The 52,771-nt window shown below is 44.9% G+C and overlaps 1 protein-coding gene across 2 annotated transcripts; it reads right to left on the reverse strand.

Annotated features, from left to right (window-relative positions):
- Nucleotides 1–11,568: 11,568 nt before the first annotated feature.
- EMP1 (epithelial membrane protein 1) lies at nucleotides 11,569–38,580 on the reverse strand. Of its 2 annotated transcripts, none has more exons than XM_018080249.2 (6): nucleotides 38,540–38,580; nucleotides 25,122–25,304; nucleotides 13,921–14,038; nucleotides 13,083–13,185; nucleotides 12,835–12,975; nucleotides 11,569–12,201 (listed from the first exon to the last, which is right to left on the reverse strand). In XM_018080249.2, the coding sequence occupies exons 3-6, from the start codon at nucleotides 13,996–13,998 to the stop codon at nucleotides 12,038–12,040; spliced, it is 486 nt and encodes a 161-aa protein (XP_017935738.1). In that variant the 5' UTR covers nucleotides 13,999–14,038; nucleotides 25,122–25,304; nucleotides 38,540–38,580; the 3' UTR covers nucleotides 11,569–12,037. The 2 variants fall into 2 exon arrangements, with proteins under 2 accessions (XP_017935738.1, XP_008929745.1); XM_008931497.2 differs by lacking the exon at nucleotides 38,540–38,580 and adding an exon at nucleotides 38,118–38,165.
- Nucleotides 38,581–52,771: the final 14,191 nt, after the last annotated feature.

Here is a 52,771-nt window from a genome sequence, read left to right on the forward strand (position 1 = left end):
GATATAAAAGTGCACCAGCCTAAAGTAAGCATTAGTTAGAACAATGCAAAATTAGTGCAGCTTGGGGGTAAGAAGTGTTGAGCTGAAAAGTCAAGATATCCCTAAAATAACAGGTAAGTACCTTATCAAAGTCTGTGGTCCTGTATGGTCATCATTAACCTCATTAATACATCTTAATTTTCAATTAGCCTATCATTGGCAGAACCAATTCTAACTAAAGACACTGAAGTGGGAAGGGGAGAGGTAAAGACTTAAATAAAGCTTAAGGATGCACAAATTTTTTAAAATTGCAGGATCTGAATTTCCTATCAAGTACAAAATATTTTATCTCATTTGCCTCTTCCTCTGTCTGACAACTACTGAGCTGAGAACTACATTGTTTTTTTTTACAAAAAGATAAAGGAGAAGCAAGCGCTGTTGTCAAGACACAGCCATGTGGTTTGCTGACATATCTTAGCATGTGTGTGGTCTGATACAAATGCAGCGGGCCAGCTGCAAGCACAGGCAGAGCGGGACATTTCCTTGGGAGTCAGGCTGCCCAGAGTAATGGAAGAGTAGGACCTGCCACTGCAGGATCTGCCACTGCAAGAAGACAGTGGTACTATCCACTTGAGCAGTAGGCACTATGAGTCTCTGCCTCCTTGCACAGCAGACAGAGGGGGTCAGCCTGGCTAGTGTGTCTGTCAGGAGCAGGTTCAATTCTATTTGGTCCCTCTGTGTCCATGGATGAGGTTTGTCCCAGTAGCAACTCTGGCCACCCTGCCCCAACAGAGTGGCAGATCCCACATGATCAGCACATCTTATCTGGTGCTTTCACTGCTGCCATGTGGGTCTGATTTTCTGCCAGGGAAGAAACCTTTTGTTCTGGTTATCAACAGTAAACTTTGCCTGTGCTGCTAGGCATTTTTGAACTAGCTCTGGATCTGTCTTCACAGGCACACACATGCATGTTTGCACTTATGCAACACCCATTAACAGGAAAGAACACTCAGTATAAACACATACACACAGAGAGCCATATGGACACATGCTCATTAATTGAAACCGGGCCCATGTACTGAATCTCTTTGTTAGCATCCAAATCCCAGCCAATCTGCCAGTACTTAGGAGACGGAAAACTGGATCACTTCCATTGTCTATCACTTAAAAGCTGAAAATTATTTCACTGGCCCCTGGTCCTTGCTCCCATATTCTTTGAGAAATAGCATCAACATTTTGTTTGAATGCACATGCGGATAAATTTATATTTTGTGCAGTATATTACCTGTAAGCTATAGCTGATGATTACTCCCATGCAGATGGTTAGCTCAAGGTATACAGATAATCTTAAGTTGTCAGATCCAGCTTAAATGGCCAGAAACTCTACAGCAGGGAATTTCTTCTTAAAAGTCTACTTCACACACTGGAAAACAGTCTCTTGATGATAAAAAGACTTAATTGAGTACCCAGGAAATGTCACAATTAAGCTTGTTGTTATTACTGAATTAATTGCTTTGGCTTTCCAAACAATTCACTAACCTTTAAATACAACCGCACATGATGCTTCAACACAGAACCATACCTCACTGAACCTTCAGAGTGGGAGCAGCTTCTGGGGGAGGTCAGAGCTCAGTAGCATTAAGTACTGCAAAGCACAAAGCCTTGCCTTAACTGCTACAGTTATTGGAAAGTTTGAAGAGAATGAAGTGGAGGTCCCCAGCCTGGACACAGAGGTACCTTCACGTTAAGGCTGGTTAATACTGTCAGGACAATTCAGAGGAATGCCTGTCTCTGCCACAGCTTTTCGTGTGATGCTGTGGGGGCCAGTCAGATCACTGTGGCCATTTGCTGAGACTAAGTTTGTGTGTGCCACTGTACTCCTCCATCAAATAAGAAAAGCTTCTTAGGCAGCCACATATAATGATATCTTAAGATCTTTTTCCAGTGTTTAAGGTCTGGACCTGTGAGCAGATCCCTGTGCCCAGCACAGTGCTCTATGGGCAAAAGATGCATCCAGTCTCATATCATGAACACATAAATCTCCTGGTTATGACTTGGGTGTGTAAAATTCTGCTCTGAAAGCCAGGTCTCCAGCAGCCTCTGTGGTGAGCAGTGCCCAGCCTTCAAACAGACTCTAGCTTCTCGAGTTTGTTCCAAAAGTTTTGGTCTGATTGTCACTGCTAAAAGATTGCTTCTTTGAAGGGGGAAGAGAACTGCAGTGACCAAGAGAGGAGTAAGCAAGCCAAGTATGGCAAAATCTTTACCTGGTGAAGGAGAAAGTGCAAGGCATGGTGGCTTGGGAACTGGACCGTCAGGGGAAAGCTTACTTGCAGGCATTTGAAGTCATCCAGTTGAATCCATGCTCTGCAGCAATGTTGCAGACCATAATTTTCCTGAGGACTTGGTATTTTGAAACTCACTATACGTGTTTGATCTGTCTTCCCTCTAAAAGACCATCGAGAAGATTTGCCAGTGATTTATTTTGCCCTTACTGGGAGGAGGGAAAGCAGATCATTAAGCCTCGAATACAGCCTGCCATCTGGATGGGCTCAATGTGCAAGAAGGCATAAAGTTGGGATGCAAATATGCAGCGCTTGGTTCACAGCCAAGACAGAGCTTGTGCTCAATTGTTTCAAAGCAGATCTACGCAGACATGACTTATTGCAGGGGAGGAAAGGGGCTGATGGGAGCCCTTGGGGTCTGCTTTGCAGAAATCTCTACTACAGCTGAAACCTATAGGAACTGTGCTTTGAGTACATAGAGATTTCTATACATGGGCTCTTGGTGTCTTGACAGATGTACCTAAGATTAATTGATCCTTTTGACATTTATCTTTGTGTTCCAGTGCTACCCCTGCAGAGGATTTACGTTGGTGGGAAGTTGCCTCATGTTCCCCAGCTTGGGAATCCTGACCTGAGGTGACTAGTGGCTTAAGGAGAGGCATGCAATCTTCTTTGGACCTCAGTGTGCAGACAAGAAAATGAATACAGCTAGCTGTATTGAGAACATTACAGTGGGTTGTAGAAATATGCTCTTCCCTCTCTGCTTTTACCATTGGACTCTGAATGTGATGCTGAGCAAATCACATACACTCAACTTTTCAGCAGTGGCCACGAGTTGTTTTCTTTTTTATGTAGAGGCAGCCAACCACTGTGGTGGCCAAAATTAATGGTCAGCATTGCAGATTTTTAGCTGTGATCTGCCTATGAATCAATTCCCCTATCTCTAAAATATATGTGATAATTGGTTTTGTAGGGGTGACTGGAAAACAAAAGTCCTTTTGAGTTTGGGAACTGCTCAATGGCAATAATGAGGCAAATTGAAAAGCCCAGGAGGGAAGCAGAGTTCTGTATGCTTTGCAGTGCACTGCTGGTGTGCAGATAAATAAGGCCACAAGAGTGAATAACGAAGATAGCCTCATCCATAGAGCACTCCTGTGTGCTGAATGAGGCAGGGAGTCCAGTACAAAGGAGAAGAATATAGGATCAGTTAATTAAAACTGTACCTCTTATTATTTCTGTTTCTAGAGTTTAGTCCTTATCCACAATCCATTTGGTATTAAATCAAGGGTGGGTAGGAACAAAATGTTTATTTTTAGAGACTCTTGTGCGGTTGAAACTTACATTTGATATCAAAAGCCATTTCCTGTCCATATTTGAAGTTGATATCGTGTTATTCTGCAGCAGTTGCTAGTGGAAACTGTTGATGTGTTGGTACACTTCCATTATCCATCGCTCTGCTCTGCAGTTCGGGAACTGGAAGGCATGCAGGTGGCTTCATTTTAATATCTATTTAAAGTGTAAATGGCTGTCTGCAGTGCTCTTTGAAAAGGCAAGGGCTGTTGGAAGCTTTCAACACTGGTGGGAACTAAGAGCACATGTGTGATCAAGAAGAGTGGCAAATGTGATGAAAGATAATTGCTGATGGCTTTGAGGATTAAAGCGAGACTTTTGCCTTTTGACTACCAATGGGAGCTCTGGAAGCTGGCAGCACTGGGAAGCAAGAGGAAGGCAGTCCCCAAGGAAGCAGTGTGGTGGGGGTGTGACATGGCATGCAGCAGCCAGCCCACCCCTGGAAGGGCTGGGGAGCAGACTGGGAGATGGGTGCTTTTGGTTAAATAATGACAAGTGGTGCCTATACTATCCCTGTTAATCTGGCTGTCTTGAAAGTAAGAATCCACACTGTAGTCTTATGTTGCTTGTTGGAAACCATCAGGTTTAAGGCATAAGGTTTTCATAGACCCAGAAAGCAGAAGTAGTATAATTTCTCTCTCTCATATTGGAAATCTGTCTTCCCAGACCTGCTGGAGGTGACTTTGCAGCCATCATCTCAACCTGCGGAACTTTGAAAGTTGAGGTCAATCCATGCATATGAAGGATGCTGTTATAAAAAGAAATTCCAGATAGTGAAAGAGATGAAAAGCAAGTGCTCAGGGTTTGTGGCTTCCCATCCATTGCATCTTCTCAGAGAGAGAGAGTACTCTGATGAAAGAGGAGCTCTGTGTTGCTTGGATCCCACTCAAATCAGTGATTCTGGGGAAAAGAGTAAGTTTACAACATAGAGACATGGATTTCTTCTCCATCTGGCATGACACAGGTGTGGCTGTGTAGTGTTTTCCACCTGAATTCCATCTACATCTGACTAAAGCTTTAATGATATTTGGATATATGTGCAACATAGCTAGAATCGGCAAAAAGTTAGGCATGGGCTAACTTTCCTGATTGTGGATTGTCTGAGCAAGTAGCATATGTGTTGGCCTAAGTGGCACTGTGATATAGCTGTGCCTCTCTACGAGCAAGCAATTATACAGCAGGGACTACTAGATTTACTGCACTGCAAATACTTTGCCTTTATTGCAGTAAGGTCATTGCAAATCTTCTGGAAGGCACATGGCAAAAAAAAAAGCAATGACTTCTCTTTATCTCTCTTCTGTGAGGTTTCAAGGTTTGTCCTGGGTGCCTGTGTCCAGTTTTTCTGGCTCGTTTGTTTGAAGTCAGATACTTAAACTGATGGATCCTGCTGATCCTCTGCAGCTTCCACAGATTTCACTGGCAACTCATCAGGATTAAAACCTTTGGGCCAGTTAACTTAATAGCTACTAACCTGCTGCAATCAGTCTTTAGGAACCTAAGGCTTGCTCTCTGCAAAACTGAGAACAACCATATTTTCTTATGGTCCACTGGAATTGAAGATTTAGCTAGAATGGGTGCCTCCCTGAAACAGGAACTATGGAGGTCCTAAAGCTCTGTAGTCTTTTCATCTTCAGGCCACCACAGCACCTCCTCCATTTTCTGCCTCCAGTCTGCTTCCCCCAGCTTGATGCAATTTCTCTGCCTCAGTTTCTCTGCCAGTACACAACAGAGGGGTTAGCATTAACTGTAGAAGAAAGGGGCAAACCCCTTTACCTCCCTGAGATCAAAAAAGCTCTCAGTGGCCAAAGGGAATTGAGCCATAGTCATCTATTCTGGCCGGATGATTACAAAGTCTTTGCTCATTCCCCCGTAGAGTTTCTTCTTCCATTTCCATTTGCCCTGTAGGTTTCTCACAGGCGGTAAACACTCCCATGATGTCACCTCCTATGTGGGTCAAGATGCCCCATTTTTCTTTTACATGACATGCCACAGGCCAGTAGGGAGCCCATACGAGGGCTTCCAAGGGGGGCTGGGGCACGTACTCATTTCTGAATTATACTGTGTTAAAGTGACGCTGTCCCTGGATGAGAATGCCCGTGCCACATAGAAACATAAATTTAACAGAGGCATTTGCTGGGCTTGCACTGACCTCTAGTGACAACGCAGGGGACCAGGGCCTTCAGCCATCAATGGGCTGAGACGGCACCTGTGGGTCCATCCATCTGTGCTTGAAGGTTTACAATGGTTTGCAACAGTTTTTGGCAGAATTGTTCATGTAAGCCTCTGCTACTGCCTTGGATAAGCAAGCCAAGCCTACTGACTGATGAGGATCTGTCTGCTTGGTAGGTGACTGCAGTGGGTCTCAGGTGTCCCAAACTCCATGCAGCTCCTCACTAAACTGCTTGTCCTCCCCAACCCACCAGTGCTGCGGTGCTGTTCAGGTCTTCTGCAGTCTTTGTTCTTTCTGTTTATCTCATTCTCCCTCTTGTCCCTAAATCTGATCCCCCATTTCTTTCTACTGCCCCATTCCTTCATGGCATCTGATTGCTGCCATTCTACCCTCCTGGCTATGTAGCAACCATGCTCCTGGCTTCTGGGATGATCCTGAATACTTCATCTCTGCCTTTGACCTCTGTGTCCCTCTCTCCACCCTGGCTCTCTTGCAGAACCTGAAAGTCCTTTCCACTGCTGGGATGCAAAGGGCAGGGGTTCTGGTTTCTTTGCCACAAAGCTGTTTGCTGTACCACATAGAAGATGCTTGCTGTACCACATAGTTGATCATCCTCTATGTGATGTACATGAAGCATCACCTGCTTCTAATGCCACTTAAAACCAGAACCCCCTAAAAAAATACAAACAAGCTGTGCTGACGCTGTCTTGTACTTCTCCAAGTCTGTAAATGAAAATGGTGAGAGCTTTGGACTCAGTCCTGGAAGCTGCCAAATGTGCCTCCAAAATGCTGAGCAGTCTCAGCTTTCAGGGACATCTCTAGGACTCATGGGATGTCGGTAGTTCCCAGGGAGCCCTGCATTACCCAGGACCATGGGGGAAACCTACTAGGGCTGAAGTGTGAGAAGTACACGGAAGCCTCTTTCACAGCCCCACTGCTGCATGCTGATGCCACCCCTCACAGGCCATGCCTACAGCACCACCTTTTCCTTTCTTGGCTAAGCAGCCCCAGTGTGTGGATGTATGGTTTCTAGGCTCTGATAACAAGATAGTGCCTCATTCACTTGATATTCCTGTCTCTCAGAACCACAGATTCACCCACCCTCCCAAAGCCCTAGGAAGTGCTTTTACTCATTGAATTACAGCTCAGCTCCTCCAGCTCTGTATTATCATCAGAGCAAGGCCCAAAAAGCTCTGCATTGAGCACATGAATGAAATGACTTTTTATTCTGGGAGTTGCTTCCAGAGAAAGAAATAATCCATGATGCCCCACAAAACTCAGGATAAAAAGTCCCATCCATCTGTGAACTCCAAAAGCCAGGTTTCTGTCCACCTATAGATTTAGCTGGAAGGTCGAGAGAGGCAGGAGCATGCACAACACCCCCATCTTTAATACCTCTGACTGTGTTATGTTCTCCAGTTCATCTGTATGAGAGTGATCATACTTACAGGGCAGAGCTCCGCAGCACTGCCTCTTCCCCTAGACCTCACTGCAGATAGATCCAGTTCTGCTGTCCAAATCCCAGTACTGGAATTAGCCTAAGAGATCAGTTGAAGCATCTTGGCTTCTCATAAATCTCTATTGAGGAGCATGCCTCCTGTACTTGCCTTGAGGCATCTGCTGTGGATTGACTCCTCTGGTCTCTGGCTAACCTAGTCCACATGAGAAGCCTCAGAGAGGGTGGAATGTAGGAAGGCTGCCAGCTACAGCCTTCCATGCTAGGCTGAGCAGAAAGGCAATCAGGTTTCCTAAGCACTGTAACAGATGACAAGGTGTATATTTATACCAGATACCCACATACTTTGAGTGAATTGTGCAACATGAGATTTGTCATCATGCATCAGATCACTGTGTATCTAATCCAATACTACGGCTCTGACAATGTCAGGAGAGCTGAGCTGCCTGCAATGATGCACCTCACCAACTGTGCAATGCGGGAACAGAGGGTCTGCGATTAATATTCCTCCCCAGTTCCTCCAACAATCAACTAGTACCCTGACTGCTCTTGTTATCTAAGCAGGCAGAGCTGCAAATGTAAGTAATCACAAGTTTAGGCAGCCTTCTAAATACAACTCGTAAAACCACAACATACATTTCTATATTTTGAGTGGGATAATGTTATGCTGATTTCACCTTACTTTCCTCTGTTAAATGATTCTGAGGCTAATTGCTCCCTGGATGCCAGCAGTGAAGAGCTATCGTAGTGCTGGAAGTGGCCTGTAATCTTTTACACCACTCCTAGCATCATCTTTTATACCTCCCATGAGCTCCCCATTCCTTGCACGCTTGGTTTTTATTTTAGCTTTGTTTGGTTATGTTTTTTGTATTTTGTTATTGGTGGTGGTGGTTTGAATTTTCTCTCTTGTCTTTGCTGCAAGGGAATCAAGCCATTCTTCTCCTCTGGGTGTGCTGGCAGTCAGCCACGTTCTGTAAATGCAGCAGGTGCTGCTGCCTTTGTGTTCACAGTGCTGTCATCACCCTTTGATCAGGCCAGGAGTCAGTTACTTTGCTTGGCTGGTTTGGGCTTCTGCCATTCACAGAGCAGAGCTCTCCCCTAAGCTGTCTGCAGCAGCTTTTGCAGCACTCCCATGAGCTTGTACAGATAATTTCAAACCCCTTAATATGAGCAGCTTCTTAGACCACTTAGACTGCTTCTTCCCAGCCTGCATAGTGTGACTTTCTGGTCAGAGCAAAAGGGTCTCTTGTCCAAGGGGCTCTTGCGTCCTTGGCTGTCTCTCATGTTTAGTGCTTTCTGCAGCTGATTTACATAGTAAAAGTGCCCTGAATTAGCTGTTTGTCTATGGAAAACTCCTTCCTCCTTGTAGTGACCTGCAGAAAAGGACCAGGGAGGGGGAATCCTTCTTTTGCTCTGCAGTTGAATCTGAGGCATGGGAATTTTGTTCTTCTGTTTCTCCTCTCTCAAAGGCTTCTTTTCCTAGTCCAAGGACTCTGCTGTGAATTACTGGAATCAGTTGTGGTCCTGGGCCTTGTGAGGTTTGGTCCCTGAAATCCATGTAATGGCTTTTGCAGGAGTGCCATGATTTTGTGTCTCACAGTCCATGTGGCACTGGATCAATGCCATTTCAGGCTGTGTTGAAGATGATTTTTGAGCAAACAACTGTCTTATGACACAACCAATAGTGCTATTTGCTCCTGTCCTTTTCTGCTTCCTTATGTTTTGTAATTGATCCGTATTTGTTGGCATCTGCTTTTCTGTTTGATGTGTTCTGTCCTGATGGTGCCAGCCACTAATGTAACAGGATTCAGAAGATGGTGGTGGGAGTTACCAGGTGTGGAGCAAAGACTGTCTCATTTGGAATGAATTATAGTTCAGGAACTTAGATCAACTAGGTTTGTCAGATACCAGGGGATTCAGTGACTTTTTCCACTTGTAGATTGAGGTACTGATCCTTTAATAGCTCAAGTGATTTTTTTTCAGGCAAAACAAGCTACCCAGAGTGTCCAGTAACCTTTTTATCCTTTCTAAGCTGCCAGTGACAACAATCTGTGGTGAGGCAATGTCATTGAAGACCATCGTTCAAAAAGTGAGACCATTGCCTGTGACCTGTCCTGGTCATCTCAACAAAGTTGGCATTTCCTTGTCCTCCTGTGAGGTATCATATTGTCACATGTGATCTGCACCATGCTAGAAACAGGGTATGGATATCAGCCTAGCAGTGGGTGTGCTCCTGCAAAGCTCACTGGCTAGCATCCCTGGGTATTCCCACTTCAGTACCTGGCTCACGTCTCACCTGCCAGTGTTAGCCTTCTCCTCAGTGGCTGAATGGTCTTTGGTTACCCTATACTTACAGGATGTCAGGAGGAACAGCAGGACTCAGTGGTCACAGCGCCAAGCAGTGCTCCCAGTACCAAATCTGTCTGAGTTCAAGAAACATTTTGACATCACTCTCAGGCCCATGGTGTGATTCTTGGGGTGTCCTGTAAAGGGCCAGGAGTTGGGACTTGATGATCCTGATGGCTTCCTTCAAAATCAGCATATTCTATGATTTTATGACTCCTGGGATCTCCTGAGACCAAGACAAGTGTCCACCCATGACACTCCATGAGCCTTTCCACACCCTGCAGTGTAAGAGGTCCCTCTCTGGTAAAACTTCAGCTCCTAAGGATTCCTGTCACCGTTCTGCCTTCAATTAGCATGTCTTAGCTCTCCCTGAGGTGCACTAATTGAAAAAGAAAAATTGCCTACATAGCTCATTCCTGCTAGGTCTTACCTCACCTCACAGCTCACAAGACTGTGCCCCAAGTTTCCTGAGATCTGCCGGTATCTTGGGCTTTGGACTCTTTGCTCAAGCTCTAAAACTGCAGAGGTGTTTGGCCAGACAATGCCACAGAGGCAACAGCTACACCAACTCATGAGACCCAGGCAAACACTTTGGTGATTTTACTTTGGGACAGATGAGATTCTGCCAGAGTGAGAAAGTACATTTCTAGCTCTCCTGGGTGTGGAGCAAAGCCTGGTGCTGAGACCGAGTGATACCATTGCTCACACTGTCTGCTTGAAAAAGGCAGCCTGAAAAAGGAGCTCTGAGAGTTGTTCTGCTTCCTCCTTCCCTCCAGAACAGGAAATCTCATATACTGACATGCAAGAGAACTTGGTAGTTCTGCATCATCTTAAAGGGGTGGGCTTGGATTCAGTGAAAACAGCAAATGCTTCTGTTAACAAATATCTGAAACACTAATGAAAAAAACCCACAGCAAAACTCTTTTTTATAAAGGGAATCAGATTTTATTTTTATACCCACAAAGTTAAAAATATGCATTTCAAAATATTTACAATGACTATATATGAAATAACCTTTGTTAATGAAACAGCAACATACAGTACTAGAATATATCCACCAAATTGATAAAGTCTACATAAGAAGAAAATGTAACAGAAAGAGAGAGAGAGGTAAATAGCATCCATGCACAATCTGCACCGACATGGTTTTTTATACTCTCTACCTTTTAGCTGTGAATGGAGTCACAGGGAATTTTGACCTCATTCCTTGCAAATGCCTCTTGTGACTGAGATTCTTCGAACTATCAGAAAATTGTGGGTTGCGGCAGTACCAATGCCTTACTTTCCTGTGCCAGCCTTTCATATGGGAACCTTGTATTACAGAGTGGACTCAAAAACTCTCAGCAACCCTGGGAGGTAGCTCTAGTTCTATGGAAGAATTTGGCAGATGGAAAAGCACCAGATTAAGTGGCTGGCCTAAGGCTGTACAGCAAGGAGCAAAATTCACAAGCCCTGCTTCATCTCTTATAATCTCTCATTAGGGAATACATTTCCTCTGCTAACCATTATCTGCTTTCGAGATGAGCTTTGTCACAAGGTGGGCTTCTCAATTAATACCATGTACCAGGTGATGATGTGGGAAAAAACCCTGTCTATAGATGAGAACTTGTCTCAGTAAAGATCTGTGATATTGCAGTCTGTTACCATGTTCTGGAGTTGAACAGAAGATTATTTTCGTGTAGACACACACCCAGACGATTCCCTCCCTGCATGTGCACCACTGATCAACTGCATCATCTGTAGTTAGAAACCCGTATCTTCACCCGCACACTTTCTGTCTCTCTCTCTCTCTCTCCATCATCAATGCTGTATATTTGCCATTCCTGGGAATCATGGGAATGTCAAATAGAAAACAGAACAGCAAAAAAGTCTGCTGCCTTATTTTTGTAGATATTTTAATACAAAATTTATCTGATTTCTTCTGGTTGCTTCTAATTTAATGTCTTTAGCATTCACCTATGCGCACATATATATATATATATATATATATATATATAAAAATGTAACAAAAGGCCCATTCCATTTGTTTCAATGGACAAATAAAGGGGTCATAATCCTCACTGCCCAACCCATAAGGCAAACTCAAAGGTAAGTGAGAAGGGCTCTAAGAAGAGAAAAAGATGTAGCCTTTGTTTTTGTGGTGCCCTTCAATCATCACTGCTGAGCTTGAAGCTTTGTGAAGGTATGACATGACTTAGCAGAAAAGCAGAAGAGCTGTCTGGGTCACTTGCAGATTTCTAGCCCCAGAAGTGCAAGATCAGTAGGAGCTGGTTTTCTCCCTCTCTTTGGTGAAGGAGTTTCTCAGGATTCTAGCTTAATGTTAGTGATTTTTCTGTGGTGGTGGCAGTGTTGATGATGGTGGCTGTTTCTGTCTATTGGCCCAACAGTTCTCTCAGCAGAGTAATTCTTCCCCATTCCCAGTAGCAATCCCTCTCCCCTAGACCCCCATCAGCCTTATTTTTTCCTAAGAACAAGGTAGAGGATGCCGATGATGAAACTGAAGCAAAAGCAGATCCAGGCCAATATGAAGCAGTAGCCATGGTGAGGATTTGTGACGTACTGTGTCTTGCCTGTGAACCGAGCTGTGTAAATGGAGACTGCAATCAGAATGCACATCCCTGTGGGAAGGAAGAAGGAAAGAAGAGTTGGAAAACGCACTGAAATCAGCATTGCTGCAAGACTTCTGAAGTACTGTTGTCCCCTGAGATTGTAATGCATGTCTTGTGCCGTATGAGAGAGGAGCTGCTGCCCATTAGGCTTATTTTTGGAGGATTTCTTTTGCAGATGTGATGACATAAGACACTTGGGGCTTGTTTAGTGGGTGCCATGAGGAATAAACCTTTGTTAGGAGGAAATCAGTAATAAGATCTGACGACAGTTTGGTGGTAGTGTTGAATCCCATGAGCAGTAGCTGTCTAACTGTTTATTCCCCTGCCCCCTCAAAACACTTGAATCCTTTTTGTTGTCTTTCAAAGGTATTTTGCAAAACCCACTGGAATTTCCTAATGAAAATCTTGAAACATTTTCATTATATACAGCAAAAAAACACAAAAAAACCCCACAAAACCCGACCCAACACTTTCCAATTTCTCAGTGCTTTGTTTTGTAACAAAATCGGGCCACTGGAAACATTTAGCTGGCTTACAATGTCCCCTGAAGACCATGTGTGGCAAACACGTGTGGTTACTTGTGTTCGCAGAGGCAACAAGATGCACATGGGGCCATTGCAAGGTGTGCATGTGCATACTTACAGCAAACCAGCATGACGGCTCCAGTCATGTAGAAACGTTTGCCTTTTTCCAGAGTGAACAGCTGGATAACGAACAGGATGAGCGCCACGACGGAGAAAATGATCGAGAGGATCATAAAGGCTTGCACAACTTTGAGGGAAGCTGTCAAAACACAGGGAATAGATTGGAGAAGGTCAGGACTCAGTCTTGGTGTTGTGCACCAAGGTCCTGCAATTCACCACCCTGATGGAAATGCAGATGTAACTTACTCTCATCACCGCTCTTAACTGAAAGCTGATTGCAGGTCTTATTGCACAGCAACCAGAGTCCTGTTGAGACTGTTCCAAAGCTGGAGGAACTCACCATCCAAACCTGAAATAGGATAGAACACTTGCATCAAGGGGGAGGAAGGCTTTCCTGCTCTTCTGCCAGACTAAACCATAAAGTGAGCATGAGTAGCCAAAGTGCCTGAAAATGTCAGCATGTATCGATTGCGATGAGCAACCAGACTGGTGATAGACGGTGCTGGCTTCCAGAGCCAGGAGGTGTTTGGTCCAGGCAAAACACCAGGAGGGAACGGTGGGCTAAGCGAGCTGCCCAGGTGGGTGCGAGGGGACCCTGAAGTCCTCTCCGATGGCAGGTGGGGGCATGGGGGACCCCGGCAGTGCCTCCCCCTCCTCCTGCTGCCAGGGGTCCCCCTCGGCCTGGATTTCCCCAGCAGCCAGGTGGTCCTGGCCCGGCTGCCCCCCTTGGCTTGGGATGCACCCCACTGGACAACAGCCTGGTCACCAGCTGGGGGGATCAACAACGCATCAGAGCTGTCATCTGCTGATCTCCCCAGCTCTGACTTGCATTCTCTGTGGTGAAGGGTGTTGAGGTGCTGCTGGTTCTGGGATTTGGAGAGATCACAGACAGAGGCTGCATCCTGTACCACCCTGTCTGCCTTCCTGCTCTCTGAGCGCACCCATCACTGTTTCATCTCTCCTCGTGACTGTGAGCAGATGTTCATCACCCACATACCTGAGGACCCACCCTCCAGTCCACCTGCCAGCCATATCAAGGGCTGGCTGCTGCTGCAGAAGATCTCACCCAGGGCAGTCTACTTACATTGGCAATGGTGGAGACAAAGAGCATGATGACAGTGGCAATGTGAACCACAAAGATACCAGCCAGTAGCACCAACATCTTGAGTCCCTTCTAGGTGGTGTCACTGATACAGAGAGATCTGGAGAACAAGAACAGAGGGAGGAGGTGAAGGGAAGGACTGAGTCGAAGAATAGCATTTATTTACATGCAAAAACCATGTTGATCTTAAATCCTTTCTGGAAAGATGGAAGCACAAAAAAACCCATCACTAAAACCTTTGTCAAAATCTGCTCAAGAGGTTAAATAGAGCCTGGAGGCTAAGGAATTGGTTTGGGAGGAGGTGTAGAACAGGGGTAGATAGCTTGGGGGCATTTTAAAAATAGCATGATTATATATACAGGTATATTGATGTTGTTAACGTAAAGTAAAAAATGCCATACTCCAGGCCTACACTCTAGGAGGAGGAGTTTTTGCCCATGCCATTCACAGAGGTCAGGAAGGCTTTTTCTCTTCCTGTTCCCCTCTGGTGTCACAGCCTCTTCCAGATGGTCTGGGACAAGGACAGGTGGCATGGAGTGGAGGACTGTGTGTTCCTGGTTGCATTGGGTGTTGAGCAGTGGTGGAGAGTAAACTGGGGGGCAGCCCCTACTCCATTGTGTGAAGAGGAGAGGAAGCAGAAGAGAAATGCCACTGAAGTTTTCTGGAGCTGAGGAAGATGCTTAGGTTTGCAATGAAAACTGCCTGTTTCCCTTTTAAAACTTGAGGCATGCAGATCACTTTATTACTGCAATAAGATTCTCTTGTAATGCAAATTCCTCTTTGGTTTGTTTTGGTTATTTTTTGCCTCTGTACCCTGCAAGCTTTTATTTTTTGTAACATTTCCTGTCATTGATGAACACGTGATTAGAAAGAGAGGGGAATGTGCTTTAGAAAGCTTGCATGACACTGTTTGCCAAGGCTGCTGACTTCTCACCTGAAAAAGCAAAATACAAGGAACAAATCTAAGCCATGAGAATGAGTGCAGACAATTCACACAAAGCAAGTGAGTATATTTCAGGCAGAAGAACTTACTGGGTCCACTCTGTGGCCAGTAAACTTCCTAGAAAGTTTCACAGGGCTGTGTTGCTATTTCCTTTGGTAGTGCTGGTACTGAAAAGCAATATCAAGCATTATTGTGATTAATGTTAACTGGCAAGTTATTTTGGTCCAGGTGACTCAGGCAAGGTTTGATGCTGTCACCATTTGTGCAGGGTGTGGCAACATTGTCGTGTAACAACACAATTGTACTTTATGATGTCTTTCACACAAACTGTGACAAAAAACTTCGTAAAATCCCATTCATGTGTCTTTTTTTACTTGATGACTCCACCTTCTCCACTCCTGTCTTTCCTTTCAGTGTGACCATGAGTGGAAGTGTATTCCTGTAAAGTGCTGCAGCTATTCCTTGCACTGCTTTGGATACAGTTTCCCAAACCACAGTACGTAGGCAGGCTTCTCCATCAATGGCACTTCAACCAGTTCAGCATTAGCTGATGACCACGAGGAATTCCTTGAGTTCAAGATCTCAAGGAACCAGCTCTGGTAGGTCATTCCTCCCACCCAAACAAGGTCAGTCCTTAGTAAAACACATTAGGTTTATTTACTGGTCCTATCTCCTTGGCAAAACTTGTCTTCTGTGAGGTTTCCTTCACCTGGGAGAACTCTCTGGAGCTGTTTAGTCCTGGCTTGCTGAACATGGACCAGGCTTGCTTGTCTGCTTTGGGGTGTCCTAGCAAACTTCATGCTCTAAAGTTTGATTTGCCTGGATGGCCTGGTCACTGTCACTCTCTTGTGACAGTACCTCCCTTAGTGATGATCTTGGAGAAAGCGCAGCCTTCTTAGGAGCTCCTCTCTGACTGTAGTGACAGTCATTTATGAGTTCAGCACTGTTAAAATTCAGGTTCTCAATACTATATGCAAGCTACCACATGAACATCCCTGACCTAAGAGTTAAACCCCTTCTTTCCATTTGACTGCAAAAGGAACGAGGGTTTCAAAATGCTGGATGGCAACTGGTACAGATACCACCACTGTACCTTTAACTAAGAAACTATTGGTGTTGCCATGACTAAGTGACATATCTGCAGCAGACTTGAGTCAAATCTTCCTGTCCTTTTGACTACTTCTTATTCATTTTTGATTACCTCGGTTCTCACACAAGCTGTCACAACTGCTCTTTCCACCACAGGGTATTGGTATGCATTCACCAAACTGGCAAATTTACCTGCTCTGAAATTTGCCTTTACTTAACAGTAGCTAAACTTTTCTTCTTTCTTAGATGGATTTTTGCTACAGCCTTCTTAAAAACTCATTCAGCAGGGGTTTTTTCCTGATTATTTTTTAGGATCTTCAAACAAAGCTCTCTACTTGAAAGATTAAAAACCTACTTACATGACACCCTAAAGGACTAGAACAGTCTTTTTAAATCCATTTTTTGTTTGCATTCAAAAATGAAAAGGAGAGATAAATGTTACTTTACAAAGTAAAAAAAAAAAAAAAAAACAAAAAAACCCACGCCCAAGACTTTGACCAATACTCTATGAAAAAAATGAAATCCTTTATTCCCTTTGCGTTTTCTGCCTGTTCTAGCACTGCAGGAGAGCACTGTTAGTTCAGGTGCTTTCAGTGCACCTATTTCCTGAGAACGTCAGCACCTCTCCCTGAATACACACGCTATCAAATGCAAACTCCCCCAAGGGATATGTGCTCACAGCTTAGTTTTGATTCTTTGTGAGTTAAAGCACAAGCCTCCCTCTCTATTCATTTGCTTTGCCCTTTCTTCATCTCTCTCTGCCTGCTAAATAAAACACAAGAGAACAATCCCAAAGGAGCTGGGGGTGAACAAATGGCAGTGAAATAGAGTCATCTCTGTCTCTGATGCTATGGCGTGGACTTTTCCTCCCATTAGACAGAGAAGCTGGCAGAGCATCAGGGACTGACAGGAATACGGTTTCCATTTGTTAAGTGTGAGACATCTCTCTCCGCTACAGGGTGGGGTCACATTGCTGGAGCAATAGGACAAAATTGCATGCAAATGCCTTTTCTTCCATTCCCCTACCTAAACTGCAGCTGCATTTGGAGTTCCTCAGGCTCTTCTTGGGCTATGAGTCAGTTTTAGCCTTCCTAGAGCTGCCAGTTTTTCCACTGACTCACCCCAAAGCTCTCAAAACCCACAATTATTTAACCCTACAAGGTTAAGTGCTCAGGACACTGTCAGTTTTAGGACTGCTTCTCAAGAACCAGTCAAGCAAACAGTTTGTGAGTCCTCCTCATGCATCTTCCAGAAGAGAGACACCAACTAAGCCAATAAAAAAAGGGGTGAGACATAACAGGTAGGAGGTAGGACAGGCTGGTGGGGAAGAAGGTGTGAAGGTCATATACCTGATGAACAGCCTGCATGAGTCAAGAGAAGACCTTGCACTGATGACAGCGGGCTGAGTTTCCTTTTCATTGGATGACGGATGAAGAGAAATAACAAGCCACACCAACAGTAGCCACGAATAATAATCACCCTAGCAGCCTTCAGTACAAAAATGCCTACAGATAAGCATGACAGACTCTTAGCTGTGTAGACTATTTCTCTGACCATGCAGGAGTACACATACCAGGGAACAACACACAGCTCTGGTGCCCCCTAATTCAAGTTCAAGCAGGTCGGCACTATCAACTAAAAATTAAGACAAAGTCTCCTCATGCAGGCAAATTGGTGCCACCCATATCGCCCCTCTGTCTACTTAAGTGCTTTGGACCCTTCTATTTGGAGGGCAATACAGAGAAGAGAGTCCTTGCCCTTGGTTTGCTGCTTCACAAAGCATCAGGATGGAATGAGAAGTGCCACTTGGAGATATGATAAAGGCCAACGATATAGTTTCTCAAATATAGGGAGTGGGCTACTCAAGAGTGTAGGCCAGATTAGGTAGAAGTCCTTTGCTTCTACAGAAAGGGCACTGCAGTGAAGGGAGTAGAGGGGGAGTGTACACGATATTTCTGCAGGAATGATGGGGTTGTTCGGGGTGAAGAATCAGGGCACTCTCAAGTAAATCTGAAATATTTCACACCTGAAGTGTTCCTGAGGGATGTAGCTCATCTGACCTTCCATTCACATTCTCCTCTCTGAACTGAGGTCCCTGCTTGGGACTGCCACTCCCAGGGTGATTTGGTGAGGTGTGCTGTGAGAGATGCTGGCTGGGGTGAGAACGCAGCCAACAGCCTAGAGCAACCTATAGTGTCCAGGGAGCAGAGGACATCTAAATTGCACTGCCTGTGCACACTGTGGTGACCTCTGACTCCTCTAAAACTGAGTTTTTCAGCTAAAGTCCCTTTAGTTTTATATGTTAGATTTCTCAAAAAGGGAAAGATGGCATTTTGGGGAAAAAGCAAATGCTTTTGGCCAGAACATCAACAAAAATCTCCATAGATTGAAAGCAACTAACATAAAAGAAATTCTGCCTTTCTTATCTGCCACTACAGAATATGAGGAATGCAGTAGTAAGTCAGACCAATGGTCTGTCTAACCAAGTACGCTGTCTCTGATGGTGACAGTAGGAGGTCCAATATTTAGAGAAAGTATGTGAACCTGACCACTGTCTGAGGGGGCACAGAGTCACACCAGGAATACTGGTGGTTCAAATCAGGATCAAGGCCACTTGGAAAGAAAGGAGAAAACTGGAGAGTAACAGACAGAAAGTAAAAACTGTTTGATACTGTTTGAGACAGCCACAAACTGCCACCTCTGTTACCAGTACATTTCTCAGTGCAAAGCCAACCCACAAAGAGCAATGCTGCCATGTTGCTACCAGTAAGGGAAACCTCAGCATGGGATAAAACCTTCTGCAGAATTCTGCCTTTTGACTGACCTGAGGCCATCACTGCATCTTAGCCCTGCTACAACTCCACACCTTGTCATTGTGTGCAATATGAGCACCAATCCTCCTTGTGCCCAGGGTTATTTGGCAGGATGCAAAGATGTGAAGACGTCTGTGATATTCCAGTAGCATGACAACATCACATTGTTACTAGAAAGCTCATGACAACTTTAAACAACAACACAGAAAGATCTTTTTGCTTTCCCCTTTGTTCTGTTTCTTGCTTCAGATCCAGACGAACCTGGAGTCCGTGCTGACTCCAGACTTCTACAAACCACTGTGTGTCAGCACTGCTGTTGACAACCTGGTTTTGACAGAGCAGCCTGACTCAATTTACAAGTCATATGCTTTTTATAGACATGTGGATGAGTAGGCTGGTGCCTCTGGAAAGAGATTTCACGTGTGGGGAAAGGGTTGGGCAGGAGGTGTGTGTGGGCACACGGAGACCTTTGGAATCTCTGGTTTATGGCAGTGAGATTTCATGTATGTACGGGTGGTGGCTGTGATGACCACTTGGGGTACAGCAAGGCTGTAAAAGTAGTAGATGAATGTCAGCCAAAAGGAAAGTACAGACCAGCCTAAGGGGCTACAACTGAAAATAAGCTTAAGTAAGTGGGAGATTTTGTCTGGTTCTTACAAAGTGTTTCCTGGTGGTATGGTCTCCAAGAGATCAGAGGAGTTGCCCTCTCAAGCAAGTGGTGAAGCCCCAGCATGTGAAAAATTTCTTGTGGGATCTGACAAATTCCTCAAGGATCCACCCTTGGTAATGAACATCCACTCGCTGAGAGATGCAGAGGGGAGTCACAAAAGATGACACACAAGGGTTTTCCAGCTCTCATGCTCATGATTCATATGAGAGTGGGGAAATATCAGAGTTCCTAGGGCAGACAGTGAGAAATTGGCATTTTCTCCAGAAGAAACCACCCTCGAGCACTCAGCCATGTGACAACATCAACTGAAACTCCAATGCTCGCTTGGTAGTAGGAAGGGGAATAGACAGCTGCCTGGGGCCTGGCAGGCAGCCAGCAGCTGCTGCTGGAGGAAAACACTGTCACTCCTCACACTAGGAATGCCAAGGAAGGGCTGGGACTGATGGGCATCGAGTAAGAGGGAGGGGTGGGAAAGGGGAGTCCAGTGCTAACAGAAGCACAGAAGTGTTCCGCTGCACCTCCAGAGGGGCAATGGGGAGTACCCTCACCCCTTAGTGCACTGGATTGTCCCTGGGTGGGCTAATTAGACACAGGAGTTGCTGGCACATGCAGGGTTCTGACAAGATGTCGAGATACACAAGAAACATTTCTCAGAGGACTGACTGGGCGTTGATGTGTTGTGTGTGTAGGGGAGTGCATCTGCAGCTCTGCGTGGCTCTCTCTATGAATGGGAGTGTGCATCCGTGGGCTCCCTGTGAACTCTGTGTGTGTGTGCCTATGTGTGTGGTTGTGAATGGCTTCTTTAGGGGTGCACCTGTCTATCTGTGCGACTTTGACGCTGACAGAGCCCACATGGGAGAAACCAACTGACAGGTTTGAAAGAAAAGTTCAAGTGACAGCGTGGTGTGAGCAAAAGTACACAGATCATTTCTGGTGGGACTTCCTCCTTGCAACAGCCCTTACATAGAGGTGGAAGGTCCGTGAAGCCCACATTAGCTGTGTTTTGGCTGCAGTTTTGGATTAAAACTGCAATCCTGTGATTTACATATACAGTTTTGTCTAGATCTTCCCTTTTCTTTCCAAGAGAGGGTTAACTCTGAAAAAGAAGCCATTCCTTACCAGATAGAGTCTCTCCTCCAGATAGAGTCTCTCTCTCAAAGCTGCAAAACCTCTGAACATGCCGGTACAGCCTATGAGACACTGAGATCAATGTAACTCAGGCATCTAAAGAGTCTGAGCTTTTGGGTCAGTCTGCTTCCAGGATGCCTTTATTCCTGCAAGCCAGCTTGGAAAAGACTGTGCAGGATTAAAATGCAAAATTGTGTGGTAGTTCCCTCTTTCAACCACAGTGCACAAACAATGGATGGGGGAAGCATGTGTATAAAGCAGACATAAGAGGATGCTGTGCAGTTTGGAGCTGGTCAGTGCTCTGTGCAGGGTGGGATGAAGGTGGTTGCTATGGCTGTGATGTAAAATACCTCATCTGGCTCTCAGAAGGCTCCTTACACCTGCAATCAGTATGGGTTGGGAGAATGGTATAAGCTTGTTCATGTTATATGTGGAAATGGCTTTCCACAAGACATCAAGAACTCCCCTATTTAGGGTACACCACGCTGGCCAGGTTACAGCCATTGGAGGCTGGCTAGTAGGCAGGTTGGCCCAGCTGCCCAAGCTTTCCTTCAGCAGTGGTCCGTGTTCTTGGAGTTGGTCTTCAGCAATCCTTTGACTAAGCCTGCTCCAAGCTCTGAGCATTTTATAGCTCTCCCCTCTTGCTCCCATGGCTCTCACTATCCTTCCCAGAGCCCTTCTGGGGCCAAAAAAGGGGAGATGTCTTTTTGAAATGAGAAAAATGTGGACATTGGACCCAGTCATGGCATCTGCTTTCACAATTCCCCTCCTTGAGCAGACTCTGCCCTGTGAGGGCAAAAGGACAGCAAAGGCCCTCACCCTGGATTTCCTCTAACACAAACATATTGCCAGGTGGCCTGACATCGCAAGAGCTAAGCCTTCCGCATGAGTCACTGTTCACCTGTTGTCAGCCACTCCATAGTTCAGTGCACTTCTCTGCATGATTGGGGATGACCTAGCCCAGGATCTGTCCCTGGGCTCTTGTCATGGGGGTCTCCCCATGCCTGTGTTAGAGACTGGTTTGCAGGGTAAAGGGGATAGATCTTAATTATGAGCCTGGCAAAATGGTCACCCTCTTGGGCAATGTGGGTTCTGGAGCTCAGTTGTCCTAAGCTGTGCCTCCCTACCATGACAAGGCATGGGCTATATTTGGTCTTACTAAAAGAGCAGTCCCCATATACTCTCTGCCCTGTTGAAAATAGTTCAGGAGAAGGACGGTGCAAATTTGGCTACAGTTTCCTTTGCTCATTGACCAGCTATGCTAAATAAGGAGGTAATTCCCAAAACTCTCCCAGCAGAGTTTGAAGAAATCATACTCCAGATGGCAGCCCCGAGATGTGCTGTTTTGCTGCTCTCCCCACAGTGTAATGGCAGAAAGCAGTTTAAGAGGCACTCTAGATTTCCCTCTGAGCAGTTTATATGGGAGAATTGCTGCTAGACCCACTGTCATGCTGTGGGATGACTGGGTGTGGACCGGCCTTGACAGAGGATCAATACAGGCACATTTGAGATGGTGCTTCAAAATATTTGTTCAGGGCCACTGTTACAGCACTTGTGGCTATGATTTAGTTATCACTCCTGGCAGGGCCATGGAGAAGAGCCTCCTTTTCTGTGAACATGGTATTGCCTCAGCAGAAAAGACCCGTGAACTATTAAGCATCCATCTTCAGACGGGAAGATGAAAAATCTCCTTCTTTGCCCTCCTTTTCAGGGGAGTAAAATATTAACTCCAGGCCTATTACTTTTCCCTGCCTTGAAGGAAGGGTAAAGGAATCTCGTCTTTTAGTTATTTCTCATTATGTTTTTTTGTAGGTTTTCCTACAAAAGGGTGGAGTGCCATGCTCTGCAACCTACCTTATGTTGCGTTGGGTGGCAGTGCTATCATTTCCTTACTGAAGGGTACAGGCACAGAAGCCTCTTGAGATCAAAGGGGTCTCATAGTGCTAGTTTTTGTCTTATGGGGCACTTGAGCATCTGAGGGTGAATCCTAGCCCAGTATCAGGTGCCTCCCCCTTTGCCATCTGTGTAGCACGTAGTGAAGGGAGCACCTATCCAGCAGCCACAGTGAACTGGGTGGGGGTAAGCAAGTGGAAACGTGCCATGGAAGGGGCGTCACGGCTGCCGCCTGGGGTTGATGGAGCCTGTGAAGCCCCAGGGGAGTGGGCAGGGCTATGGAAGCAGGCTGTAACCCACCACCCTCCTGCTGTTGCTTGCTTTGAGGAAACTCAAGCAGGCACAGGCTGAGTGCAATGTGTGAGCCTTGTGGCTGGGAGGGTGATGAATATAGAGAAGGATTAGTGTTTGCAGCAAATCTCCCTTGTTTCATTATAAGCAAGGCCCCGAGGTGGGTATTTTACCAAAACCACACTGGCTATTACCAGCATATCTCCCAGAACTGTTTCAAAATACAATTTGTGCTCCACCCCAGACCACCAAACAGTAATTCCTGCATGCTCCCACACTACAGAATTGAAAGACCACCAGCTAGACCAGAAGGGCTGGTTTTCCAAGCCCAGGGATCTCTGTCCTCAGCAGGGTAGCACCAGGGAAGCACTAACAACCCTGCAGCTGAGGCACGCACTCCAAAACTTGGTGCTTCTCCACAAGATCCCAAGTCGCTCCTCCATTATTGTATCCTTGGGTGTGGCTCTGCTCTGTAGCTCTCAGATGTCTGTCTCGGAATGGCATGTGGCCAGTGGAGATGCCCTGTTCACAAGGGTAGCTGGGATGAATGGCTCAGACTTTGTGTCATGTGTTTGGATGGTTAGTCATAGCTGGGGGGAACTTCCACAGAAGCCTACTGAGAGGAATTCCTTAGGTGGGTGTGCAGGGCTTCACATGAAGGAGCTACATTTCAGTGTGTCCTTCCAGGCACTGCAGTGTTAGTAAGATACCTCAGTTTTGATCCTTTTCCTATGCTAATCCCCAAGGGAGCAAATAGAAATAAACTACCTTTAAGGCCTCACTATCTCAGGTGGACTGGGTGGAGGCATTAAACCCCTGTTATCACAGGAACAATAGCTAAGGGCTCCAAGTTTTCACACTTTTCATGTCCAGCTCCCTTTTGTGTGTTTGCTCAGAAAAGAATCCCACTCTATACAGAAATGTCAAGTGGGCAGTTCCTGGGCAACTCTGCTCTCAGAGGTGACTTGAGGAATTCAAAGCTTCTGACTGAAAGTTGTTCTATGACCACAGCATTTTTATTTTTTTTTTCCAAAAATGATTTAATTGTCAATTGTATTAACTGACAACTTCTGAAAATTCTCTCCATTCTGGTTGCAGACTGCCCTGGAAACACTGCTTCAGTCAGCTTTCCCACCATTCAAACAGATCTATTTCTCAGTCAGGAGGCACTGCTGCATGACTGAGCCACATGCAATAGGGCCAGAGGGGACTTCGAAATTCACAAAATCCATCCCTCTGCCACAAAGTTAGGTCAACTCATCTTCTTGGTCATTGATGTAGTAACTGTGCACAGCTCCAGCCTGAGCCCCACCCATTCCTGGCCCTATTGGGCTAAATACTGTTTCAGTTTCTTTCAAACTGTGCAGGAGTGGGCTGGGTTCCTGCAACAGGAACCGAAGTGTGGTGCCAACAAACTGGCTCCGCTGCACTCTCTTTCTCAGACCTCAAAAATAGTTCAGATTTGACCGCAGGATGCAAACCATAGCAGATACATGAAATGAGAGAACTGGTGAAGGAGTGGAGGGAAAAAGGAGGGGGTGGTTGTGTGGAAAAAGGCAGGTGAAGAGGCAAAATTGCCAGTCTCTGCAATCTTACACTTCCCATCAGTGCCTCTACCCCCTCGACACACCACCCTACCATGCAGCCCATGGTGCTCTTAGCAATTCCACCCGCTCCCTCACTTCGCCTCGCAGTGCTCCCCACTCCAGGGTCTGTGCTGCCAAGGAAGGCGCAGCATATATTTCTACCCATCACGTGGCTTTTCATAAGAACTGGGGCTTGGCTTCAGCCTCAGGAGTCGGGACTCCCACAGAAAAAGAGACTGTCTCCACTGTACCCCAAAGTCTGCACCTTTGGGGCCTCTCAGTCTTCACTTGGAATGATCGCTATTGTTTTTAATTAGAGCTTGGCAAACTAATGATAGAGGAGAGAGAGACAAGCAGAAACATGTGAAAGCCAGAAAAACTGAGCCAGCAGCCCTAATTCCAAGCAGGCATTTTCCCACATTTGTAAACAACGCTACTCCAAAAGCACACAGCAGCACCTGAGCCGGGGCTGGCCCAGGTTGGGCCCCCTGTGTCTGCACCCTGGCTGCATGTGCCTGGGAGGTGAAAATAACACTGCTGCTGCCAGTGCCCTGGGGTTGCAACCAGAGAGCCCTGCAGTGTCCCTTTGCCCCGTAACGCAGCTGGATTTCAAAGGAAAATATGAAAATTAAGGTGTGTCCCATAGCCGGCTCGAGTGCCAAGGTGAAGAGAAGTGAAGGAGCAGAAGAGAAAAGCAGACTGGTGCTGCTGGGAATGGGGAACAGCCAGTGAGAGAGGAAAGTTGGTGAGGATTTTTGAGCAGCTCTTACCGTGTGGGCTGGGGCTGGTGCTGGCACCTGTGGAAGAAGGAGAGTGCTGGGTTGCACTGCCGATGTCCTGGAGTGCGGAGCTGGAGTGAAGGGGAGTGACCTGGTGGTGGTTTAAGTTTCCTCTGGTGGTGTGGGAGGGTGGTGTCTTTTCTGTTTTAAAGGAGTTACTATGAATCAGTGTGCCTTTAAAGAGAAGGAAAAAAAATAAAATTAATGAGCTACGCCCTGCTTTGTTGGCAGGGAGTCAAGAGTCTCTGGGAGGAAACCAGCGATTCAAAGAAATCTGTACAGGGCTGCGTCTGACTCAGTGTGCAGTACAGAGACCGCAGCCTGGAAAAACTACTGACGCTGATCCAGCTGAGTAAGAGAGGCCCACAACAACATCTGTTTATAAAACCGAACTTCTGGTTGTCATAAAAAAAAAAATGTATAGTTACAAATGTGGCAACAGGACCTCAACAATACAATCACTCAAACAAACAGTGGGTTGGCAGGGGGGATCATGAGGCTGGATGAGTCACTGCATCCCCTCCCTGTGCTCTATGGAGAGAAGTCACTGAGGTTGGCAGCATGGGGGGTTTCAAATCAGATCTGTGGGGTTGGCATGGACGAGACTTTCAGGAATATATCAAGGAGCAGAGATGCTCAAAATGCAGCTCTGGCCTTGTGGTGATTCTGGAATAAGTTGGCCAGATGCTGGTAGTTTGCTTCCACAGAGAGAGAGCAGACAAGGAAGGAGAAATAAAGAGCTTGTTATTCACAGTTTTCTGAGGTCAGCATTTCTTGTCATCTTCAAGACTTCTAAAAATAGATCCTTTACGTTTGCAGAGAATTGGCTGGTGGAGTTGTCTTGTAGATGCTACAGGCAAGATTCAGTGGGGAAATGCTTGAGATATGGATGAAAGGGGAAGAAGTTTGTCAGAAAGCATCCGTGTTAAAATGTGATCCATACTGTGATAGAGTTGGTGGTTTGCTACAGCAATGAATCAACCGTGTCTTTGCAGAGGCCCAGCAAGAGATAAGCAGATACAAAAAAAATACCTGGCAAAGGCCTTTCCCACTTTAATGAAGATGACATTGGATTGCCTTTTTTTGAAAGACAAAGCTGGTGCTCTTTGAAATCTACACAGATTAAAAAAGATCTTGCTGTTTTTCAGATTATTCCTTATGTCTGGTGTTATTGATATGTGTCCGGTCTAATTTTAGACTATAGCAACCTGCTTATAAACAGAGCTACGGATAAAACAGCAGCAAAGATGACACATATGGTGGACAAAGACAATCCCGTGGGAAGTTTTCCAGTAATGGAAAATAAACATAGGGTCTTTTTTCCTCAAGGATAGAATAAGCCTAACCGGGTTTAATACCTATGGATTAGAATGTGCTTCTTGGTGATATACATGAATACAATAACCAGGGAAAGGAAAGTTTATATGCTTACCCTGCAAAAGGAGCTGGCATTCCCATTGAGCTGCACCATCCATTTGCCCTCCTCTGTTCCCCCAGCACAGTTATTTGGAGCCCTACACAAAATGCTAGATTACAGCATCTCAAAGCAAACTCTGTGGACCAGAGTTCAGCTGTGTCTCTGCCGCAGACCTCTTCACAAGTGACTGCCCACCTGCCAGAGAGCAACTGCCTGCACAATCACAGAATTGCTATTTGAGACCCAGCAGCCAAGACACCTACATCAAAAAGACACTCACATGGGGAGTGGAGCCCTCGTAGAGGGGGTAGAGCCCCCTAAGAGGCTGGGTATGAAGTGAGCCGTAACTGGCAGCACGTTATTTTTTTGTCCAGAGAGAGCAAACTAGTTTTGTACAAACTGCTCTCTAGCCTGGGAGGTTGTGACAGGCAATTGCCAATATCAGAGGCTTTGCAGGAAGGCAGCGGTGTTCTGCAGCGTCAGCTTGCCCACAGGAGCACTGCTTCCCAGCTCTCCATCTGGAAGTGCTGGTGCCCAGCCAGGAGAGTAAAGAAAAGTAACCAGACAGGTCACATAGGCTGTGGCCATGGCCCTGGAAAAGCACTGGTACCCTGCCAACAATTGGTTTCATCCCTGTTGTTAGACCTGTCAAGCCAGGTATGACAGGAGGTAACAGCATGTGTCCAGTGAATAAAGGTGTGGATAGATGCTCCCGTTTGGGAGCAATGCTACATGTCAACAAGATGATGATTTAAGCAAGAGATGGTACCCCCCTAATGTCAAGGAACAATGAGGTCAGGGGAGAGCTCAGCTTCCACTGAGCAGATTGGTAGGTCTTTGGGATATTTTCACCTTGCATCTGGATACAGAGAAAGAGTAGAAGGGAGTGAACTTCCTACCAATAGGTAAAGGTAGGAGAAAGTGTCAAGTTGATAAGATTTGTCAGGTTTTCTGTAGCTGTTTGTCTGTGTATGGAGGGTTAGCCCAATAAGTCTTTATGTGTGTGTGGCTGAGAACCAGCTCTATTTACTCATCTAGAGAAGAGGCTGCTCTTTCTGTGTGTCTGCAGCAACTTCTCCCTTTAGGGTGTGTGGTTTCCACAAGGCAGGTTGCAATAGAAAACCTATGACATGAAAAGTCTCATCATGAAATCGAAAGTCTAAAGCATGCTGCAGGTTTGACATACTAAGGTTGAAGTGCCTCAAATCCCCAAATCATAATCCATGGTGTCCCTTGACCTAAGCACCACTCATTTCACAGGTTTTTCTGAATGCCTGCAGTCTGCTAATAGGAGATGGTCAGGTCAAAGCCATGAGAATTTAAGCTGTGAGAATCTGGGTTAGCATTTTCACAGTCAATGAGAGGGTGAAGCTTTCCCACGCGTGCCATGCCTTTGCTAAAGTTCCTCCCAAATAAGCAGCTTGCAGCTACCGTAAGTCTGCTTGTTTTACCATGCTCCACACATTTGCAGACATTACTACTGTCTGTGAACAGTAGCCCTTGGCTAACAAGATGAGTATCCACAGTGACATTAGATAAGACAAACATTAAGCATTCGCAAGACCAGAGCAAACCCAGATCAAAGGAGGAATGGACAATAATAAATGGGACATGGAGTGTGGAGTTAAAAGTGGGGGAGGCATGGTCAGGCTTGGCTGGAAGCGTCTAGAACAGATTGTTTCTGGAGAGTGGAGGTGCCAGAAGAAATAGGCCATGGCCTCTCTGCACTTTCTGCAGATGCGAGAATCTGTGCTTAGGAAAGATCTGTAGCTGACTTCTCATGCTCTCTGGAATGCTTTCAACAGGAATTTAGCTACATGCTATTTGGATATGCTTTTCTGGCTAATTATCTGCAAATACACATTGCATGGTAAGCACCTCTCAGCCTAAATAGCATGTCTTTCTACCTAAAGATACTTCCTCTCTCTAATGCCTGCTATTTATTCTGTGCATTATCTTGCTGGCTGGTTGCAGGACAAATGGAAGTGATGTGGTCCATGATGTTAACTACTTCTATGCCTGTCATGCAATGGAGAAGGTGCAGTTGAGCCTGAGCTAATGTGTGGGTTTAAAGAAATAGAAACCAGCAAGTTTCATACTGCTTTGTAGTGGTGTAACTGATGTGTTTGTGTGTGTATTGTGGGGCTATCCACAGGATACAATAATTTGCAGAGACATGGGTTACATCTCAGAGCCATATGATAAACTGCATTTGTCACACCTGACCAGGCAGGGTTTCAAATGTGAGCATTCATCCACTGGAGAGGAAAGGGTGGTAGTTCCCTTATTTATAGCTTCACTCAGTTTTGAGGAAACAGATATAGGAAGTCCCACCTTTATGGATTTGATCATTTCTCTAATGTGTCTTGTCATGTTCCTGTCCCTCCAAGGACTGCTAGATGTCCAGTACTTGGGGCAGCTGACTGTACAAACTCAGTGGTACAAGAAAAGTGTGGATTACAGTCAACACTGAAGAGATATAACTCTTCCTGTGCAGAGTTTAGTTTTTGACTTGTGTTGTTGTTTTCTCTCTGGGTTTTTTTTTGATGTCAGGGATGATCTCTGTCCTAAGTACTTTGGTAAACTGTATGAGAAAAAAAAAACCTACTGAAACATCTACATCTGATTTTTCCAAAATCTCTCAGGATTGCCAGACTGACTGATCTTTTGAAAGTGCATGATAGGTATTGAATTGAAAATGCTCTGGATTTATAGTATTTTTGCAGGAATTGTTTGTCACAAAGCTTTAACGGGCAAGAACTGCAGTAGTTCCTTCCAGGACTTTAGCATTATGAGTGAGATCTGTGTCAGAATGCATTCCCCACATCCCACTTATCACAGCTGGGAAGACCCAAAAGTTCCCTTGTTCCTTAACAGGAATAAAAAAATTAATATGGGCATGAGACAAGGAGACCATTTCTATCATAATTTCGTAGTGATTGGAATTTACTTTTGTCCTCCCATGTGGAAAGGACCATACATTTTGTTTTTATCTTAGGAAGGGAGATAAGATTCTCCTGTGTAGTGAGTGGACTGGCATCTCACTCTGACAATCACGTTATGGTCTCTGCAGAAGATTCTCCCAGACTTGTTCAATGGCAATTGATGTGTAAGCGGTGAAGGGGTTTGAATTAGCTCTTAGTGGGTCAGGAAGCCCAGAGGTGCCTTGCCTTCCCAGGTGGTGTTGAATGGGATGAATGCGATCCTTAGGCTGAGGTTCTGAGCACATAGAGGAGGGAGCATGAGCTGGCTGGTACTCCAGAGACCTGAACCTGGGAAAATTTAACTTTTTTCTGAGCTCTAGTGTAAAAGAAGGTGTGGTGAGATGAGAGCCACCTGAGATTAAGTGGTCTTCCCCTGGTTTTATAAAAGCAGGGGAACTGCAGTCCCTATCTCATTTTCTCTTTAGGCTCTATCTCAATCTCTTCCTTTTTTCCATTGGAAACAGCCCAGCTGAAGGCATTTGCTTCTAATGTGCAAATGGTACCTCTGCCCTGGCAGACCCATCTGAGCTGTCACTTTCCACAAGAACCTCTCCCATTCCACATCAAAGGAGTAGTGGTTGTTGGTATTCTCCACCTGCGCATGAACATCTCTCTCTTCCATTCTGGCAACCAAAGAGGTTTTCTTTATTGCTTTCTCCTGCTCCTGCTTCTCTACCTTCTGTGACTGTTGTACCATGCAGTACACAGTCCCAATTGCTTCACCAACAGGTTTTACCATGTTAGTGGAGCAGCAACTATCCTAAAAGCACCAAGAACTGGCATAGGCTGACAGCGTCTTACTGTTCTCCTTTCATTCGGTGCTGACAAAGCGAATTAGCTGCTTGACCATCCTGCATCCTGGACTGCAATTTTGTTATTGGCTGTAGAAACCAACCTTGGTGAAGAGGCCAAGGCAAGGGTGGGGCCCTTTGCGCTGTGGTTGAGGCTTGACAATGGGACTTATTTCTATTTATCTGCTGCTCCTTGAGCTATTTGCATGTTGGTGTCCTGAGAAAGTTGTAGGATCTCCTTCTCCAGCCAGAGGTAAGGCTTGGAAGGGGCATGAAGACTTCATACTTGCTTCTCACTCTTTGCAATATCTTGCATTTTTTGAATTTCAGGATGCATTTACTTAAGTAATGTAGTGTCACAAGCTCTACAGATATGCAGGGAGAGTGCTAGCCTAGGAAGGTAGATGGCAGAGACTGCAAGGGACTTGCCATATTAACAAACCAAACAGGCAGATCTCTTTTGCAACTTAATGGAAAGAAAAGCCCAGGGAAGGCTTGCTAGTGATGTAGGGAAGGGTTAGTGGGAGCAGGAAAAGCACCAAGCTCAGTGCATAGTGAGGAGGTAGGAGGAATGAAAAAGGGAAATGTAGCTGAGATGGAAAGATGGGCTGGACATTGACAAGGTCAGGGCAGGACAGAAAGGGCTGAACGTCATGGGTGATGCAGCCAGTAAGGATAACAACTTCAAGCTCCAGGTTCCTGAGCCAAGTGCTGGCAGGAGGCTGGGAAGTCCTCTCCTTCCTGTTGCTGTTGCATGGCAGAGGGAGGGGACAATCTCTAGGTTTGCTTTTCCATTCCCTGATGGAGGGGGAAATGACTCCTGTGACTGCAGAGCACTGGTTCCCTTCTAAAAGAGGAAACATCCACTTGTGTCACACTATGGGCCAGCTTCTGAGTTTATTTGCAGCAGGACAGAACTGGAACGACTTGCATCGACTTCATAGCAGTCTTTCTGATTTTGAATCAGGGATTGAAGCAGTGACATCATGTTGAGAAGCTGGTGGTAAAGAGAGGATTTGTGGGGGGGAAGACCTCTTACTTCAGCACAAAGACTGAACATTTAACTAAGCTATCTCTCTCCTTCCTTGCTCCCTGCTTCTTACCAGCTCTCCACTGGACTTTTGAGAAGGAACATAAGTTATACTTTGCTTCCCCTTGTACACACCCACTCCCTGTCTGTACCTTATGCATTCATAAGCACAAAAATTTTCTTGACTCCATTCCTTCTCCTTTTGTAATGTACAGTCACCCCTTGCATGGCTCCCTCATGCTTGAGGCAGGATATGGGCAGGAAATAATAGCATGAGATTCAAACTGGAAAAATGCAAGCCTATTATCTGGGGGAAAATAAACTCAAAGTTAGCTATTCAGAGAATGTGAGCCTTTGGAACTTGCAAGAGAAATAAAGCTGGAAGGAACTTAACAGAGACAGCAGACGGAGAGCTGGAGAAGAGCTTGCACCGTGGTACAGCACCTAGCAGACCATGTCATTTAGAGGTCTTCAGATGCTGATGTCCCTCTCACATCTACAAATCTCAGAGCCATGTTTCACCCTCAGAGATGCCATATCAGAGGTAATGACAGTGAAAACTAAAGCTTTTCATTGCTGAGAGGATTTCCCTTAAATGCTATGGCAAGGGATCACTCTAGTGTAGTCACAACAGTGTTGTGGGACTGAGGAATTGCCTGGATGGTCTGTGATACCTTCATACCAGTTAAAGTCAGAGGCATCATGCCACTGTGCAGCTCCATGCTGGGAATATGCGGGAAGACATGAGCTAGCAAGAGAGGGGATAAAGGGAGCACTCACCACATTGCCAGGCTCTGAGGATGATTAGATAGGGTGATTACATAGATGGGCTTTTTGATTTCAAGTGTACCTATAAAGGATGATGCTTTGTGAGTGTGAACAAAACGTCAGCAGAACGTCTCAATATCACAAAATGATTGCTTGAATTTGATAGGTATGTCTGAGCACTTCCATCCCTCTAAGATATATGACAAAAAGTGAGAATTAACGAATTGAAGCAAGGACCATGACAGATTGGTAAAGAGAGCTTACAAGTGAAGAATAAGGACTCTTGGAGGTGAATTGAAGAAATGTGGATTTGGAACCTTGGACTGAAGCTTAAGAGTTGCCCCAAAACTGTAGGTACTGCCTTGCTGAGAACAAATGCTGCATCTCTTGTGATATGCAAGAGAATGAGTCTACTTTAAAATAATTGCCCAAATTGGACTAGAGGATGAAAGTGAGCAAAATGAGGCAGAGGTTGAATAACCTGCAACAATAGCTTTGTAGTGGCCAGGTTCAGTACGAATGATGAGTTTACTGGGTCAAGTGAAACACAGAGGAGCAAGGGGCACCATCATCTTCATCATCCTGAGATTAGCTCAGTTGGTTATATGCACCACCAGGGCCACGGGGTTGATCCCTGTACAGGCCATTTACTTAAGAGTTGGACTCAGTGATCCTTGTGGGCCCCTTCCAACTCAGAATATTCTGTGATTCTATGACTTCCAGAAGAACAGGGCAAAAGCCTTCTAAGTGCAGGGTCTGATCCTCTTCACAGTGCTGCTCAGTGTGTGTGTTGGGGTGAGCAATGTGCAGGCAGGTGTTTGGCCCACTCCAATGTCCTATTTCTATTATTGTAGCTAAAGAGGCAGTGAATCACATGTTAGGAAATCCTATGTGGTACTTGAGTTACATCTCTTACAGATGGTTATGCTCCTTAAACTGGTGATGTTTTCTACAGATGATGGCGAAAGAGGCCCTTCTGACTTGTGAACCACATGCAGAACAGCTATTCCCACCAGATCACCACAGCTCCAGCTGGCTGGCCATGGAGTCCTTTTCTCTATAAGAAAAGTGGTCAGGGCAGAGGGAAGGAAGATAGTGTCTTTTAAACTCTCCAAATGTCACAGCAAGGATGGGCTTACTGTGAGTCAGAAGTAGTAGTGTGTCAGGGCAAACCAGCTTTGATCAGTAAATGAATGCTTATGAGCTGCACTGCTGCTTGTGGAGATTCCTTGTGCTGCCTCCTATCCACTTGTTTCAATCCAGGGCTGTTACCTTCATGACTTAATGCAGAGGTGATATGCATGCCATGGGGCAGGGAGTGGGCATGGTGGAGCTCTGAAAGTTAGCAGAGATCTCTGCATGTCACAGCCACCAAAACAAGTGATTGCAGAGTGAAAGCAGGATGGAAACAGCAATGACAAATGGAAGCTGCAAAGTCTTTGGTAGCTGATGTGCATCTTCATCTCTCACAGGGGTTTTACTGTTGTCTCTGCTGTCCCTTTTTGGGGAGCAAGATATGTGGCTGCATGGGAGACATGAATTCCCAGCCTTTCTCTTTGCTGGAAACTGATCCCGCCCAATACTCATACAAGTGGCAACTAACTGTTCTCCATCCCACTTTGTCCCAGCAGCAGCTGATGCTGCTCACCAACATGGGGCACTGGGTATGCACTGTCCCTCCCAAAACGCCTGGACAGAGTTGCCAAACTGAGAGGCTCTGAGTCACTGGAGATTTGTGGGGGGTTCTCCTCTCAGGAGAGCAATCTCTGAAGGCAGGCTGTTGCTGCATACCATGAGCTACTTGTAGAGCTGAGTTCTTAATACAAGAAAGGCCAGCTTGTCACTGTAATTTAAAAATCCTTTTGCCATCTAGGGAAATGTCAGCAGGCAGAAACAAGCAATGGGAGGGCTTGACCCAAACACAAAGAAGCTGCTGTTTTCTGCCTGTCCTCGCTGTCAGCAGTGTTAGGTTGCTCAGTGCTACTCGAGAAAGCAGCTCTGGAAATTCTCTTCCTTCCATGAAAGCTGAAGACATGTGAAGTGAAATGCCTCTGCCTGAATAAACACCTGCCAGACTGTCATGGGAAGAGCTGCAATGTTGAAGTACAGCAGGGTGAGGACTGGCATAAGGCCCAAAACTGGGAGTCAAGGAGAATCCTCTGGCAAAGCTGACACCTTGTTTTTGATGGCTTGTTTTCCACCTGCAGGTGTAATCGATACTCAGGTGCTGGAGTGACTAAACTTGCCCGCTGTTGCTGCTGCCATTGCAGCTGCACCAAGCAGTGTGGCGGAATAGAGGGAGGGGATGGGTGTGAAACAAATTCCTGTCTCGAGAACCACAGAGGCATTTTCATGCCTGGGATACTTTCCTATTTGTTTTCCCCCAAGGTGGCCCCTCTCGCCTTGGAGACAGTGTGGCACCTGAAACCATGGGGCACATGACCATGCAGTTATTGACAGCTCCAGTTCAGGAGCAGAAGGCCTATTTTGCAGTTCATAATCTAGGCTGGGGTATTCTGAGGGGCAGAATATGGAGGAGCTGGGGTGAATCCAAATAGGATAGCAGGGTGACATCCTCGTTCAGAGAGGCTGTGGTTTGGCAGAGGAGAGTGGAGGGTGTGCTGTGCCCACACGTGTCCCACTGGTGTGTTTCTGATCCATCCTACTCTTTGTAGATGGCTCAAGGAGGATCCTTCTGTGTACAGACTTGTTCACAGCTGATGGAAACTTGCCCAAGGCATCCTGGCTTGCCATCACTGGCCCCATAGATGAAGAGAAGGGACACATCAGGAATGTTTCAACTCAGTGGAGGTGAGGAGTTGCAGTGGGATGGTGCAGATCTGCACCCTATCCTCCACTGCTGTGGATACCCCAATCTTTCCTGTGCAGTAACTCTGTTTTCCCTATGCAGCCTTCAAATCCCCTGGAACTCGAAACCATAGAAACCAGCAAGCATCTGTGTTCAGTTTCTTGCATTCCTGTATTCACCGTATTTAAGGTCCAGGTCATTAAAGCAACTAAGTCTAGTTATCACAAAGACTGTCCTCACATACCTGTTGTCTGAGCACACTGCTTCTATAAGGGCTGGTGCCAGGCAGTCCTTTGCACTGGACCAGTCTCAAAGGCGAGCTCTGGCTGTGGAGAGCTCTGTAAATGGGATCATAAGTAAGAAAACAAGCGTCAACCTGAGCACTTCAAATGGTCAGTCTCGACAAAGAGCTCATCAGAAGGACCTCACAAGGCTCTGTGCTAGCACTAGTGCTGTTCAACACACTTGTTACAGTCTGGAGAGGAACACTAACAGCAAGTTAACAGTTTACTTGTGTCCCATAATTATTCCAGAGAGGCAGTATAAGGCTGACTGCAAAGGGTTGCAGAAAATCTCCTGACTCTGAGTGGCTGGACACTCCCTGGCAGATGAAATTCAGTGGCGGCAAATGCAAGGCAATTCCACTAGGAAGAAAACAGTCTAGCTGTACAGATATACTGAATGGCTCTAAGTCAACTGCTGCTAGCAGAGAAAGAGATTCTTGATACATTGAGGATAGGCTGCTGAAAACACTCTCTCAAGGCTCTGTTGAGGTCAAAAAGCCAAAGAGAAATGTTAGGAATGAGTACAGAAGAAACAAAGAACATGATTATGCTTCTGTGTACTTCATGGTCTGCTGAAAGTTTGAAAGTTGTGAGTGCTTCTGGTTACTACTTTGAAGAGCATAAAGACACATTAGTAAGAGAAGAAAGGACATCAGCAATGATCAGAAGTAGGAGATAGTTTCTGGGGAAACATAGATTGCTAATCTTGAAGAAGAGATTCCTGAAAGGGAATCACAAATGGTATGGAGAATGTCAACAGAGAAATAACATTCATGCAGTTCCATATCACAAAAACTAATGGCACCTGATAAACTGGTTAGGCAACAGGTTTAAAATAAACAAGCTTTTCCACGTAGGCATCTAGGAATAATGGAACTCTGCCACAGAGTGTTGGTGGAAAACAATCCATGAAGGGTTTGGGCACATCTCTACAGCATATTTCCTTTGGAGACTGTTGGATGCAGCAGCATAGATGTTACCTCTGCATCAGAAGTGTCCTAAACAGCAGGCTGATTGGAGGTGAGCAGGAGAACTGGGATATAGCTTGTTTCCTCTGTTTCTTATACTTCTTTACTAAATACCTAGTGACTGCTAGAGAAGACACACTGCTTATTTAATCTGGGCTACCACAGGTTGGCTTACATTTTTAGTTTGTTTTTTTTCCTACACTATTTTCCTAAATTGTCATCTGACCACTGATGATATATCACAGGAGAAGTGGAAAGTGAACCAGTGAGCTGGAGAAGAGCACAAACTTCCAGATGGAGAGCCAACATGTCTTATAGAAATTCTTAATGTTTTTTGCACTGGTGTGCTCGGACATACCATAAACCAGAAATAGGGACTTTTGAGTGAAAGTAAGCAAAGATTGTGGTAATTTTCTTAAAATGAAGAAAACATTGTTTTTCCTGTTAGGTTGGCCAGGGCAGTGGATGTCATTAGACATTTAGGAGATAGAAGAGATGTAATCTTCCCTTGCTGAATGAGCAGTAAATATGCCCTAGCTGTCTGATTCAAACAGTTACACCTGTCCAAGCAGGAAATGCCAAGCTTTGTATCAGTAATGAAATTTGGATTCTGTGTATTTGCAGCCATGAGTAGAATATTTGCAGAAATAACTGAGAGTAAAATTTCTCCCCAGGGGTGTTGGTCTTTCCAGCTTGCACAGATTCACTTCTTGGGGACAAATTTCAATAGAGGAGAATAATTTTGCATAAATAAGCTGAAAGAAGATATCAGCTGTCCACAGACAATCTTTGTGGAGGAAAAGATAACTAGCTACAAGTCCAGGACTCTGGGGTGCTGGTAAGAGAAACATGTTGGTTATGGCTTAGCACAGTTTCAACCAGCAAGCTGTCCTAGCCTCAGCCTCTCTGGAGGTGTTTCACAATGTAAGATCCTGAGCTCTGGGAGTGGGAGAATATTCTCTCTGCAAACAAAGCTATGGTTTGGTTTATTTGGCCTTTTCCATTTCAAATGCCTTGATTGTTGGTGCCTGTCAAGTCATCTGATGGCCAATCTCTTCTCAGAGACTACAACTTTTAAGATGATACGTGTCCTGAACCATTCAGCTATGGTCCTGCTTTTTTCCCCCTGTTCTGTTCTGCCCAGTTTCTGACTCCACCTTCTCTGCCTGCCTGCCCATTTTTCCATTTCATTATATCCCCTCCCCCAGGACTGGAGAAGAAAAGCCCACATCTGGAGGCCATTCACAGCTGGAAGATTTCTGCTGGCATTCCTTACTTTGAAATCCAATCCTTCTGTCTAACCTTCTGTCTAATCTTCTGTGTAACCTTCTGTCTAAATACATGGCAGAAAGAGGCTTTGTGAGGGGAGCCTGTGAACAAATCTGTGATTCTACATCCTTTTTCAAGTGCGAGACTTCTAGATTTGGGTTTAGGGCTTCCTAATTTTGAGGTGTCCAAATGTGCACACTGAAAGCAATTCAGAAAGGGGTGTTTATTCTTCTACACACTATCCTCTGCTGGTGTGAATAGCCTCAACCTTTCCCGTGCAGTAACTCTGTTTTTCCTATGCAGCCCTCAAATCCCCTGAAACAGAACAACGCACAAACCAGCAAGTATCTGTGTTCAGTTTCTTTCATGCCTGGATTTGCTAGATTTAAGGTCCAGGTCATATACCCAGCAACAGTTAAATGAAGTTGCTGAAGCATTACATAGGTTCCAACATCCACAACTGATTTTGTCCAAACAGTTCAGTCAGTGGCCTTTGGGCTGCATTTTGTCTGTAGAGCAGTTCACCCAGGCTCCTGGTAACTTTTCCACCACTGAAGAATAAAACTTTATGTTTCTTGCATCCTCCTTGCCAAGTTAGAGTAAATTGCTTTAATGTGACCCCCTGCTTGCCAGGAAGGTGAATAATTTCTAATTCCATTTTAAATACCTTGGAACAGAGCTTTAGTTGTTATCACTGGGTTTGTTTAGCCTGTATAGCGTTTCTTCTATGACAGCATTATGGAGTGCTTTACAATGCTTACAACCACACTCATCGTTGTCATAAATGCCCCTGTCATGACTAATAGGACAAAGTTCATTGAGCTGGTGGTCTGGAATTTAAGGCTTGGCACAGAGGAAACAGGTGTGTCTTTTTCTTAAAATAATAAAAATAAAAATAAAATTAAAAAAAAAAAAAAGTGAGGGGGACGTCATGTTTGTTTCCCAATGGGATTCTGTCTACTTTTATGTTCTGATAAGGGCCAGCAGCTTCCTGTGCCTTTTCTGTGGGAATCCACTGGTTTGGCTGCGCAATAGCCTCAGGTTTTTCACCCTGTATTGGATCTCTGGGACCTGAATGGGTCCAAATACCTTATCTTCTGGCATCACACTAAGGTACTGTTGCACTCATATTGTGTGCCTGCTTGCCTGGAAACATCCACCTTGGTGTTCCTCCTTGCATTGCAAATCTGAACAGACTAGAGAGGCTGTATTCTATGTTAGTATAATTTGGGAACCATTTGTGGCTGGCTGTTAAATTTTTACTCTTAAAGTGAGCGAGCCTTATTCTGAAAAGAATGGATGTATTGTGTATATCCATGCACTCAAGAGTTGAAAGAATATATTTTAGTAGAGCTGTATCAGTTTTCTAATCCTCAACCCCTGAGAGATTAAAGGCATCCTTTCATTCCCCTTTTGAAAAGTTAACTGTTGCAGGGTATGATTTAAGCTGTTCTGTTTGTTTCACGTCATACTACTACGGGCACTGTTCAGCTCGTGCGTCATAGTGGAGAGGGTAGGAGTAAAGTACTGAACAAGAGCAACTTAAACCATGACAAGTTTTATAGGTACTTGTTTGACTCAATTTAGCTTTCTAGACTGCCCCATAAATGCAATGTAATTTAATGGTCTGCACATGTCTGGACCATATTTGGCCTACATGCTAGCTCAGTTCGACTCACATATTATGACTATTTCCCTGATAAGTCTGCTGAGGAAACAAGGGGTTAATAGCTCTGGTGAGTAAGTGACTATTTTTTTTCTTTTCTCAAGTTAGAATTGTTCTTTGTGTGATACGGTCACCAGAACATCTGGAATAGACTCATATTTTGGGGAATATGGCTGCTTGTGCCTAAAGCTAGTGACTCTATGGCTTCATATACCCAAATGAATACCTTTGTAACACTGTGATTAAATTTGCACTGGTATAAAGGGCAAGCAAAATGCTCATTATTCTTACTGACATCTTATTCTAACAGTCTGAGGAAACAAACCAAACCATATTATTACTAATGATTATTACTGTTATCTGTCCTTCGGCAGTGCTGAGAAGCTAGTGCCCCAACATACGAGGTTCTGATCAGAAATCTAAGCAGCCATCACTGACCTTAGAGATCAGTGTGACGCTGAAATGCAATAGTCATCACTAGTGTGGCTATCACAGAAATCTGGGTCCCTGTTTCAGAGTACAGTGATTTGCCTGACAGAAAAACATTTTCTTTTCTTGTTTCTCTTCAGTTTGGATACTATGGGGAATAGTTCTAGACATTTGATGCTGACCTTCACACCTCAATTATTCTGTTTCTGGTGATAACAAGGTTGTCATCAGAAGCAGCAAGACCTGCCTTTGGAGGCAACCCGTTCTGTCCCACTGGGATTGTAGCCTCTTTGCCTGCTGTGGGCAGCTGGAGATGGTCACAGCTGTAGCTCCTACAGATTACTCTGGAACTGTGGTTTCTTAATAATGCTGAAAATCTGGCTCTTGCTCCCAGCACTGCAAACAGTGTGCTTCCTTTTGAGAGGGCAGTGAACCAGGGCAGGGCAGCAGTGGGACTGGTAGTTCTTCTGAGAAGCTGGACTTGCATACTGTAGTGGGTTTCTGTGGCTGGGTTTTGGTGTGGGGGGGTGGGCTACAGGGGTGCCTTCTGCTAGAAGCTGCTAGAAGCTTCCCCTGTTCCATGGAGCCAATGCCAGCTGGCTCCAGGAGACTTCCTGCCGCTGGCCAAGGCTGAGCCAATTAGGAGTGATAGTAACACCTCTGTGATAACATATTTAAGAAAAGAAGATTGTTGCGTAGAAGAAATTCCAGCCAGGGAAGAGCAGAGTGAGAACATGGGAATAACAACGTAGACACCAAGGTCAGTGCAGAAGGAGGGGCAGGAGGTGCTCCAGGCCCTGGAGCTGAGGCCCTGCAGCCCGTGGAGCAGACCATGGTGGAGCAGCTGTGCCCCTACAGCCCATGGAGGATCATCGGGGTGCAGAGACCCACCTGCAGCCCATGGAGGAGCCCATGCTGGAGCAGGTGGATGCATGAAGGAGGCTGTGACCCCGTGGGAGGCCCAGGATGGAGTGGGGTCCTGCCAGAGACCTGCAGCCCATGGAGAGGGAAGCCCACGCTGGAGCAGGTTTCTTCCAAGGTGGGACTTGTGGCCCCTGTGGGGGACCCACATTGGTACAGCTCATTTGTGAAGGACTGCACCCCATGGAGGAGTGACCCATGGGACAGCAGTTTGGGAAGAGCTGCTGCCCAAGGGATGGACTCACGCTGGAGAGGTCCATCAAAGACTGTCTCCTGTGGGAGGGACCCCACGGGAGCAGGGGAAGGACTCCTCTCCCTGAGCAGCGCCAGAAACAACAACTGACCATAACCCCCATTCCCCATCCCCCTGCACCGCTGGGGGGGAGGAGGAAGAACATGGAAGGAAGGAGGGGCGGGGGGAAGGTGTTTTTAAGACTGCTTTATTTCTCACTCTTTGGCTCTTATCCTGTTAGTCATAAACATTAGTACTATCCCCACTTTGAGTCTTGTTTTGCCTGTGAAGGTGATCAGTCACTGACCTCTCCCAGCTCTTATCTCTACTCATGAATCCTTAGCTGTTTTTTTTTTCTCTCTCCTCTGTCCAGTTGCAGAGGGAGAGTGAGAGAGCGGCTTTAGTAGTGGGTACCTGGTATCTGGCTGGGGTCAACCCACTACACATACATGGTGATGAAACTTTGTCTTGAAAGGACAGAAGCAAGTGGAATACACTGCTTAAGGGAGAAGATCCTAAAGAAAGTAGCTGTTGTAATGGAAAGAAAGGAAATTTTCAGTTGAATATCAGGAAATCTTTGCTAGCAACTGACTTTTGTTGGTGCGTGGAATAGCTTCCTAAGGGAAACCCAGTATTGGAAGCCTGTCAATTCTGATCTCCAAAACTAGACTGGACACAGCAGAACACACTGCAGGCCAGGAAATGAATTTACTTTGTCTGGGATGAATACTATGGGTGTGACCCTGCACCACGAAAAAAACAATGCAAGTATTGCCAGTGATCTCAGGGAACATATGCTCCTCCTAAGCAGCAATCAAGTGCTGATTTTCCATCTCTCCTATACACTGTGAGGTGTTTCTTATCAGTGCAGTGGTGGTAGCAATGTCACCAGTATATCTAAACCCATTCCTTTCCATTCAATTCTGCTCCTTGCTCCTTTCAGGCAGCTGTTAAGGAATGGTGCTGAGTGTCTCAGATGCACAGAGCATTAGGAGAAGAGAGCCAGATCTACTTCTCACCTGCAGGGATGGGAGGGAATACATCCCCAGTGTGCACGAGGTCCGTGTAAGACTAAGACTGTATTTATTTCATAGATCATAGAATCATTAGGGTTGGAAAAGACCTCTAAGATTGTCAAGTCCAACTGTCAACCTAGCACCACCACCATATTCACTACAAAAACGTGTCCTCAAGGGCTATTAATTAACTGACGCTCACCCTGGCCTTTGATCTGGTAAAGGCAGAGAAAGGCAAAGGTAAAGGAATTGATGTCTTTCTACTGGGCTTGGTCTTACTTCACATGGTTTCACTGGTGCCCCCCGCTCCCCTGGGGCTACTTTGCCCAGTAGCCCTTAAAGCAGAGGCAGGTGACTTTTTTGCTCTTGTGCTGATGACTGATTCCAGTGAACATCTGTGTTCCTTGCCAGATGGATCCTAGAGCAGCCATACTCCTAGTGCTCTTTATAGTCCTTTCCAGTGTTCCCAAATGCTAAGGTGTGTTAGTGCTGGGGTACACAGGGCAGTGGTGAGAAGGGCGGAGGCAAATAACTGTGGTTTTAAAAGTAAATAATTTATGCAACAATAACCTCTCCACCCAGGTAATCACTTAGAACAAACATTCTACATGTCAAAGGTGTTTCTGGAGATAAGGGTTAGCACAATAAGACTCCTGCTTTCTTGGCTTTATCTAGTGCTCAGCACTTAATGCCACCTCGATCTCTGCTGAAGGCAGTGCCCCAGTAGAGGTTACCAGTCAGGGGTAAGACTTCAGGGGGAAGAGTTGCACTGACAATAAGCTTCCAGTGTGGCAAGTACAGTGTTTTCCAAGGGGACTGGATTTAGGCCCTAAAACTTTGCCCATGTTACAGAGAGTGCAGTATTTGTCTGGGGGGAAAAAAGGACAGATATGGAGAAAAACACACTCTAATGGCTGGGAAGTTAGGCTCATGGTTGCAAACTGCACCTGTGCTTGCAAAGCAGGCTGAGGCTTTTATTGTCCCTTTTGGCTTTTTTTTTTTATTATTATTCAGGCAAATACTGCTTACTGAAGAGAATTTTTCCTTGGCTACTTGGCCAAGGGGAGCTCAACAAAGGAAGTCCTGGAGACTGCTGCTGAAGATTCGACCTTGTGACCTTCCTGTGGTATACTGACAGGCCATTACCATGTTGTGATGGTTGCCTAGCAAAGTAGTGACAAGTGTGCTGAGGCACAGTGACAGCTGTGTCACACCTGAGGCTGAAACTCTGTAGTATTTGTTTTGCAACAGAGCAAAGCTTGCATCATTGTATCCCCAAGTCAATGAGTGCAGGTGTAGTGACAGAGTGGCTCTGTCTATGTGCTCGCCTAACTTGTATCACCAAGTGTCCTGCAGTGGCTCCCTGATTTGGCCTTACCAACACCCCTGTGAAGAAATAACTGAGCCTTGCTGTGATCATAGAGACGAGAGGTAGAGAGGCTGAGTCGTAGTTATTTTTTGTGTTATGATGTAATGATCAAGACTGTGGTATGTAAGAGTCCATGGGCTATGATGCAGAAACCTTCATGTGGATAGCAGAGTGAGAGGCAAAAACCCACCACCACCTCTGTTGCATCGCTGGAAAGAGTATCACTGATTAGACCTCAGAAAGCACCTGCCAAGGGGAGATCCTATTATCAGCAAGTGCTTCTAGTGGGGTTCCTATGGATGTAAACTTTTAACCTGATAGTACTGGACTAATTTATCAGGAAAATTTAATTTCTGGCATAATTTGCATGTCACATAAATAATAGGGAGGAGGATAACAACAGTGAGGTCAGCTCAAACTGCACAGGTGGATCTCAGGTGCATTTAAACAACAAAAAGCCATGGCTACCTTCTTATAGCAAAGTGTGGTTTGGATGTGACAGGTAGATTGGAGACATTATCCAGTTGGCCCACATCTGTAAGATTCCTGACACTGGAAATGAGGTACACAGGTCAGGATAGGAGGGCTTGTGCTTTGTGCTACACTCCTAAGAGGAAGGCAAGCTGGGAAGGGCCTGAAATACAGGCATGACTGGTGAGATCATGCTGGAGTACTGTCTTCTGTTTTCCTGTTTGAATTTCTCAAAGGATGCTAAAAACTGGAAAGGACTCAAAATATAGTTTATATAAGAGAAAGTTAAGAATTTACTTAATCAAACTCTACAAATATTTCACTTGGGAGATAGATTTCTAATAGTAAACAATGCTGGCAGAAAAGGTCTTGTTGAAATCTAGGTTACACCTACACTTGTAAATAAAGTGATCCAGAGCTAGTTCTCTGAACCTCAGGGCAAGTGGCACAGCATCTGTCTGAATAAAACTTCTTCTGCCCTAAAGAAGATTGCCCAAGTAATCCATTAGGAATGGTGCCCTGACCCATGTTGTCAGACTCAGCCCTGCTTTTAGGAGAGTACCCTCCTATTGTTCAGAGTACTAGCTGCCACAAGCCAAATCTTGCCATGAAGTATGCTAACAGTTTAACAACACAGAAAATTGCCTGTCAGGGCTTGTGCATGACTTGAACTGCTCAGCTTGTAATAGAGAAGTCACCTCAATGGCTGGTGGTTGAATGCCATCTAGAAATAGAGTGTGGTCTCCAAACTGTGAGGTTGGTTAGCCAGTGGAACACTTTAGGGACAATAAATTCCTTGTCATTTGAAGTCTTTCAGTCCAGCTTGGATGTCACCCTAAAAAGACAGAGATTTAAGAGAAACCATGGCTACAGTGTGGGCAGGAGAGAACCCTAGGGTGAATGCTGTGCACGGGGGCAGAGCAGGTATCTGCCATGTCCAGCAGATGCACCTGTATCCCTGAAGGGTGTGTTCACTACAGGGAAAGCCTCTATGAGAACCTCCTAATGATCATAAAGAAAATTATTCTCTGTCATCACTGCTAGGAGCCCTAAGCTCTGTGGAAAGCACTTGATTAAATCTCTGCCTCTGGGATAGGAGATTGAAGTGGCACTCCCTGCACTCCCTGCTGCTCTGCTCTCTTCTGTGGAAAGTCTCAGCACCTACACATAACTGAGTAGCTGAGAGGGGCTATGGGGGCTCAGAAAAAGAGAGAAGCTTTTTGGGGGTGGACATAGGCATTCCAAGCCGTGGCTATTTTCCAAGCAGTGATGCAATAAGCTAGATAAGATCCTGCAGGCATCAAGTCACTTTCCCTGCCTGTACATTTTGGGCTAGTGAGCCGAGTGTGAGTCAGGACCCCAGTGAAAGCCTGGGAGTGAGGAGGTGGAGAAGGGATAGTAGAGGAATCTTCCCATTAGGAAATAATATAAACAAGATCAGATTGGATGTATGGCTCCTCTGACACGCCTGCCTACACTCCCCAGATACATCCCCAAGGAAGCAAGGTGTCTGGGACATCTTGTACCTTACCAGATTTGATCTGTGACCCACAGATTTTTTCTTTAGCAACAACAAGAAGACATCAGTGGCTCTTCTCTTCTAGAGGATCTCAAAGCCTCTTGAGGACCTCATTACAGCTTTTGAAAGAACAGTCTCTCCACATCTTCAGTCCAGAGGTTAAACCAGATGTAAAAATGGCCATGAAAGACTATGGGGGAGTTCAATCACTATGGATTTTAATTTTCATTTATTAATTATAAAATGAATTTTAATATGAGGAGAAGGAAACAGCAGATCTGCTCCAGCAAAGCTGTGAAGCGTACATTTAAGGTCTGTAATAGACAGTGGGTGGAAAGAAATACCAGGAAGTTCCAGAATGGTTTCGTTGAGAATCTTAGTAATATTGTACTTCACACATCACCTTTGTACCAAACCTGGAGCATGATGATTGCAGGGGGAGGTATTATCCTGGACTGCTATATTAGCCCAGACCAAGAGGTGTTCCAAGACTGGAATAATAAATGTGGTACAGTAGGACAGATGAACTTTCCTTGGGCTGATTGAAAATTGCTCAATACACGTTATATTTCAGATACTCATTAGCAGAACTCTAGGGCATCCTTAAGACTGCAAGACAGATTTACCAGATGGATTTACCAGAAATATTAAAGGGCAGTAGCACGGGCCAGTGACCTGCTTTGAAAGGGGAGTGGCTGACCTGTGACAGCATCCAGTCATGAACTGAAATGCTAGGGATTTTGGAAGTCATGATTGCAGTGCATTGGTAAAGCTGTGTGTGAGTCTTCAGGACTGATGGCAGTAATTAAGGGTATTTATTGTCCAGCACTGGATTGGAGTGAAAGACCAGTTCTGCAATCCCTGTTTTAATCCAACCCTCTGAAAGCCGAGTTCAAACCAAAGCAAAACAGAAAATTCTTGTTTTAAAGAGAAGGAGGGTGAGAGAGAAGACCCTAATCAAAATTTTCTGATAACTCAAAAATCCATTGGCAAGAGTCATGCAGAGAGCTGGAAATGAGCCTTTCTTCTTACCCAGTGCTGAATGACTGCAGCATGCTTAAGCAGTGCCACAGCTCTCTCAAAGCCACCCTCTTTAACATTGACCTAATCCTTAATCCTCACCCCTGGTGTCCTCAGTGTGTCTCACCCATGAACACAGCCCCTTCGAGCTGTGTTCCCTCCTGTTCTCTCCAGCCAGTCTTTCTAGTTTCACAGCCTCTTCCAGGCTGCAGGCTTCTTTTTTTTTTTTTCTTTGTGTCATCCAGGAAACACATCCACCTCTCTTGCCCCAGCCTCATATTCTGCCTCGCTCAGAGATTCTGTAGTTTGTGTGAAGGAATTTCAAGCAATGCAAACTACAGCAAATTAAAAAAAAAAATCATAGAAATTAGAGATGGGAAAGTCTTTCTAGATCATCCAATCCATCATCTCATTCCTGCGTAGCCCAATTCCTGCAAGATTCTTGCCTGCAATACATTTTCCAGTGCATTATCCAGTCTGGTATCCTTTACTTCCCATGAGAAAGTGTTCCACAGAGGATTGCTTTTCAGTGTTTGGAAGAGGTTTCTGAAGTTTTCTTTCCATTCTACCTGACCTAATTTCTTTAAGTTCTGCCTGTGGTAGCACACTAGCCAAATGTTCTCCTTCCTTCATGCTTACCTTGTTCAGGTGATGGCAAATAATTCTTGTTCAGTCAAGCTGTTTAGCCACAATGCTTAATACTGAGTTGTAAAGCTCAACAATTATAGTCCTTGGGTACCTGGGAAAGACTAATGTTGAGGTTAGCATGTTAATGGGTGCACAGAATGTAGAAGACAGTGCTAGTAGGGTTGCCTCTTTGTTATAACAGTCATTTGACACATTCCATCACAAGGTCTGGCTTTGGTTGCTTTTGTCTTTGCCAAACTTGGAGCCAACATCTTCTAGCTCATGTCTGCTTCAGTAGTTTTATTGGGTTCTTTTTGGTTTTGTTTTTAATTTCAGTCAAAACCACTTAGCTATTTCTGAGAACAAGGCTGAAAGGGAATATTCTGTTTTATACACATTTAAAAAAAAGTTTAATTACTTTTTCTTAAAAAAAAATCCAACAAACCACCTTTTGAATAATGTCTTGCTTTAAAATGAACCACATTTTTTTTCTGTCAGGAACACATTTTTTGTCATCTCTGACCAAGTCCCACCCAAAGTTGGCTAAATAATGAACTTTTGAGTTATTGCAGCTTGAGCCTGCTCAGAAAAAATAATGGGGGCTAGAAGGACAGGCTTTTATCTTTTTTTTTTTTTTTTTTTACTGTGGGCCTGATGGAAATAACAGCACATGATTTAAGACCCAGATTACAAAGTACTTGCACAGAGGCCTCTGACTGTGGCTGCAGGGTCACCTTGTTCCAGCCTCCCCTGGCCCGGGTTGCTGTCACTGCTGATGGACCCCTCCTGCCCATGGCCAGGGTCACCCTCGGGAACTGACGTCCTTGCTCCATGCATGGAACTGGGCCTGCCCAGGCATGTGGAAACCTGGTTGTGAGGAAACAGGGAGGTACAGAGACAGGAGGAGGAGAGACAAAAGAAAAAAACTCAAACCACAACTGAAAAAAAGCCAACCAAAGAAATACAGCAGAAGAGAGGCACACACCCATTTTCTCTGCTAGCTGTCTCCAAAATATTTTGTGTTTGTGTTTTTACCAGCCTGGGCACTCCTTTCCCTCAGGACATGTAGGGAAGCCTGGGTGCCCTGGAACTCCCTGGCTACAACACACACGTGCTGCATCGATCCCACACCCAGGGCAGTGACACCATCTGCTCTCGGCATTGCCTACTCCCACTGGGCATCCAAGGCATGTGGTCAGGGCCCCAGACTTGTGTCACTGCTGTGTCACTTGTGTCCTGACCTGTCTCCTCCCAGGGGCACAGGCAGCTTTGGCATCCTGCCCACCACATCGTGGAAGGGCATGGGATTCATGAGCACTGGAGATGGCACTCGACAGCAGGACTGTCTGTGAAGCCACAGCTCCAAAATGCCATGAAGGAATTGAAAGGAATCCAAAATCCTCATTAAATCTGAGAAAAAGAGATGTCCTCAATCCTGAATAATCACCAGGACATCTAGAAATATAAAAGGTGCAATTGTAATATCTAGCACCATGGTTTTCAAAGTGCCCACTGTAACAAAACCCCTCTGCTCAGCACTGTAAGGAAAAGTGGTTTCATTATTCCCTTTAGACAGCATATTAGACCTTGACTCCTCTGATCTGTGTTTGCTACCATCTCTGCCACATCAGTGAAGCTTGTGTGCCCCATCAGAAACTCACTTGTGCCTTCTAGCCACTCTGCTTGCTGCATCTCTTGCCTTGCTGTCTCTTTATTCATTAATCCTTCCCCTCCCAGTTTTTTCTCCCCTCTTATTTTTCGCTTCCCAAAGCAAGGAGTTTTTAATAGCTAAAGAACGAAAACACCTCCCACGTCTCGCCTCAAAAAAGCTAACTCTCTGTCTTACTCACTCTTTTAGATTTCCAAACCTCTCCTGCTAGCTTAGAGGCTTCCTTTGAGGCACTGGTTCCTCAAATACTAGCACGTGAGTATAACTTTAGTAAACCATGTAGTTCCAATGGCCTTGAGAGGACGATCCATGTGAATAAATAAATCAGCTATGGAATGGAGACCATGGCCTTTAGCAGAGATGGAAAGTTTTCTGTTCTATATTGTGATTTGATCAGAAAAAAGTTATTACAAGGGACTTCAATGCAGGATGGAGTAGTAACTCCCTTGAAGAAAATTTTAACAGTAGGCTTGAAGTTCTTCAGGGTGCTTAGGTCATACTGATGCAGATGGATTGACTAGATAATCTTTGGAGACTTCCTCTAACTCTGCTTATTCTGATTCACCATGGTGAAATGGAGGAAAAGGTAAATTGAAGTAAAGAACAATTGCTTGGCTTTCTCATTTCCATGTGTGAAACTAAAGTGCAGTGTGGTTCAACTGTGTTGTTGTATTTATTTTTTTTTTTTGCTTTAAAACATACAAAACATTATTTGACTGCAAGATCACCTGCACATGTGATGTACTGCTTGCACAGATTAATTTTAGATCCTTGAATTTTGTCATTATAAAAACAGAATGTCTCTCACTGTCTTTGCGCTGATTCCAACATCAACAAGGATCAGCTGTGCTGTAGATTTGTATCTGTGGGAATGACTACAAACACCCCACTTTATAGTGTATGGAAACAAGAACTATTTTTGAAGTATCAGTCTAGCTATGGCAATGCGGAGTTCAGCACAGTTTACTCCATTTCTGGGCTGAGGTTTGTACCCTGCGTTGTGCTCCATTTTGCTGGAGTGAAATTCCTAGCAAGACCCAATTAAACCAAGCACTGAGTATTTACTCCCCATCTCTGCCACTGCTTTGACTGCTGTGTAAACGCACCACTAATGACTTGGCCGATGGGAGGGGAAAATTATGTGTCAGAGCCAAGTACAGAACCAGGAATTTGGGCCATGAGCCAGCTGGTTAAATCACACTGAGTGCCTGTAATGAAATGCATTGATTTGTGACTCTTACAATAACGTTTTTAGGAAATCATTTCAGTGGCTATTTATTTGTGTGTTGGAGCAGCCTGATGAGGTTGGAAAACTAAAGGAGACACTGTCCTTATAGGCCAAGAGCAAAATTTAAAAATTAGGTTAATTAACCATTTGAATAACTTTTCTAAGGATGTGATGGGTTCTCCATCATATTCTGATGCACAGTCAATACCACTTAGTTGTATAAAATACATGCTGTAGCTCCAGTAGGAGTTCTGTGTACCACTAGAAGTGATTATCCAAAGTTCTGTGGGTTCTGTCACCCCTGAGATAAGACAATGTTGTTATAATGGTTTCTCTTGATGATAAAAATTCTGTGAGCCTGTGACAGTCATTGAGTCTGGGTGTTAGTGATTCTGTATAGTAACAGACTGAGATCCCATAAGTGGTAGATTTTAACTAGAAACAATTTTCACAAACAGGACTACCAAATTACAAAGATGCATTCTGCAGAAGTGGACACCCTGCCAATCCTGCGGCTGATATAAGGTGCAGTGATGATTTAGCGAGCTCAGAAGGAATTAAACCATCAATAAAATGACAGACTTGGTACATTTCAAAGCATCTGGTCAGATCTCATGGAATTTCTTGGCTGCTACCTGTTCAGTCAGAGAGAAAGAAACAGTGGGGTAGTCTATAATCACCTTGTGGTATTTTCACTGGATGCCTCAGAAGAGCAGATGAGGATAGTGAGCAGTGGATAAGGTAAGTGGTTATCTACTTGGGGGTTTGTATGGACCCTTTTCGGGACTGGTTCCTCTTTAATGTTCTTACAGATCTATGTAAAATTATGTGGGCTTTCTTGTCTGCTTACAGTTTATGATTAGCTAAATTACATACCTTTTTTTTCTGTATGCTCAGATGAACACATCCTAGAGATGCTAGAGTTTAAGTACTCTGTGAAAAGCAACCCTCTAGCCTTATATATAATATATAGTCTTATAATTCTTATTCAGAAATTGAAACACCTGGAATTTCTACTGAGACTTCAAAGTCTGTGTTGCTGCATCTGATATTTTTTTCTTTTCATGTCTGCTTTCTGCATGGTTTTTGAATGGTTGATAACCATGAAGATTAGGGAAAAAAATTCAGCCAAGTAAGTCTTGTATTAAGAAAAAAAATAATAGAAGAAAAATAGAAAGTAGTTAGGTCCGAACTCATGGACTTGTTTGTCCATCTTTAAGATGGATTTACTTATTCCAATTCAATCTTTATTTCTGTTCTGCCACAGTCTTGATGTCTAGCAATGTAAGCTGTTCATATTTAAAAATGGAATTCACCTTTAAATGTGCTTAGACTAGAAAAAATATGCCTGTTGAGGTCATTTTTAGAGCAAGAGTTAATGCATCATGCAAACAGCTAAATAAAGGTTACAATCTGAGTGGAATTATTCAGAGCTCAGGGAGAAATCTGGCATTTGCAGTCTGTCACTGGGTTTGAGAAGTCTGGCTCTCTCCAGTCACTGTCACTCGGGAGACATCCTGCTTTCTATGTGGTAGTGAGGGAGGGGACTGCAGTACTGAATGATCTTCCTGTAAAAACAGCAAAAACAGGAGCAGTGGGAAGTGTCATGTGTGAGGAATGTGTGGAATGAGGGGTGAGTATTAGCCCGTCTTTGTCCAGTTTTCACAGAGAGACTTTATGGGTGTAACTAGTCACTCTTCCTCCTCTCTTTTCCTCTTCAGGTCAGCTGAAGAGCCAATGTCAGGACAGCATGTGATCCCTGATATCCCTGGAGGATTGCTGCATGGGGGGCTATGAAGAGCTGTGTGCCTCTTGAGACCTGCCAGTTAAGTATTGCAACTTTTGGGTCTTATCTGGTAAGGTCTTCTTGCCCTTCTTTTCCACCAACATCCCTGGGAGATGAGTGTATTGCTTTGGGACAGGATACACCCAAAGCCAGGGTGTAGATAGTGATAGAGCCAGGATAAAAATGCATCACTTGTAAGTGCCTGGGCTTTTTTAGAGTTGGCAATCGCCACAGAAGTGCTGTGCTAAGCTTATGCTCTGCATTTTGTTTCCTTATTTTGTTTCTATAAGCCGAGGGCTTGGCTGATTGCACAGGAAGTCAACTGCTATGGGCATTCACTTCAATGGGCGAATTTTAAACAAGTCACCAGGGACTGGCTGCTGCTGAGTTCAAAGAGAAAGAGACATCCAAAAACTCTAGCCAAGCCAAGTTATGGTGGAAAATATCAGATACAAAGATGAGAAAACTGTAACGCACACAGTAGGGTGAAAGACAGATACAGCTTGATTTTCTTTCCACAAGTGGTCAGATTAGAGTGAGGTTTGAGTAGACATTTTAGAAAGAATCAACCAAAATGCAGACCAAACCCAAACAAACCCCCCATAATTTTGCTAAGGGAAGTTTGCTAAAGGAAGATTGTTGAACATTAGGAAATATGTTCTGGTGTTGGTGTTCTATGAGCTGTGTGCAATGATCTGGGGAAAGTTAATATGGTACTTGACAAAATATTGGGAAAAGTATTAGAAAGAATAGTTCCGTGCAGGGCAGAAGGTGGAGCAAATGACCTGTTAAGCTCTTGCATTCATTCATCTTTTTTTGCTTTCCTCAGTGATTTCAAGTGTTCTCAGGCTCAGATAACTCCAAGAGAAGGACCTACCTCCCATATCACAGTCAAGGTAACGAGTTTGTGTTTATAAAAATGTAAAAAAAAAGGTGGGGGGGAAATTTCAAGGGAAGGAATAGAAGTCTAAACTTTGGTGTTGCTTCCCCCCATTACACACACAAGCAGTAGAGACTGACAAAAAGAAGACCAGAGAAAGACTGCCATCTTCTGGAAGGATAAATATCTGCCATTATTCAGAATAGTAAATCTGCTATATGCATATTTTGAAACCATAGTATATTTCCGATAAATTTATTTACCTGCCTGAATTCTTATCCATATAAAACTAACTCAGTCTCATTTCATCAATATATATGATATGATCCCAGCTTTAGAAACTGACATAGACTCCTGGGTTATAATGATATCCTCATCAAGCTTAAAATTACAAAGGTGTTAACATTAAGGATTATCAGTAGAGAGATGGACTTTATTTATTCTTGAGCCTGTAAACCAGCCTTTTTTTTTACTAAGCATTTAGAAGT

Source organism: Manacus vitellinus, unplaced genomic scaffold, assembly GCF_001715985.3.
Source record: "Manacus vitellinus isolate BGI_N305 unplaced genomic scaffold, ASM171598v3 scaffold_5_pilon, whole genome shotgun sequence".
Taxonomy (NCBI): Eukaryota; Metazoa; Chordata; class Aves; order Passeriformes; family Pipridae; genus Manacus; species Manacus vitellinus.

What these genes read in the sequence shown, in the direction of transcription:
- EMP1 (XM_018080249.2), bottom strand. Translation starts at nt 13,998, where the DNA reads ATGTTGGTGCTACTGGCTGGTATCTTTGTGGTTCACATTGCCACTGTC. An exon ending in AGTTAAGAGCGGTGATGAGA is followed by an intron (nt 12,976 to 13,082) that starts GTAAGTTACATC and finishes GTGTTTTGACAG; the next exon opens with CTTCCCTCAAAGTTGTGCAA. An exon ending in AGCCGTCATGCTGGTTTGCT is followed by an intron (nt 12,202 to 12,834) that starts GTAAGTATGCAC and finishes TCCTTCCCACAG; the next exon opens with GGATGTGCATTCTGATTGCA.